General features: G+C 38.3%; 1 protein-coding gene and 1 long non-coding RNA gene across 2 annotated transcripts; both read left to right on the forward strand.

Moving 5' to 3' along the window:
• The first annotated feature begins 5189 nt into the window (after window positions 1-5189).
• LOC115966924 lies at window positions 5190-5774 on the forward strand. The gene has a single exon (XM_031086052.1). It carries the CDS (start codon window positions 5190-5192, stop codon window positions 5772-5774), a length of 585 nt encoding a protein of 194 aa, XP_030941912.1.
• Window positions 5775-50539: 44765 nt separating this feature from the next.
• LOC115967665 lies at window positions 50540-56685 on the forward strand. Its single transcript, XR_004086508.1, has 3 exons — window positions 50540-50906; window positions 55135-55480; window positions 56242-56685. It is a non-coding gene; the product is annotated as an uncharacterized LOC115967665 (long non-coding RNA).
• Window positions 56686-62187: the final 5502 nt, after the last annotated feature.

The raw sequence follows: 62187 nt of genomic DNA on the forward strand, positions 1-62187 counted from the left end.
TATAACAATTTTTGCCAAACATACGTAAATCATACATAAATCATGACAATTTTCACAAGATGCAGTTGTAGCAGAAAAATAGAATATTCATTATCGTTGGCTTCTACCTACCTAATACTAATTAGGTTTGGCCCAGCCGAGCTCATTGGATTTTCTCTTATTTCCAAATTTAGTGTTTTTAAATTTGGTAAGATAGTAGAATCTGACTTTAGCCTCTTTAGTGTCTAAACTCTAAAATTATAATATAATTTCGGTAAGACAAAATTTTGGCTTCAACTTTCTCTAACATTGAAAATTATGATTTATTATCTTTGAAAGTAGTGAAATAAAAAGCCATAGTTAATGGTATAATGTATGAATATCAACCAAGATACTATCAGTATACCAATTGTTTAATGCTATAAAGAGACACAAATGATCTCCTCGTGTTATAATAGGAAATATAGTAAAGGTGTAAAATCCTTTTTTTGGCTATAATTAGGATATCAATTAGGCCTTAATATATAGTTATATTCGGCTTTAATGGCAAGGATCTCAAAGAGACCGGTTTGACTTCTTAGTCACTAATCTTCTTTGAAGTGTGCAGCTTATAACAATCAAGGTATTCATTACCTTTCTTTTTTAATGCCTATATTTAAGATCATAATTTTGGTAAGGTAATTACGTTTTAATGAAATTTGACTTCACCTTTCATGCAAATTAAAACAATAGGGAAGAGTGAAACTAAGAAAGAAAAGCTCTTTGACGGTAATTTCATCATAGCTTTTGACTTGGGTGGCCGAAAATTACATGACCACCTACAATTATCTCTCTATTTTCAGCAAAAGAATATTTAACATAATAAACTCCTTTTTATGTTTATAAAGCATTGGAAGAGGTTATTGTGTTTTTAGGCTTTTAGGTCATTTAACAACACGTGATAAAACCATTTGACAGGATGAGAAACGACTCATCTTACCTCAAGACCCAAGAGTTGGGCCATGTCGTTGAGGCCTGTCATGTTCTTCCAAAGTCCGTGTTTGTCTCATGTTTAGTTTGAGCCTCATAGCGAGCCACCTTTGGGTGATTTGATGGAAATTTTGAGGTTTTGTTCTTTGAAGACGAAATTGCTAAATGGGTTTGCTTTATTGGATCTTGAAATAAAGAAGGCTTAGCCTTTTGATCTCCTCTTCACTGCAAATCCAATTGTATGCTCTGTTTCTCTTGGATACGGGTTCTAGCATCATCGTCTATGAGTTTGAAGTGAGTGACCCTTTGTTGTAGGAAGAGCTCAATGGCAAATCGCTTCCCCACAGACGGCGCCAAACTGATGATGCCAAAATCGTCAGTTGGGTCACTTGTCAAATCCGGAGCATTAGACAATCTTGTAGGACCTGCAAAATAAAGGAGGGACTGATCGAAGAAACCACCAGGTTGTGCCCAGTGGGGGAGCCTCCGATGCTTAAGTTAGTACCAACCCATATATTGTGTATATAGATAGTGTTTTGTAGTAGTTTTTTGACGTACCTTAGCGAATGAACAAATTGTCCCTTTTATAGGTGACTTAGGTAGCCGTTGGACATAAATGAGGGTGATTATTACCTTAATTGCACCGTTCTTTGTCTTGATGAGAGGGTTTAAGGCCTTTAATGATCGTTATTGAATGTATTGGGCGGTTACTCATCTATCTTTGATGGCCTACTAATGACGCAAAGACCGTCCATTAAGATGGACAACCTTAATAATTTTTATGGACTCATCACTAATGTTGTACCGGTTTAGATCAATAAAATCCTATTAAGTTATGAGGATTTTGTTTGCCAACAGGTTTAGAGGCTGTTTGGTAATGTTATTTTAGTAACGTTGTTTGTATTTTTTAGAAATACGCGTGAGTGAAAAAGTATATGAAAATAGGTGTAATGTTATTTAAACATTGAAAGCTATTGTTTAAAACACCCAACCAAACAGAGAGTTTTTGGACTGGGTTAGAATTCAGGTTGCACAAACCATATATTAGAAACGGGTGAAAGAGACGTGTGGGAATGAGCCCACATAAACGCAGCTTTTGACCAGTGCCTCTAGTGTATCGGACTCACTACAAACATGACATGTGCTCATTTTCGAACACGTATCATGATCGCAGCAAGTCCATTGTCATAAGACATTGGATAGAAACCACACTTTTCTACAATTTTGCCATGCGGTGACTCAATAGTGGTCAAAAGTTGTGAAAATTGTTGTGTAGTAGACATTTCATTTAATTAGCCATTCACATGAACAAAATGACAACAACAAAATGGTAGGCCTATCCTAGTGCACGTTTTGGTACAATAATGCGGTATGCAATAAATGTTGATTTTCAAAAGAGTTTTTTCCTTTAGCCTATACAGCAAACTGTTTTCAAATATCTTTAGGGGAATAGCACAGATTTGAATGGGCGTATACCCCAAAGCTGAAACCCATCGTCTCCCACTCAGTAGTGACAACAACTTCGGCACTGTCTCGCTTATCACCGCATCCGCCTTTCCTCCCCATAATATACAACCATGAATTCGGCTCATCAATTCCAATCGAACAAGCAGATTGATATGTATGTTGGTTTTTAAGTTTCAAATTAGGATTTTTGAATTAGGGGTAGAGAAATATAGGAGATTAATAATTTGGGAGTTAGGTTAAGTCTTGACAGTGTGTGATTAGCGGATTGCTTTAGGTGTTTTTGAAGCTCCATAGGAGCTCTTACTATGCATTGTGATTGAAAACATTAAGTTTTGTTTGAGATTTTATTTAATAATTGTCAAATCTGTGGTTTATAACAATTTGAGATCATATTGATATGATCGAGCTTAGTTGGGTCCTGCAGTTAAGATATATGGTCTGTTTCTCTTATGCTTTTACAAAGCTATTAACTGATAAAAGTAGAAATCATAGATTAAAAAATTCTTAATTTGGTAATGTAGGATTAAGGGCCCAAATTATATATTGGGTTTTGAGCCTTGTCCGAGAGCGTGGGTGGTCTGAGGAAGAACGAATGGTAAAGAATGGTTCAGGCTCAAGACTTAATGAGCAAGATGCAAATAGGAAGATTATCCAAGAAGGAATATCTCCTTAGATACGATAAGTACAACTCAAATATGTTTTCCAATGATCAGAGTGACTTTTCATGAAGCTCCAGTGATAGAGACGTGCATCATGAACATACGAGGAGGAGGGAAATCCAAAATATCTAAGGAAAAGCCGCTACCACTGCATTTAATGCACTACAGCTACTTTCCTGACTGCATTTATGTGGAGAAGACCTCTGAACAGTGTTGTCTTGGCCACCACAACTCATAGAAAGCCAAAGAGGGTGTCTGATGGGACAAGTACTCAAATAAGGGCTTAAATGATCAACAAGTGTCGGATCATGATGGTCCAAAGGGAGCTATATAATGTAAGGGATCCTTCATGAGGAAGAGATCAGAAAAACAGAAACTGAATACTGTAGCAATCAAAATTGTACCTGTACTCTGCTTAATTGATTTATGTGAAGAATAACCTCCTCGGACAATGAATTCAGTTAGTTCTATATTCCTTGTCCTTACTTGACCATCTTCTAAATTTATTCAAGCCATTGTCCAATTCATTAAGGCCTAGTTCTTTAACCCATTCTCTACAAATTTATTATACTGGGCTCACTGGGTCAATATCCTACACACATTTTGGGCTTAGGCTGTTAAACGTGTCCCTACAATTGGCGCCCATTGTGGGGCGAACTTGTGCAATAGTGATGCAATGCTTAACTATGGTAGGATCAAGTCCACACCATGTAGAGTCTTTGGGATCCCAACATGGCAATCCGTTTGTCAATCTTGAGCAGAGAGGCGACCGTGAGAGAAATGTGCATACCGCACATACTGATAGGAGTCAACCTCGAGGTGGAACCCATATCTCCCAAGCAAAAAGTAACAAGGACCTACAACTGGAGATTAACCAGTTAAAGAGAAAGTTGCGCCATGCACGGCGAGACTGAGCCCCCTCCAACTCTGACGTTTCCTCTGAGGAAGAAGAGGATGTTAGTTATAGGCGAAGGTCAAGAACTCCATCTAGCGAATCTTTTTCCTACGAAGTAGAACACCATCATGAATGTAGACATAAGAGCCCGCCACGCAGAGGCTTGGGAAATGATGCTATGAGCAGGGCATTGAACTAGATTTCCAGATTGCCCTTCACACGCAACATTGAGGAGGCAATACTCTCTCGGCAATTCCACCAACCAACATTTACCATCTACAACGGTTGAACAGATCCTGTGGAGCATGTGAGCTACTTCAACCAAAGAATGGCCGTCCATTCCAAGAACGAAGCCTTGATGTGTAAGGTGTTTCCATCTAGTCTGGGACCAGTGGCAATGAGATGGTTTGCGGCTTGGGGGCAGATTCCATAAGTTTCTTTAAGGAGCTCACCCAAGCGTTCAACTCTCATTTTATTAGTGCAACAGGGTTCCTCGACCCTTAGACTCTTTATTGTCTATGTCCATGAGAGAGGGGGAGACCGTGAAAGCATACTTGGACAGATACTGGGAGATGTTTAACGAGATAGATGGTGACTTTGACGATGTGGCCATCAGTACTTTTAAAGTCGGCTTCCTAGCCGAGCATGGTTTGAGGAAAACCCTGACTGGCAAACCTGTCACCATTGTGCGCCAACTCATGGATCGGATTGATAAGTATAAAAGGGTTGAGGAAGACCAGTAACAGGGGAAAGGAAAGGCTAAGGTTAGCCCTCAAGAGATAAGGGATTTCAGGTCGAACCGATACAATAACAACCTGCTGCGGAGAGATTTTGCTGGGTAGTCAAGGTCTACTAATACTCAGGTGGTTAATGCTGTGTTTCGACAACCGGTGCATTAGGTTCTTGAAAAGATTAAGAATGAGTCATTCTTCAAATGGCCAAATAAGATGGCAGGAAACCCCATAAGGTGTAATTAGAGCCTTTATTGCCATTACCACCAGGACCAAGGACACACCACCGAGGATTGTAGGAATTTGTGGGATCATTTGGACCAGTTGGTCCGAGAGGGAAAACTCAAGCAGCTCTTGCATCACTTAAGTGGCTAGGGGGGCCAGATAAATTCAGAACCCCGGAGAGATGATTCCTCAAGACTTCCCTTGGGAACGATAAATGTCATCTTCGCTGCTCTAGGGAAAACCGGCTCCTGTCCTTCCAGAGTGATGTCTGTTACTCGGCTACTTGCCGAGGATGCTAATTTGGAGCCAAAGAGGCCTAGAACAGAAATCCAATCGATTATGCGCTTCTCGGACCAAGATAAGATCGAAACCATCCAACCCCACGATGATACTTTGGTGGTTACACTCAAGATTAAGGGCTACGATGTGAGGAGGGTGTTGGTAGACCAGGGCAGTGGTGCTGAGATTATGTACCCCGACCTGTATAAGGGGCTAAATTTGAGGCCTGAGGACCTAATATTCTACAATCCCCCTCTGGTGAGTTTTGATGGGAAGACTGTCATCTTGAGGGGTATGATAAGACTACCCGTGCAAGCTAGTTCAGAGGTGGTGGAGGTAAATTTCATCGTGGTGGATGCTTATTCCCCCAACATGGCCATTGTAGCTAGACCCTGGCTTCATGCCCTGGAGGCCGTCTCTTCCACTCTGTACCAGAAGGTGAAAGTTCCGTCGGGGGGTCGCATTGAAGAAATCGTGGGGAGTCAATCCACAGCCAAGCATTGCCTAGTGGCTGTCATCTTACATCAACCTGAAGTTGAGTCCTCAACCTCTGCTGGAGGGGGCTTATAGCAATCAAAGGCTTCAGCATTGCCTATAAATGGACTAGTCAATGAGGCAAAGTGTGAAGATTTGGAAACAGTTATGGTCAGTGATAATCCGGAGAAGTTCTTTTTAATTAGAACTTAACTACATCCCTAGGAAAAGGGAGAGCTAGTAGAATTTCTTAGGAAAAATGTTAACGTGTTTGCATGGAATGCTTATGAAGCACCGGGGGTGAACCTGAGCTTCATTTGCCATCATTTAAATGTTAACCCATTCATCACCCCTAAAAAGCAATCACCTCGATGCCCATCCAAGGAACATGCAGATGCTGTCAGAGATGAAGTGATGAAGCTCAAACAGGCAGGGGCTATCAAGGAAGTTTTCTACCCGGAATGACTGGTCAATACTATCGTTGTGAAAAAGAAGAACGGGAAGTGGCGAGTGTGTGTGGACTTCAAAAATCTGAATAAAGCTTACCCAAAAGATCACTTCCCTATACCTCGAATAGATTAGTTGGTGGATGCAACGGTGGGACACCCTCGGATGAGCTTCTTAGACGCCTTTCAAGGATACCATCAAATACCACTAGCCCTAGACGATCAGAAAATGACAGCTTTTATCACTCCCATTGGAAACTACCACTACAAAGTGATGTCCTTCGGTTTGAAGAACACAGGGTCTACCTATCAAAAGATGATGACGAGAATGTTTGAATCACAGTTGAGCAAGAGTATTGAGATATATATATATATATATATAGACGACATGGTAGTGAAGAGTAAGGTGGTGTCTGAGCATGTGGGAGACCTTGGAAACATCTTTAAAATCCTAAGGAAACACAAGTTGCGCCTAAACGCTTCCAAGTGCTCATTTGGTGTGGGATTAGGCAAATTCTTGGGCTACATTGTAACTCACAGGGGAATTGAGGTCAATCCCAATTAAATCAAAGTCATTAACAGTTTACAACCACCTCAGAATCCTAAAGAGGTTCAGAAGCATACCAAAATGATTACTACCTTGAATTAGTTTATTTCTCGATCAGCGGACAGGTGCAGACCTTTCTTCCTCTTGATGAATAAGTGGAAGGGATTTGAATGGACCGAGGAGTGTGCTTTGGCTTTCCAACAACTTAGGGAATATCTATCTCGACCACCTATCATGTCCAGTCTTGAGGTAGATAAAGTCCTGTTTGCCTATATCGCTGTGGCCCTTCATGCTGTAAGTCTAGTATTGATACGAGTTGATAGTGGCATACAACGGTCAGTTTACTATGTGAGCAAGTCACTACATAAGATCGAGGTTCGTTATGTACCATTGGAGAAAGCCATCTTGGCGGTGGTGCATGGTACATGAAAGATTCCCCATTACTTCCAAGCACACACAGTTGTTGTCCTAACTCAGCTTCCACTCAGGGCTATACTTCAAAGTGTTGATTACACAGGGAGGATTGCTAAATAGGGCACAATTTTAGGGGCTTTTGACATCAAGTACAAGCCTTATACCTCTGTCAAGGGCTAGGTCCTCGTGGACCTAGTGGTCGAGTTCGCTGAACCCTCATTAAAAGAAGTGGCAGCGACACAAAAAATGGATGGAAAATCGGTTGGCACAATCTCCCTGCAAGAACTTTTATTCTAGAAGGTATACGATGATGGTGCAGCAAATCAAAAGGGCTCTAGAGTGGGGCTAGTTCTGGTTTCTCCTAAACAAATCACCATTGAAAAGTCACTAAGACTGGGCTTCTCGGTTACAAATAATGAGGCTGAATATGAAACTCTGCTAGAAAGAATGTCCATGGTTCAGAGAAGGGAGGAAAGGCAGTGAAGATGTTCTCGAACTCAAGACTGGTTGTTGGCCAAGTGATGGGCGAGTTAGAAGCAAGAGATGAGAGAATGCAAGGGTACTTAAGTCAAGTTAGGCATTTGCAATCAAATTTTGAATCATTCATCTTGTTACACATCCCTAGAAGTGGAAACACACATGCTGATTCTCTAGCCATGCTTGCAACCTCCTCGGCGTAGAGTTTATCTTGGGTTATTCTTATAGAGGACTTGTGTAAACCCACGGAGGTAAAGGGAAAGGCGGTCCATATTCACCAAGTCAGAGTAGGGCCTAGTTGGATGGATCCCATAATACTATTCTTGAGAGAGGACATCTTGCCGGAGGATAAATCGAAAGCTAACAAAGTACAGAGAAAGGCACCTCGTTTCTAGCTATCCGAGGACCGAAAATTGTACAAACGCTTCTTTTCTGGGCCATATCTACTTTGCATACACCCCAAGGCATCAGAATTACTCCTTGAGGAGTTGCATGAAGGGATTTGTGGAAGCCACACGGGAGGCAGATCTTTATCTCACAGAACCATCACGCAGGGCTATTGATGGCCAAATATGTAGAAGGAAGCATAGGACTTAACCCCTTGTCCAACCTGTGGCCATTAGCTTAGTGGGGCTTAGATATTGTTGGCCCTTTTCCTAAGGCTGTAGGAAACAGGAGATATTTGCTGGTCGGTATGGACTACTTCACCAAGTGGATTGAAGTTGAGCCTTTAGCAAATATAAGAGACGTGAATGCCAAGAAATTTGTTTGGAAAAACATCGTCAAATGATTTGGAGTTCCCTGTACCCTCATCTTAGACAATGACCTTCAATTTGACAGCAAATCTTTCAAGAGATACTGTTGTGATCTTGGGATTACGAACAAGTACTCCACTCCAGCTTATCCCTAAGGAAATGGACAAGTCGAGGCTGTAAACAAAGTCATAGTGAATGGACTCAAGAAAAGGCTGGATGACATGAAGGAAAAATGGGTAGAAAAGCTGTCACAAGTCCTCTGAATGTATAGAACTACTCCTCGCAGGTTAACAAGAGAGACCCCCTTTTCAATGACTTATAGAGCCAAGGCTGTCATCACTTTAGAAACTGGCTTCCCAACATTAAGGACCAAGTCATTCAATCCGAATAGTAACAATGAGTTGCTAGAAAAGAACTTAGACTTTATTGAAGAAAGAAGAGAAAGTGCAATGATTCAATTGGCATACTACCAACACAAGCTCAAGTAAGGTTATGATGCCAACGTAAAGTTAAGGCCATTAGTGCCTGGTGACTTGGTATTGAGGAAAGTTCTAGGTACTGCGAAGAACCCAGCGTGGAGAAAGTTAGGGCCCAATTGGGAAGGACCATATCGCATCACCTCGATGGCTGGTATAGGAGCATATTTTCTGGAAGACTTAGATAAGCATGTAATGCCGCGCACTTGGAATGTAAAAAACCTAAAAATGAATTATTATTAATGAAAGTTTCCTTTGTCAATATGTTCATTTGTTGTATAAAGGCATTGTACTTCCCTTTATTCATTCTTTTCAAGTATTAAACAGAACCTTAGTCATGCCTGGCTCCTCAGACCACATGCTTTGGCCAAATTAATACTAGTTGACATCTTTATAAGTGATTAAACAGAACCTTAGTCATGCCCCAGATGATTTAGGGAAATTAACACTTAATGATATCTTATATAAGTGATTAAATAGAACCTTAGCCATGCTTGGCTCCTTAAACCAGATGCTTTGAGGAAATTAACACTTAATGAAATCTTATATAAGTGATTAAACAGAACCTTAGCCATGCCTAGCTTCTCGAACCAGATGCTTTGGGGAAATTAACACTTAATGACATCTTATATAAGTGATTAAACAGAACCTTAGTCATGCCTAGCTCCTCGAACCAGATACTTTGGAAAAATTAACACTTAATGACATCTTATATAAGTGATTAAACAAAACCTTAGTTATGCCTAGCTCCTCGGACCAAATGCTTTGGGGAAATTAACACTCTATGACATCTTTATATAAGTGTTAAACAGAACTAATGTTATGTCAGGCTCCTTGGACCACATAGTTTGGTAAAATTAACACTTTGTGATATCTATTTGTTTCTCACTAATTGTCAAGACAGACCCAATATTATAACCAACTCCTCAGATTGGTAGCTCTGAGTAAGTTAATGTTCTTAATTATTTATCTAAGTGTTAAGCAGAGTGAAGAATATCTCTCCCTCTTATTCTTTACAAAGTATATTACTTATCTTCATTAGATCTAGCCTTCATTGCAGAAAAGTCAATTCACAGTACAGGTCTGTGGTAAACTTTTCTATTGCTGGTTCTTGGTTAAATTGATTAAATTGTTAGTAGTGTATTTTTATCAGTTTTTACTAAAAATAAAGCAACAATAGTTCAATGCTATTCATGATAGTAATACTCCTCAAAGCACATAAAGCAAAAGTGCAAGAGATGAAGAGAACAAAATTCTCATTAAATGAAAAAAGAAATACATTACATGCATTGACAGAATGTCATTAAAAAAATAAAAAATAAATAAATACTACTACAAAAGAAATTGCAAAGAAAATCCAAAGTGCTAGGCCTTGGCCTTAGAAGCAGGAGGGTCTTCTTTCTGGCTCAGTTGGGAGGTAGGAGCATCCTTGGCCTTAGGATCAACTTCTTGGGTCTTGGCCTCTGCTTCCTTTGCCTTTGCTGTAGCTTCCTTGTCTTTGGCTTTTGAGGAGGGCTTTTTCTCCCTACCCTTACCCTTGTCTTTTTCCTCTTCAGCCCCTTGGCCTTGATCACTAGCTTAACTGGATCCCTTCGAAGCCCCAAGGAGAGGGAGAGTAGCTTGGATAGTCAAGGGCTGCTTAGAAGTCTCTGGAGCAAGGGCAGAGGGAGAGGAGGTGGCACTTGGGACTTCGTGGATATCTGGGTGATAGTATACACTCCCAGGCTACCTCTAAACAGAGTCTGCAGGTACTTCTGCAATACTAAGGGCCCAATCTCATGTCACATTGCAATAACCTCAACATACCTCTGAAAGCTCCTTAGCGAGCCTAATTTGTGTCTCCTCCACATCGAGCTGATAAGACGCTTGCTTCTCAGCCTTGGCTGCTTCCTTGGCGAGTTGAGCTGCCTTCTTGGCCTTCTGCAACTCAACCTTAAGATCTATGACCAACTGCCTTTAGGTGGCCAGATCTATCTCGGTCAAGCGCAGTTTTTGGCGCTGATCCTCAGCCTGGCTCTCCACGATCTTTAGACCCGCCTCAGCACTCAGGCGAGCTTGGTCTGCCGCTTTTAGCTTCTCGAATAACTCAACCAGCTCCTGTTTGAGGGCCCCCAATGATTTTTCAACATCAGCATGGGAGAGGGCCTCAACCTCGGCCTCATTACGGGCGTCACGAACCCACTCCTTGGCCACAAAAACTTGCTGAGCAATCTGCCTAAAGACAACAAAAAAATCACATAAGTTAAAAAGTAAAGAAAGAACGAAAATGCAACTTAGCATTTAAATTCACAAATATGATAGGTTGCTTACCATCGCGAGGTCCTTCTTCAGGGACAGGAAGAGGTCGTTCCGCTTGAAGCGCCTGTAAGCTTTTGTCTCTCGAGAGGAGTAAAGGCTGCTCTAGGGCTTTTGCAATATATCTGGCACACCCCCTTTGGAAGTCTCTGACTAAGGCGTTCCAAGGGATGGCAGTTTCATCCACCTCCAGCCGAAGAGGCCAGGTGCATTGTGTCATGAACACATTAGCCCTGTTTTGCTCCTCTCGGCTGTCCACAAAGTTGGACCTCTTGTCTCGGGCATCTTTGGCCATCTTCTATTGTTTTGTCCCCTTCTAAGGGCCCACCTCCCCTTCTTCAAGCACCTGCATCGGCCTTTTCTTCTTTAAATCAGGAATGGCCTTCAGTGTGAGGTCGGTGGGGATCGAAGGAGGGGGAGGAGGATGAGTAGGAGGAACTTAGGACTTCGGGACTTCTTGTGAAGTTGTCCCTTTGTTCTTTGCTACCATGAGGTCTCTCAGGCTTCTCCTCCCCCGGTTTAGTGCCATCTCGCCCTCTTCTTCTTCAGAGGTGCTGTCTACATGAGCAATAACCAGGGTAGGATGGTGAACACCCGAGTATCTATCAGCCTCCTCTTCAGTGTCCGAGATGTTAACTAAGGGAGTCTCTTGAATCTGCCCTTCTTCAAAATGAAATTTGTCTATCTCCTCCTTGAGTGATAGACGAGAAGAGGTGACCTCCTCCCTTGGTGCTACTGCTGCCTCAGGCAAATCCTGTTGAAGTGGTAACACCATAGGTGGAAGGTCTCTCCGAGCCAAAAACCCCGGCTTAGAAACGTCTATGCAATTCAACCTAGGGTCACCAGCCTTTATTGCCTAGCCTACGTCTAGAAATGAGCGAGACAAGGGCTCGTATTCCAAAATTAAATGAACGGCCCGTAGCTGTCTGTCTTCGCTTATGAATATCTCAGATCTCAGCACTTTGTTGAGACCCGGTACGTTGACAAAACTGAGTCTCAGAGTGACGTGGTTTTTATCTACAAAAACATTCGAGGAGAAAATCATGGTCAAACCAATAAAAACTACCATAAAAATGAGATGAAGTGTTAAAAGTGAAAGGGGACGAAACTAAGAGTGCTAAATCCCTTGCCAAAGGGACTAATCCTAGGGTACCCCACTTGGCTCTCCTGCCTGAGTTGGGCAGTGAGGACCGTCATTCCATTCTTCGGAGATAATAAGGTAGTCATCCTTCATGCCCTTGTTTGACTTAGGATGACACAATATCAGTCTAATGATGTCGGACCGGGACTTGAGATAGTATCCTGCACCGACAAGCTTGTGGCACTCATACATGTGAATCATATCATGCCACATGAGCCCTAAGCCTATCTGCTCGTTGAGAGCGTCTACGTAACCTAAGACCCTAAATAGGTTAGGGCTGCACTGATAAGGAGTCAGTTTGTGGTTAATCAGGTAATCCCTGGTTACCCTACCCATGGGAAGCGTCATTCCTCCCTCTATGAAAGTAATCATGGGAATGATGACTTCACCCACTTCTCTATTGGTAAGATTTTGCTCTGGAGCACAATATTGTAGGGCTACTCCCTGTGGAATGTGGTATCTAGTCCTAAATCCCTCCATATCGGCCAGAGAGTCTACTAAGTGCTAAAATCTACCAATCTAAGCAAATGTAGGTGACACGAAAGATGTTTTCTAAAAAAGAAAGAAGGCCGAGGAGGTTGGCCGAGGAGAGAAAGAAAGGTTAAAGAGATAGATACTTACAAAAACAAGTGTATTAAATCTTGAACCTTTAGAAAAATCTTTTGGAAATTTCTTAAGGAAAAGAGTTAAGGAAACTTAGGAGTGTGGAGTTTTTGGTGAGTTGAAGTGCTTGAGATCTCTGGAGAGCTTGAAAATTTGTAAAGTGAGGGGAGAATGATTTCCCTTAAGGCTTTATATAGATGGTGAAAATGAGTGGGAGTTATCCCGATCAAAATTTCAAGAAAAAAAAAATCAACCGTTGGATCTAGGTGTCACCTTTAGATCTGGAGAACAAAGCGCTGCCTGGAGCAATTAACGGCGCCTCGCGGACTTCGAAGCGTCAATGGCAATTATGGGGCGTGTAAAATGACACTCCCACATGTGTAAATCAAAGGATAAAGTAGAATTAACTCTTAAAAATTCAAAACCCTAGTTTTCTCCTCGGATGAGAGGAAAAAACCGGAATTTTGAGGGGCTATTGTTGGATTAAGGGTCCAAATTATATATTGGGCCTTGGGCCTTGTCCAAGAGCGTGGGTGATTCGAGGAAGAACGAATGGTAAAGAACAGTTCAGGCTCAGGATTTAATGAGCAAGATGCAAAGAGGAAGATTATCAGAGAAGGAATATCTCCTCGGATACGATAAGTACAGCTCAAATATGTCTTCCAATGATCAAAGTGACCTTCCATGAAACTCCAGTGATAGGGATGTGCATCATGAACATACGAGAAGGAGGGGAATCCAAAATATCTAAGGAAAAGTTGCTACTACTGCATTGAATGCACTGTAGCTACTTTCCTGGCCACATTTATGTGGAGAAGACCTCTGAACAGTGTTGTCTTGACTACTACAACTCACAGAAAGCCAAAGAGGGTATCTGATGGGACAGGTACTCAAATAAGGGCTCAGATAATCAACAAGTGTAGGATCAAGATAGTCCAAAGGGAGCTATATAATGTAAAGGATCCTCCATGAGGAAGGGATCGAAAAAACAGAAACTGAATACTGTAGCAATCAAAATTGTACTTGTACTCTGTTTAATTGATTTATGTGAAGAATAACCTCCTCAGACAGTGAATTCATTTAGTTATGTATTCCTTGTTCTTACTTGACCATTTGCTATTCAAGCTGTTGTCCAATTCATTAAAGCCTAGTTCTTTAACCCACTCTCTACAAATTTATTATATTGGGCTCACTAGGCCAATATCCCACACAATTTGGGCTTGGGCTGTCAAATGTGTCCCTATAGATGCTATTAGGACGAAGTTGAGAACAAATTTGAACTTGGATGTATTCCAAAACTACAACTCTGTTCAATATCTTTTCTTAGATGTGAATTTAAAACCAAGTTACAACCCCAAAAAACCATCACCACAAACCAAAATCACCTCTACAACCACAACACAAACCACCAATCAAAACTCTAATCCAAACCACCCCAAACAACCAACAACCCACCACATTCACATTGGAATCCACCAATTCACACACTACCCGCACAACCCACCACATTCACAACTCTCAAAACCCATCCCAAAACCAAAAAACCCATATACGGCCACAACTCAGAGAGAGAGAGAGAGAGAGAGAGAGAGAGAGAGAGAGAGAGAGAGAGAGAGAGAGAGAGAGAGAGAGAGAGAGAGTTTAGAGATCTGGATGACATGGTGAGGTTGACGACGTGAGAGAGGCTAAGAATGAGAGAGGGAGAGAGAGAGATGCTAAGAGTGAGACTAAGAGAGGCAAATGGGATAGAGATAGATATGTGTGAGAGGAGAGAGAAAAGTTGAATAAAAAAAGACTCAAAATTATATAGCATTTATGCATTAATAGATGTAGCTCATGCCAACTTTTTTTGACATTTGAGACATCTAATGGAGGTGATTTTTGGTGTTTGGCATGCTAAATGCTAAAAAATTAGCATTTAACACATCCAATGCTACTACTCTAAGGTGTTTGTGAATGTCTATGTCTCCACTAAGGTAAAGTCTAATTGCTTAAAAGGCCAAGGCTTACTCCACCAAGCCAAAGAAATTGGAGTGTGTTTGTGAAAATGATTATTTGCTTGGCATTTCTTTATTGGCTTATGTTGTTGCTTTTAGTGGATGCCTATGTGGTGGTGTCATTTAGGCTTCATTAGAGAGTTCATAAGGGAAAGGAATGAAATGATCATAAGGGAATGGAAAAGAATAGAATGGAATGTATTTAATGAATGGAAATGAATGAAATAGAATTAAGTAATTTTGTTTGAATGTTTTAAAATAAAGCAATAGAAAAGAATGAAAATTAATGAAATGTAAATAACCTTGTTTGAGAGTAACATAGAGGGAAATAGATAGAATCATTTTATGACAATATTATTATTAGACTCCTATTTTAAAATAAATAGTTGAATATATAGGGGTATTTTAGGAGTTTTAGTAAAAAATTTATTAAATCTAATTTTATTCCCTTCTATCCCTTCTAATTTTGGAGAGAATAAAAATTTGAGATTTTAAGGAAATAGAGAGGAATGATTGTTCCTTCCTACTCATTTCATTCCATTCCACTTAAACTTCCAAATAAGGGTATGAACTTTTCATTTTCACTATTAAAACTCCCAAACAAAGGAAGGGAAGAATGTTCTAAAATTATTCTTTTCGTTCCTTTCCATTCCATTGCATTCCCCCTTCCGAAACGAGTGCTTATGGTGTATTGTTGCTTTAGATGCATGGTGCTCCTAGGGCTCTAGGAAGGGGATTTAGAGCGGGGAAATGAAATATTTTATATTAAGCTTCGGCCTGAATGAGGTCTTTGTAAGAGCATAACATGTCCATTTTGCCCTGCAATTTCCTAGACCCATAGCCCAAGTTGGTGATAAATAAGAAAAGGGAGGTCATTTACCCTGGGGCATGACCTCTCAGTTACCAAGTAACTAGGAAATGCTGAAAGTAAATACGTTACTTTGCCCAATTTTGTGCACATAATTGTTTTATGTAATTGCCAACGTTATTTTCTTGTTAACTGTTTTTCTAGTTGGACAATTGAATGGGGCAGCTTGATTCACAATTTTTGTTGCCTCTATAGTAGTCGCTAGTTGGATAAGAATCCTATCGATTGCTTTATTTTTTGGTAATTTTATATTGAAACAATGAGAAAGCCCCAGCAGGGTAGATGTTATTGATAACAATTCAATGTATTAGTGGCAGGTTTTTTTTTTCGATCATCTAATGAGCTATATAATTTTTTTTTTCAGTGTGATGATGAAACTTGCAAATTCACCATGCTCAGGAACAGTTGGCACGCCTGAAGTTGCTCTAGCCAATAACTAAAAAAGATAAGATAGAATAGAATTTGCATTTTGCTAAATAATGTAATACTCACTATTTATCCTACAAAGAGTTCTGTATAAATACAAATTATAATGCTCATCTTAGTTACTGCACAATGTTTTAGAAGCCGTGAGTATGGGACTAAGCCATGGGCTGATGCAAATAAGATGTGTATAAGCTCCCAAATTTTGCAGGGATGCTGGATTCCAAAAACTAGTGCTGTAAATGCTCCAATAGGGAATCGTATATTCCTCATGTGAATCTAACAATGCAACTAGTTGTGTTTGATTGTGTGAGCTACTTAATATTGGTTTTTTGGTATTATGAATCATTACTTAATAATTAGGACGGCTGTTGTGAAGATTAATACACCATTTTTATTCTATTCTAAATGCTAATATGATGTTTTAAATGTTTGTAGAGGAGAATGTCATGCTACCATTGATATATCGATATAATCTCCATTCAAAAATCAGGAAGCCGGGGAAGTTCACAAGACAAACCGAAATTATTATTACATGAGACTTACCTACATTTGTTCTCTTTGTAATAATTTTGACTTGGGGCCAATTGAAAGTTATGTAGTACAGTACTAATTTTATATGCTTAAACTCCGAAAGGTAGTTTTAACAGTCTTGTAATGTATTAGGACCTAATTCTAATTCAATTTCTTGAAGGCATTTGGTGTAACTTTTATATTATTTTTGAAATGATCTTTGGAAAATTTGTAAACAAAATTGCTATTTAGCTGCACCATTGTTCAAACAGGACACCTGATAATCAAAGATGCCTATCTAAAGTCATCAAAAAAGTGTTTCCTTGTTGGCATAGAGTGTTTATTTTCACTAGTAGAGTTAAGGCCAATTTATACTGGACTGCTCATATGATATAATTGCCATCTAGCCAAAACAATATTAAATACAAGAGGACCAACAGGATAGACAGAGCAATCACAATGTAATTTGTACATCAAACCCCAAACAACTTTTAGCAACCCCTTTAGCAAAAAAATAACTTTTAGCTACCCCCAAAACTTTTAGCTACAAGAGGAGAATTTTTAGAATTAATTTGCCTGCTTTACAATTCAAAACTCATTTTTTTTTTATTTAATAATAGTGTTTGTTACAAGGTGATTATCAACTGAATTACAATGATGAAAAATAACAATACCTAAAATAATAATAATCTAAATAATAATAATAATCTAATAAGGAAAAAAGAATTAACTGAACAAATAATAATCAAATAATAACTCAATCGGATAACTCTACCTTAAAAACTAAGAATTTATTGGTTGAATTCCAATACTAATCAAGAATTTATTGGCTAAATTCTAATACTAATCAACTACTTACTAACGGCACCCTTATAAAGGAGCCACTCCAACTATTACTCATGTTAAATTGATGATGTTTATCATCATTATCATCCTTCGCTAGCTTAGAGTCCCCTTGTTACATGCTAATGCTTGTCTGAATCATAACAGTAACAGAAGCGCCACTTGGTATGGACTGTCATTTCCATTAATTTTACTAAAGCATATTGAGAGTATATTGCAGTAGCTGCATCTATGCCAAAGCCTCAAACATGAAGTTTAAACCACAAAGAAGTCAAAACACACTATAGAAATTGAACATATATTGGGTGATCAAAATGTTTACATACTAATACGCACCTCATCAAAATCAACTCCACTCACAGTGGCAATTTCTCTGATCAAATCAGATTGGCCGCAATAATCAAATCATGACCCGAATCAACAAAATCCAGTATAGCCACCAAATCAATGGATCCACCAAAACCTACAGAATTTGATACAAGAACATTTATTTTTTTGATAAGTAAGAAGGTCAAATAGATACAAGTACATTTATAAATAATTATATATATAACATCCCTCTGAATTTCCAAATATCAAACCTAATTCAGTTCAAATTGCTACTATTCAAACCTTAAAGCCAGTTTCTTTGTTGAGAAATGCAAGTACAATATCAAAAGAAAACAATTAAAGAACGGACCTCCATCCAACTATGACTACTGTGACCATTTGTCTCAATTGAGACATTAAAATCCAAACTTTCAGCTCATTTCCCTCATTTTCTTGGCAGCCAAATACAACCCCCCAAAAAAGGAGCAATCAATGAAAAACCTACAGATTTTTTTTTTTTTTGATAAGTAAGAAATAAGTATATTTAAAAAACTGCTTTATGCAAACTAGCACAAAGCAAAACAGAAATTACAAAAAAGAAAAGAAAAGCAGAAACAGAAAGGAAAAACTAATTACAAAGACAGAGAGCTAAGGAACAAAGAGAGAGAATCACTAGATGTGAGTCCCCAAGCCCTAGACCAATCAAAAAGGGAACTAGTGAAAAGAGCAAGCAACTGGTCATTGGATCTAAGTCCTCAAAGGTCTGCTGATTACGTTCCCTCCAAATACACCACATCAAACAGAACGGAACTAAATTCCAAATGCTAGATGAGTGCTTCACCAACCAATTCCACCAACCTAAAGAATTTGATACAATAGCACACGAGTCATGAAACCAAGAGCGCTCTCTAGGGAAGAAGAGGCCGAGTTAGCCCGCAGCAACAAAAAGGTCAAGGATTGGCACCATGATGGCTTCAAGGACAGGCCCAGTGACCGGTCAGGTGAGACTCCTCCACCCTGGGGTTGCTCTGAACCTGCAAATGGCAGCAGAACATCTTTCAAAGACACACTTATAGGCACTATTCCGGGGGCTTTTGCCAAACCTTTCGACTTTGCGGATGAGATGGACGAAGATGAAAACTCAGATGATGATGTGGCCGAAGTACCTAGGGTGCTAAGGAAAGGGATGGTGGCGGTCGAGCTTACCAAAGAAACCAAAAATCGCATCAAGAAACCTTGGTCAAAAATCATCATCGTGAAACTGGTGGGAAGGTCTGTAAGTTTCAACTACATGCAAAGCAAACTCTTGCTTCTTTGGAGACCGTCTGGGCGTATGGATTGTGTTGACCTCACCCATGGTTTTTTCCTGGTTCGATTTTATGTTAAGGACGACCTGGAGTCCGTGTTGGAGAAAGGGCCATGGTTCATCAGTGATTTCTTCCTTTCACTAGGGCCGTGGGAACCGTTTTTCAAACCATCAATAGCAAACGTGTCCTCCATTGTGGTTTGGGTCCGTCTTCGTGAGCTACCTATTGAGCTATATAAGGCTGAAGTCCTCAGACAGTTAGGTGAGTCTTTAGGCAAAGTTTTGAGGATCGATGCGCATACGGCCATGGAAGCCCGTGGGAAATACGCTAGGCTTTGTATCTAGATTGATATTAACAAGCCTCTGACTGACACGATTCTTATTGGACGGTTTGAGCAACCGGTGACTTATGAGGGTATTCATAAACTCTGCTTCAACTGTGGTAGAGTAGGACACATAGTGGAGTCTTGCCCATACACAATCTGGCGTGAAAATGTCCAGGCCCCTACGGCGGAAGATGGTCGGGATGGTGTAGCTGGCAGTTCATGCAACAAGCATGAGGACCAACGGCCTCCTTCTGACAACTCCACACCTTGTACTAGTGGAGAAGGGGAGAATGAGGGCCAGTATGGCCCTTGGATGGTAGTGGCCAAGAAAAAGTACGATTTCAAGGGTACGAATAAGGAGCCAAAGTCGGTGGGGTCAAGTAAATCTCCCTGGGGAGCGTAACCTTATCCAGCTGGGGAGAAAGCCAAGCACCGGGTAGAGTTAGAAAATAAATGGGCTAAACCTCATATTCCAGCAAGACAAGGGCCCAGCTCCGCAAGCCCTCAAGCCTTTAACCAAGGTTCCGTGGCCCCAGTTCAGTTCACTAGTGGTTCTATTGGGCCAAACGCGTCCCCAAGAAAAATTTTAAAGTCCCCAAGCCCAACATTTAAGCCCAGCCCGCCAGCTAGACCCACTTCTGCTTCAGTGAAAGGAAAGAGAGCCCTAACACGTGTTAATTCATCTTCTCCACTTATGCAGAATAGTGCCGGCCCTCAGACATTAGAGGTCCTCTCCAGCTCTTCTTTGTCTGCGCAAAATCCTTCTTCTAACTCCTGCCTAGTTTCCAATATTTCTACCAGCAGTGCTTTTGAGTTCACATCTCAGGAAAATGTCGATATGGGGTATAAGGATGGGAGTGGATGTGGTAGCGATACCGGGGTCCATCTTCACGGTGCCTTGTGTGTTTCTCGGGGAACCTTGGAGAATAGTAGGTGCTCTAATAGAGGAAGCACGATTGGTGGGGATTTTGGCTTGGACGAACCCAAAGTGGGGGCAAATGGTCAAGCTATGGTGGCGGCACCAAGCATTCCTGCTAACAATGGAGGAAGAGCGGCTGTCAACGGCGGTGTGGAGGAAGACCGGATGGATTCGGAGGATGGTGGCGGTCTCCCCACCTCTGTTTGATGTTGATGTTTTTTTTGCCCCCCCCCCCCATCTATTAGTTTTTATGAATTTTATTATCTGGAATAGTAGAGGTGCTCTGAAGCCTAATTTTCAGAAGTATGTTCGTGAGTTAGCTCAAAATCATGATCCAGCGATTTTTGTGATTATGGAAACAAAATTGGGTGGTGATCGGGCTAGAGAGATCACAGATCGTCTTCCGTTTGATAGGGCTATCCACACTGATACAATTGGGCTTACTGGTGGGCTGTGGTTATTGTGGAATTCTGATAAAGTGGAGATTCAGAGTCTTGCAAATACTGAGTAGGAAATTCATGTTGAAGTTAAGGTACGGTCCTCAAACTTTTCTTGGATTTTTTCTGCTGTCTATGCTAGTCCTAGAAGTGAAGAAAGAATTGTTTTATAGGAAAACCTTGCCAAAGTATCTGAGCTGCATAATTTACCTTGGGTGATGACTGGAGATTTTAATGAACCTCTTATTGATGAAGACAAATTTGGTGGTAGAGGGATGAGCATAAACCGGTCTCTCTTGTTTAAAGACTATTTAGATAGCTGTAGTATGATGGATTTAGGTTTTTCGGGGCCTAGGTACACCTGGACTAATAAGAGGGATTTAAATAATCTAATTTTGGAGAGAATTGATAGATTTTTCATGAACCCTGAGTGGTGTGTCCTGTATCCGGAAGCAAAAATCACGCACCTACCAAGATGTGACTCGGACCACTGCCCTGTTCTTCTGGAATCTAGTCCTGGCAGAGCTATTCCTCTTATCAGGCCTTTTAGGTTCCAAGAGTTCTGGCTTTCTGATACATCCTTTCCAAACATTGTCTCTAAGGCTTGGCAGAATAATAGGGGTTTAGCTGAATCCATAGACTCTTTTTCCAAGGAGGCCGCCCTTTGGAACAAGAATCACTTTAGTAACATTCACCAAAAGAAGAAGCGGATCTTAGCAAGGCTTTATGGGACTCAAAAGGCTTTGTCTAACTACCCCACTGCTTCTCTGCTCACCCTTGAAAACAAGCTTCTCCTGGACCTTGATTCTGTCTTGGATCAAGAAAGGGATCTCTGGCTTCTGAAATCTAGGGTCAATTGGATGATACAAGGGGACCGTAATACTTCCTTTTATCATCTATATGCCTTAGCCAGAAGAAAACGAAATCATATAGCCTCGGTCAAGGATGAGATGGGTGAGTGGATAACCAATGATAGGGAAGTTGCTGAGTTTTTTCACAGGGGTTTCTTGTCTCTTTATTCCACTTCGCATGATACAACCAGCCTCAATCCCCACCTCTCTGCACAGTGGCATGGAAAATTTTCTGAGGAGGTTAAATGCTCCCTCGGTAACATGGCATCTAGAGAGGAAATTAAAGATGCCCTTTGGTCCATGAAACCGTACAAAGCTTCGGGTCCTGATGGGCTGCATGCGGGTTTCTTTCAAAGATTTTGGCTCATAACGAGTGACTCTATCAATAGGGAAGTTGAGAGGGCTTTTGCTACTGCAAAAATTCCGGATTATCTCAATAGAACTCTTATCGTTCTCATCCCAAAGATGCAGGGGCCAGAAACTATAGGTAACTATAGGCCTATTAGTCTTTGTAACACGATCTACAAGGTCATTACTAAGGTGATTGTTGGCCAGATCAAACCTCATTTGGATAGCATTATCTCTTCCTGCCAGGCTGCTTTTATCCCGGGAAGAAGGGTATGGATAACATCATTATAGCTCAAGAGCTCATCCACTTTATGGGTAGAGCAAAGGGGGGAAAGGGCTATATGGCCATCAAAATTGACCTTGAAAAGGCTTATGATAAGCTTGAATGGGCTTTTATTCGAGAAATGCTTCTCCAATTCAATTTTTCGGAGAACATTATTGATCACATCATGAGTTATGTGTCGTCGGTTTCCACTTCACTTCTTTTTAATGGGGGCTGCTTGGAGTCCTTTTGCCCTTCTAGAGGTATTAGGCAAGGGGATCCTCTCTCCCCGTACCTTTTTATTCTCTGTATGGAGTACTTGGGCTACCTTATTGAGGAAAAGTGTGCTGTCAAGTTGTGGTCTTCGGTAAAAGCTTCTAGAAGTGGCCCTGCCTTCTCTCATATCTTCTTTGCAGATAATCTTATCCTCTTTGTAAAGGCTGATCAGATTAATTGTCAGGCCATTAAGGGCGTCCTTGATGTCTTTTGTAAGATATCTGGCCAGTTGGTGAGTGAAGCAAAATCTCGGGTGTACTTCTCTCCCAATGTCGACCCTAATCTAAGGGTGAGCCTAGCTGATACCCTTGGATTCCGAACAACTCTGAACTTGGGTAATTATCTTGGTTTCCCCCTTAAGCATTCGGGTAGGGGGTAGGATTTTGGCTTTGTTTTGGACAGAGTTAAGAAGAAGTTGGCTGGTTGGAAAGCAAGTTTACTTTCCATGACGGGAAGGAGGGTTCTCATTCAAGCTTCTTCATCCACCATTCCCACTTATGTTATGCAGAATGCTCAGCTCCCTGAAAAGATTCTTAAGGGTATTGATAGAGTTAACAGAAATTTCCTTTGGGGGCCTACTGATAGTACTAGGAAAATGCACTGGGCTGGATGGGAGAAAGTCACCACTCCTAAGGAGCTAGGAGGTCTTGGGCTCCAATCAGCCAAGGGTAGGAATACGGCTCTCTTAGCCAAGCTTAATTGGAGATTCCACTCGGAGAGTAATGCTCTTTGGGCTAAAGTGCTTAAGTTGAAATATGGGACCAGACAACGCATTAATTCCAGAAATGAGTCCAAGCTGCCAAGATCTTCAATTTGGAGAAGTTTGAAGAAAGGAGAAGTGGTGTTTAAAGAGGGCATGAAATGGATTCCTGGTCATAATAGCCAGCTTGACTTTTGGAGGGATAGTTGGTCGGATTTGGGTCCTTTAAGGTCCATTCTCCAAGGCCCCATTCCCCTAGATTCTTCCAACCTCAAGGTGAAGGATGTCATCTCCCCTCATGGATGGTTATGGTCAGCTATTCCTTTTGTTTTACCCCCTGAGGTTAAAGAGAGCATTCAAGCTGTTCCGTTCCCTATTGCAGCCAGAAGTGTTGATAAGCTTGCTTGGAAAGGGTCCTCTAAAGGGGGTTTCAGCTCAAAGAGTGCTTATAGACTTGCTACCCAACCATTAGAAGCTAATTCCTTCCCAGGCTCGTGGATATGGAAATCAAGTACTCTCCCTAGGATCCAAATGTTTATTTGGAAGTGCATGCATAATAGTATTGGGGTGAGGGGCTGTCTGGTTGAGAGGGGTCTTCACATTCCACTAGACTGCCCATTATGTCACGCTGAACCTGAAACAATCAGCCATGCTCTTCGTGATTGCAGGTTTGTCAAGCCTGTATGGCAGCAACTAGGGCAGCATCAGGGAAACCAAACTTTTTACTCCCAAAGCATGAGAGATTGGCTTGTATCAAATGCTAAGGCTAAGGCTTCCCACAACGATGATGGAGTTCCATGGAGTATTGTTTCCCCTTTTGCACTTTGGTTAATATGGAAACAACGCAATCAAGTGGTTTTTAACCAGAAAAGCATCAACCCGTGCCTCACCAAGCTGATTAAGATGTAGGCTACTGAATATTTTCTTTGCATTAATAGTCCAAAAGGCAACCGTCGCATGGCCATAAAGCAGATCAGATGGGAGAAACCAGATTCGGGTTGGCTGAAGCTAAATACCGACGGGTCCTTTGATGACTTATCTGGAGCTGCTGGAGGTGGTGGTTTGATCAGGGATGAGCAAAGAAATTGGTTGGCGGGGTACACCAGGAAAGTGGGCAGAGCCAATAGTTTTGTAGCTGAAGCTTGGGCTCTTAGAGATGGACTTATGCTTTGCAACCAGCTGAATCTTTCAAGTGTTATCGTTGAATCTGATGCAAAATCTCTTGTTGATGCCTTGAACAATCCAGATTTTAACAACTCTGTTATTTCTCCTCTTTTTGAGGACTGCAAACAGCTGGCTTCCCAAATTCCCCGGTTTGTTATCAGACACATTTACCGTGAAGCAAATTCTTGTGCAGATTGGTTAGCAAATGTTGGTCGCCTTCAAAGGCTAGATTTTGTTTCTTATACCAGTCCGCCTGTGGACCTGGTTCCTTTTATAATGGCTGATGGCCAAGGATTGTATTCTGAGAGGCGTTGCCTTGACTCTCTAGCTCTTTGCTAGCTTTTATGATATTTTCCCTTTTACCAAAAAAAGAAAAAGAAAAAAGAATTTGATAAAAATAGGTTTACAAATAATCAAATAAATAACATCCCTCTGAATTTCCAAACTATCAAAACCTAATTCAGCTCAAACCTCTACTATTCAAGCCTTAGGCCCTGTATGGTTGCTGAGAAAATGTGAGTACAATTTAGAGAGAACGACTAATGGACCTCAATTAAACTAAGACCAATGCTACACCAATTGTCTCTTCGGAGCTAATAAGATCCAAACCTTTATTTCATCTCCCCCATATTCTCGGCAACCAAACAGATTTAAAAATTTTTAAAAAAAAATATGAAAAAAACTGCAAACCAAATAAAAACATAAAAATTTGTTACAAATAGATTTATAATTGTCAAATAAATAAATAATCCCTCTTATTTTCCAAACTGTCAAACCTAATCCAGCTCAAATCACTACTATTAAAGCATTAAGCCATGTTTACTTGCTGAGAAAATGTGAGTACAAATCTGAAAGAAAGCAATTAACAAACCTCCATTCAACTAAGACTAATGCTACACCAATTGTCTCAATTGAGCTAATAAAATCCAAACTATAATTTCATTTCCCCCATTTTCTTGGCAACCAAAGAGAACCCAATAAAAAGGAGCAATCAAAGAAAAACATAAAGAATTTGATACAAACAGTTTACAAATAATCAAATAAATAATATCTCTCTGAATTTCCAAACTATCAAACCTAATTCAGCTGAAATCTCTACCATTGAAGCATTAAGCCCTGTTTGCTTGCTGAGAAAATGCAAGTACAATTTTGACATAAAACAATTAATGAAACTCCATTCAACTAAGACTAATGCTACGGCAAATGCCTCAATGGTGCTAACAACCAAACAGATATAAATAGATTTGATACATATCGATTGTGTGTGTGTAAAGTGCAATGAAAGAATTTGATACAAATAAATTTATAAATAATCAAATAAATAAATCCCTCTGAATTTCCAAGCTTTCAAACCTAATCCAGCTCAAATCGGTACAATTAAAGCTTTAAGCCATGCTTGCTTGCTGAGAAAATCCAAATGCAATTTGGAAAGGCAACTATTAACATCCATTCGTCTCAATTGAGCTAATAAGATCTAAACTTTCATTTCATTTCCCTCACATTCTCGGCGATCAAACATATTTGAAAAACGAGCAATCAAATATATCACCTGAATTTGCAAAATATCAAACCTAATCCAGCTAAAATCTCTACTATTCAAGCCTTAACCCATGTTTGTGTGCTGAGAAAATGCAAGTGCAATTTGAAATGAAAACTATTAACCTCCATTCGTCTCAATTGAGATTGAAATCGAGGTCGAATCCACGAGACTGGAGGGAGTTGAAGAAGACGGAGTACGAGGATTTGAGGGATTTGACTTGGAAAATTGTTCGTTCTTCGGGGGTCAATGGGTAATTTTGGTTATGACTTAAAAAAATATTCTTATTTGTTTCTCCAACACACTCAAAAAAAAAAAAAAAAAAAACCTTTTTTAGGATATTAATAATATATAAATAGATAGATATCAAATTTATCAAAATGATATGAAGCTATTTGTATTTTGTTTTTGTTTTTTTTAATTAGAGACAGATAATGAGATAGATAGTATTTATTTAAATATTGAGATTATTGACAATGCAGAAATTCACCAAGAGTTTTGTACTTCTTAGTGGCATATGGCATTCTCCTTTGTTAGGAGAATTTTAGTGATTCTTGTGCCATGAGGTTTTGGATTCAAAATATAGTAAATAGGTTTGTATAAACTTAGTTCAACAAAATAATTGTTTATGTTTATTTATTTAGAAAACGAGCCAAACTTATATAATGTCTAAGTTTAAACTTGACTATTAAATTAATCAAACTCAAATATGATCATGTGTTCATAAACAAGAGGCTCAGTTTAACTTTAATATAATATTATATTCTTATATGCATACTTGTCTATAAAATATACCATATATATACTTGATATTGGGTGGTATAAGTTTGTAAAAAGGTTAATATAATATTCAATTATTATTTGTAGTTTTTTTTTTTTTGAGAAAAATTATTGTAAGGACACAGTTCCTTTGCGGCCCAATAATGATGTTGGGCTCGCACATGAAAGATCCCTCACAATATGATTTGTAGAGAGTGGGCTTGAAAAGCTAGCCGTTGGTCACGGGGCGATGCCCGGTCTTGGTTTTAGAGGAATTCACGTAGAAAAAGGGTTTGGGCTTGAACATTTAAGCCCTACGGCGTCACATCCTATGGGATGGGTCTCCTCGGACTTGGTCCGATGACCATTAAGGTCTTACCCCGGTTACCCAACGATGGGTTTTTTCTGTGATCTCAGGTGTTGTTGAGGTATTCTCCCCCATGCAGTCTTTCTTTCTTGGAGGTGGGATGGGCGTCCCCCTTAGATTTACTTACTTTCTTCTTTTATACTCGTCTGCGTTAACTGTCCTTCGTCCACGTGTAGGGTCAATATTTACAAAACTGATATTTGTCCCATCAGTCTAATCCCAGAATTGTTGGGGATGGTTGATAAAGCTGCAGAATACGGCTCTGTCAGGTGCAGAGTCTTATCTGGAAGGGTAGTAAGGATAACTTCCCCCAAGATGTTTTAGATCTCCTTACAAATTTGTTCCTATATCTCTTTTTTACCCCTCTTCTCAATGGAGCTTTGGGTCTGCCGAGGACTAGACTGTCCTCGGCTGCGTCTCCAGGCCATTTTTGCCTTATATTTTTGAGCTCGGGCCATCACCTTTTTCGGCTTGGGCCTTTGGACTCCCCAGGAGCAAGTGGGCCTAGCCCATAAATTATTGGGCCCCACAATAGCCCCTCAAAACCCTGCTATCCGACTTCTTGGTTGGAAGGGAGGGTTTTGGTAAACCCGGGCCTTTAGTATGGCTTATTTAATTCGGCCCTGCATTAATGTGGGCGGTTTTCCACCTGTCCAGGAAACTCACCGGTTTACAAGGTATTCCCCTTAATTCGCTCGTGACCCGCTCCTACCGTTTGGCTGTCCAAGACGCGCCTTCAATAACTTCCCTTTACGAGGCTCATTTACGTCCGGCGGCTCATCTGATGAGGTGGGGAAGTGGAACGGACACATCTTTATTCTTCAGATTCTTTTGGAAACCTGAATGAATTTAATACCTTCCGCTTTATCCTTCCTATAAGAAGGCAAGTAGGAAGCCATCACTTTCGTGCAGACACCCTTCCATCTTTCTAAGATCTGAAACCCTCAACCTCCCTTAGCGTTCACTTAACCTAATTGTTATTCCCCACATCAAAATACGTTTACCATAACGAGTGATGAAGGAATCATATCCCTCCTCAAAACATCATGTTCTAATAAAACTCGAAATGACTCGGTCAGGGCAAGGGTGGCGGAGACTTAAGATTCGTCTCACCTTCCCTTCAGCCAAAATCCGAAGCAGGGACTCATCACGTCCAACTTTCGGCGTGACCATGGTTTTAAAAACCGGTACGATGAAAGAACCGGAAAAGAGACTGATTACCGGTTTTCTGGTCGGACCGGGGTCCGACCGATGGTCGAACCGGTGACGTCATAAATAATGTAATTAATAATTATAAAAATAAATAAATAATTTTATAACTAATCATTTTAACTAAAAAATTAAACAATAGTAAAACATTAAACTTTGGCTTATCAACTTTTAAACACCATTGAACACAATTCAACCAAAAAAAAAAAAAAAAAACATATACAAACACTCATAGCCTACAAGTCTACTATAAAATATTTTAGTTATTTTTTAATCTTTCAAATAACAAAAAGTAAGTGCACCATGAGTAATAATATCATTGCCCATTTGATATTTTTTCCCCTCCACACATTCTTAATTCTACATATCCCAAGATTCCCAACAACCACACATTTTGAAATTACATCCACACGTTTTGGTACAACAAACAACAATAGTACCCACCTCACTTTTTGCTTTTTGCTTTTCATCTCTTTCTTCAATACTCTCTCTCTCTCTCTCTCTCTCTCTCTCTCTCTCTCTGGCGTGAATAAGTGCAGTGCAAGATGCAAGAGCAGCAAAAAATAAGTCTCAGTTGAAGCAGACAGGAAAGACGCAAGAGCAGCAAAAAATAAGCCAAAATAAGCCTCAGCTGAAGCAGATAGGCAAGATGCAAGAGCAGCAAAAAATAAGCCTCAACTGAAGCAGCCAGATCATCACAAATCTGCTTATCTTTGGGCATCTTTGATTCTTTCTCAACATAATATAATAAATCTGATTTTTTTAATTTTCTTTTGAGCAAAAGGTAAGTAAAGTAAATATGATATTTTTGGTTTACTGTAAGTGTCTTAGGCTTCACCACTTCATACTTGAGAGAGCATTTTCAAAATCAAAATCTCTCTTCTTAAATCTGAAATAACATCTCTCTTTTTAATTTTAAAATTTTTTTTTTTTGGGTTAACAGCTGAAGTATTTAGGTAGAAATGCTAAAACCGGTTTAACTGCACCGGTTTCCGGTTATACCGGTTGAACCGGCGGTTTTCACTGTTCATCCGGTTTTTTTTCATTTCCGGTTTTAACTAGTAACCGGACCGGATTAAGGTCCGGTTCCCGGTTGAACCGGTCGATCCGGTCCGGTTTTTAAAACATAGGGCGTGACTGAGTCGAGAACTCCTATCATCATAACCAACCGCTCTCTTATGAGCTCACCTAATATGGCCCCAGCGTGTTAGGAGTCAGGACCGAGGCAGGGACTAAGTGTCTCTGCTTCTTCCTCTCTTCGTTCATTGGTGGCCCTCTCCGCCTCCCTTTCTTAGTCTTCCCAGCACCAGATCCATGCTGGTGCTTTCTCTTCTCCCTCTTTTGCTCCTTTTCTTTCTTTTCATCTCTTCTCTCTTCTTCTCCTCCTTCTTTACTCATGTCCTCCATCTTCTTCATTGATTTCTTCCTTACTATTTCCTTCTCCTTCATCTTTTTCCAAAGAAGGTTCTTATCGTAATATGAGCAGTATTGAGGCAAGGATTGGAGAGACTTTGAAGACGAGTTTAAAAGACACCTGACTGTTTACTTATCTGTGCGGCGGATGTTAGTGTTGCTTCGGCAGCTCACCTTTTGTATAGGCTTGTTTGAGCCCCACTTTGTACATTGTAATAATTTTTCATATTAATAAAACTTGTTGTTATTTTACTTCGCATGTTCTGTCTATGTTTTTACAAATTTGCAAGCGCTGCTCGGCACAATAATATATCATTTGAATCAATGATAACTAAAGCCAAAATACTTGCTAATAAAAAGATGTCACCATAACTTTAATAGAATTGTTTGACATAGCAATTCGTACCTGTAAATAGCGATACTTGCCCGAAACAAAGCCGAGATTAGAACTGGATGTTCTACGTGGTGTAGGAAGTAATTATTCGAAGGCATATCACCCGCAAAAGTGAACAGCCCCCTTAGGCTGCCGAATAGCGGAGCGTCCCGCCATCATCCTAACACTCTTATTGGCCTTAACATTTTACAGTATTTGAGCCGAGAACTTTCCCTATCCGAGCAGTTGGTTTCCCCATAGGCTTGATTTCGAGGACCGTGCAAGGACTTGGTACTGTCCAACACTTGTAATTTTTCTCTGTTTTTTTTTTTTTTTTTTTTTTTTTTTACTTGGTTTCCCCATAAGCTTGAGTCCGAGGACCATGCAAGGCCTTGGTTCTGTCCAAAACTTGTAAGGTTTATTTTTTGTACTTGTTTCCCCATAGGCTTGAGTCCGAGGACCATGCAAGGCCTTGGTTCTGTCCAAAACTTGTAATTTTTATTTTTTGTACTTGGTTTCCCCATAGGCTTGAGTCCGAGGACCATGCAAGGCCTTGGTTCTGTCCAAAACTTGTAATTTTTATTTTTTGTACTTGGTTTCCCCATAGGCTTGAGTCCGAGGACCATGCAAGGCCTTGGTTCTGTCCAAAACTTGTAATTTTTATTTTTTGTACTTGGTTTCCCCATAGGCTTGAGTCCGAGGACCATGCAAGACCTTGGTTCTATCCCTGGGCCCCTATGCTGAACGGGCCTGGGCCGCGAATTTACTGGGCCCATAAATTGGGGGGTATTTCCGTAGTCTTAGGTCACGCGGTACTTTTTGGCGTCCCAGTGTTCGAGGTGCGCCTTCACGAGGCTCATTTAATCTCAGGGTTGCAGACGGCATTGGAGATCGAGCCGGAGACATTTTGTCTGTAGCGTTCCTTGGGACGCTGCGTGAATTAAATGCCATCACCTTATCTTTTAAATAAATAGGAGAGAAAGTTGCTTTACCTTTGCACAAATCCTTCAGTCTCCTCTCCTAGTACATCATGTTTGAGGCGAGGGTTGGGGCAAAGGAACTCTCTCCGCCACAAAGGCGCCGTGTCCTCCTGAGACTCCAGATAGGGAGGTACGGGCAAAGGAGGCATAAATTCAAGAGAATATTCCAGTTCGACAGAGGGGAAAGGGTGTTTCTCCCTCTTTTAGTCAAAATCCGAAGCAGGTTCTGTTCATGCCAGAATTTTGGTGTGTCAGAAGAAAGATTCTCCGCCACCAGTGCCTCTGCCTTGTCACAGGCAAATTTTTGGTGAAGGCTCCTCAGCTTCCGGCTCCCTGCATCTTTCCCTCAGCGGTGGGAGGCTTAAGTCGGGTTCTTTTGCTGCCTGAGTTATGGGCGTGCAAAAGCATTGAGGAGGAATAAGGTCTTCGAGGCAGTAGCCAACCTCTCCTCTGTGCTACCTCCTCAGCTTTATCTTCACTCTCTTGTATTTTTCTTTACTTACGTAGTTAGCTTCAATCTAAGCTTGTTTCAGCTTTTCATTGTACACTGTACTGTTCCTTTGTCTTAATAAAAGATGTGTCTATTTCTTTATACATACTTTTCTTCTCCGCAACAACTACTTTGCGCATGAATATTAAATGTAAGCTTGCCCTTAATGATATTCCGGGCAGAAAAATGCCTTAACACAGATTCCTACTGGTTTAAACTCACAAATACTATCAAGTATAACAATGGTAATCCTCGATAAATTAAACTCTTGGAACTAACCGGGATAACCGCTGAGCGCTGCGCGATGCATGCTAGACCAATGTCCAAGAACGATAAACTCTAAATAATTCGTCCGAGAGGGTAGCCGAGTAGCGAGGGACTTTGATTGTGCTTTTGGGTAATGTATTGCACCTTATCACATCAGCTCCTTTGATACGGGGGATACGAGGGTAGATTTCCTTTTTGTACTTGGTTTCCCCATAGGCTCGAGTCCGAGGACCATGCAAGGCCTTGGTTCTATCCAAAACTTATGAGCTTTCTTTTTTGTACTTGGTTTCCCTATAGGCTTGAGTCCGAGGACTATGCAAGGCCTTGGTTCTATCCAAAACTTATGAGTTTTCTTTTTTGTACTTGGTTTCCCCATAGGCTTGAGTCCGAGGACCATGCAAGGCCTTGGTTCTGTCAAAAACTTATGAGCTTTCTTTTTTGTACTTGGTTTCCCCATAGGCTTGAGTCCGAGGACCATGCAAGGCCTTGGTTCTGTCCAAAACTTGTGAGATTCTTTTTTGTACTTGGTTTCCCCATAGGCTTGAGTCCGAGGACCATGCAAGGCCTTGGTTCTGTCCAAAACTTGTAGCTTTTCTTTTTTGTACTTGGTTTCCCCATAGGCTTGAGTCCGAGGACCATGCAAGGCCTTGGTTCTGTCCAAAACTTATGAGCTTTTCTTTTTTGTACTTGGTTTCCCCATATAGGGCTTTTGAGTTCCGAGGACCATGCAAGGCCTTTTGGTTCTGTCCAAAACTTATGACGCTTCTTTTTTGGTTAGTACTTGGTTTTCCCCATAGGCTTGATTCCGAGACCATGCAAGGCCTTGGTATCTGTCCAAAACTTTGCCCAATAATTTCTTTTTTGTACTTGGTTTCCCCATAGGCTTGAGTCCGAGGACCATGCAAGGCCTTGGTTCTGTCCAAAACTTGTAATTTTTCTTTTTTGTACTTGGTTTCCCCATAGGCTTGATTCCGAGGACCATGCAAGGCCTTGGTTCTATCCAAAACTTATTGAGCTTTCTTTTTTTGTACTGGTTTCCCCATAGGGCTGAGTCCGACGGACCATTGCAAGACCTTGGTTCTGTCCAAAACTAATATTTCTCTTTTGTACTTTGGTTTTCCCCATAGGCTTGAGTCCGAGGCTTTGGTTCTGTCCAAAACTTTTGTTTAATATTTTCTCTTTTGTACTTGGTTTCCCCATAGGCTTGAGTCCGAGGACCATGCAAGGCCTTGGTTCTGTCCAAAACTTATGAGATTTTTTTTTTTTTAGTTTATTTTTCGACAATAAGCCCCTATACCAGGGCGGAAATAGGTGGCTTGAGGCCGGAAGCCCCTAGAGATGCCCACGCCCTTGGCACTGCATGGCGTAGCCCCTAGCAGAAGTTTATGCCGGAGCAGCAACTGTATGTCGTCGGAGACGGAGGAAACCCCAGGAATTTCTGCTTGCTAGAGAGTTGACTCCAACGCCACCTTCGCCAACGCGCAAACTTTCCCACAGACGGCGCCAATTGTAAGGACACAATTCCTTTGCGGCTCAATAATGATGTTGGGCTCGCACATGAAAGATCCCTCACAATATGATTTGTAGAGAGTGGGCTTGAAAAGCTAGTCGTTGGTCACGGGGCGATGCCCGGTCTTGGTTTTAGAGGAATTCGCGTAGAAAAAGGGTTTGGGCTTGAACATTTAAGCCCTACGGCGTCACATCCTATGGGATGGGTCTCCTCGGACTTGGTCCGAGGACCATTAAGGTCTTACCTCGGTTACCCAACGATGGGTTTTTTCTGTGATCTCAGGTGTTGTTGAGGTATTCTCCCCCATGCAGTCTTTCTTTCTTGGAGGTGGGATGGGCGTCCCCCTTAGATTTACTTACTTTCTTCTTTTATACTCGTCTGCGTTAATTGTCCTTCGTCCACGTGTAGGGTCAATCTTTACAAAACTGATATTTGTCCCATCAGTCTAATCCCAGAATTGTTGGGGATGGTTGATAAAACTGCAGAATACGGCTCTGTCAGGTGCAGAGTCTTATCTGGAAGGGTAGTAAGGATAACTTCCCCCAAGATGTTTTAGATCTCCTTACAAATTTGTTCCTATATCTCTTTTTTACCCCTCTTCTCAATGGAGTTTTGGGTCTGCCGAGGACTAGATTGTCCTCGGCTGCGTCTCCAGGCCATTTTTGCCTTATATTTTTTAGCTCGGGCCATCACCTTTTTCGGCTTGGGCCTTTGGACTCCCCAGGAGCAAGTGGGCCTAGCCCATAAATTATTGGGCCCCACAATTATTATTTGTAGTTTATAGATATTATAAACAACTTATTTCTATTAAAAATTCATAAACTTGTGAATGGGTAGAAAAAATTTGTAATAATTTTACTATGAGAAGTGCTACATCCACAACATTTTTACAATAAAATCATAGGTGGTTAGTTGTTGTTGGTTCAAATTTGAATCTAATACTAAGATTACTTTTTTGCCCCAACAATAACAACCAATAACAATCTACCACTTGAAATTTGTTGTAAAAATATAGTGAAAATATTGTGGACATATCATTTCTCTTTTACTATATATGGTTGTGAGGAAGTGGTCTAACCTTCTTTTTTCCACTCATTGTGGATCGTAAGCCCAAGAGAGAAGGAGTGCCAAGGAAACGGGTCCAGTTCGCATGGAATAAAGGAGAGGTTAGGCCTGACCTTGGGACCAAAGGCCCATGCCAGGGAGCTCCCTCTTCTTAGGCTTTTAGCCCAACACTGGTCGACAAAGTCCTCCACCTAGGTGAGTATAACAAAGATACTTGTGCGAGGAACTAGCCAAGATTAGCACCATAACTATAGAAGATTGCCAAGGGACTATAGAAGGTTGTGCCTAAATCCATTGGCAGTCACATTCATATTATTTAGATGTTCCCACCCAATATGGATTGCATTTATTATTGAATGACCACGATAAACAGTACCCCACACCTAATAACCCACTCTAATAAGAGAGAAAACACTTGACAAGACTATTATTTTTTGACCTCCATCAGCACAACCCACCACTGAGGGGCGGATCAACTAGTATAAAAAGAGCCCACCCCCCACATAAGGGTGGGGTGAGAAAAATTAGAGTTTTTGTTTTTTTAGAGTGAAATTAGAGTTAAAAGTGAGCTATAGGAAAAATTGTATTTGCCTATGGATGTGTATAATATCGACAACTTAGTATTTCTGCTTTATTATAAAATATAATATTTAGTATTTTGATCTCCTTCTTTAGCTCTCCCATTGTAAAATATTTTTCCCACATAGATAACAAATTAATTGTGAAGATCAAAATCTTCCAAGATTTTTTGTCTTGGAAGATTCTAACCCCCACAATGGTAAAAGAATAAGTTAATACATTACCTTGTGAATAAGATCAAGTTTTTTTTTTTTTTTTTTTACATGAAAATAAAACAAACTTGAACATATAAAATTATTTGAATATGAGCTCAAGCTTGGTTTGTATTAGAAATAAAATTAAATGAACAAGTTTGAATTTTTGACACTTGGCTTATTTACAGCTCTAGTTCCAAATCTCTAACTAGCATCTTGGAACCAACTCGAAGGAATTATTTTCTTTAATAACTTGGTGTATGTGAAGGGGAGAATTACATATACTTGAAGAAATAGTCAAATCTTAATGTGCTTTGGATACTCTTGTTTCTAAAACAAAGAAAAAAGAAAAAAGAAAATTAGAGTTTGTTAACGGTCATTTTCGCGACAAATTTTATGGTTCGACGGAATGACTAAGCCCAATTGCTTAGCGGGTCTGACTAATGTATTTTATCAATGTATTCTGCTCTGTTGCATGGCCCAAGCCCATGCGAATGGTTGGAGAATTGAATACGAATGGTTTTGGTGGGTGTGGGTTAGTTCCAATTGGATCTTTTACATAGGCCCAGCCTGTATGTGCCACGAAATGGGCTAGGGACACTGGGGGCATCTAGGGCCCATGAAGGAGGTCCAATGTCAGAAATTTCCACCCAGATTTGACTCCATGCTTTGTGTGACAATGCCCTTGATTTTCAGCTCAGCTCCATTTTCCCACACCAAGGCAGCTGACTCTAAAAAAAAGGTTGAGCAGCCTAGCCCACTCAGCAGCTAAATGTAGTCTTCCAAGGCCTACAAAGACTAGGGACAGTAGCTATAAAGAGGAAACAACTTTGTTTTCCAAAATGATGCAAAAAGCAACCAAACCTTTCCCTAAGCATAAAACATAACACACCAAATCATAAAGATAGCATCTGAAAGGTCCAAGGCCTTCCTCCCACCTAAGAACTGATCACAAGCATCCCTTAAAGCTTGGTATAAATATGCATCACCAGCCCACAAGGAAAAAAAAAAACGTTTTCCACACAAAAAACCCAAAAACTTTGACACAAAAAGCCCAGTCAGCTACCTAGTGTATGGACGATTTTGAAGGACTGAGGGTGAAAATATTGAGATAGAGGAACTCTCCCTCTCTTGCTTGGGACCTCCTTCAATTTCTTCCTCTGTGTGACTGCGGGCTGGAATTTCTGACTCATGAATATACAGTTTCTGCGTTTTCTTATGTTTTCATTTTTGTGTTGGTTTCTTTTTCCATAAAGCACCATTAGCCTTTGTATACCCCACATTGTGAATTTTGGGCTTGTCTCTCCAAATAACTAACGAATTTGACGAACCCAAGGGGAGTTATGGACTCATCTCTGCAATCTTGGCCCTTGTTGCACACAAAAAAAACGTACCCGACAGAGTTCTACTCTTTCCTTCTCTATTATTGTAACTCTCAAATTATCAAAACAAAAAACTATCAAAACAATAAATTCCAATTGACTCTAGATGAATACCATCAACATTTTAGATAAATTTTAATCCACTGTCAATGTTTTAGCCGAATAAATAAATATTTTTAAATTGTATCAACGTTGAGTAGTTTTTTTTCCTTAATCAGCTTTGTGAACTTGAACAGTTGTTTACTAGTAATTTAAATATTTTAAAGTAAATAAATAAAATTATATTGATTAAGTTGGTTGAGATTTGACTATGATTGTCTACCAATCTATTTTTAGTGACTTGTTGACAACTATATCAATGAACAGTGTAATTATTAATCCAGATTTTTCTCTCTAGGTCGAGTGTGTATGATCAATGATGAAGTTCAAATTGTCAAAAAGTCTCAGCAAGGAAAAAAAAAAAAAAAGGCTCTTTGTCACTGCAAATTGTTAAAATTAATGAACTACAGTGATAGATAATATACAACCAAAGAATAAAATAAAATCCCATGTAAATGATGGGATGCAATAGAAAGGGGGATGCTTTATGTTATTATAATATATTTTATAATAACTAAATTCCAATAAAAAAAAAAGAGTATTGTTACTCAACTAATCATTCTTAGTATTTTTGACGGAAACATTCGGTATATATATCCTCCTAAACTTTAAAAACCACAAAATTGAAATAGAAGAAAATATAGACAGAAAACACAAGGAATGGAAAAAGAAAGAGTGAGAAGACAAGATTTACAACACTATCACTTACAAAATGACCTAATCTTTGTAAGTACTAACAAGACTTATAAACCAAAAACTAACTCACTAACTAACCAATGTAATACTTTAGACTTCTAGCTTGATGACACATATTATGTTTGTGATTCACTTATATATAAAAAGGGAAAAAAAAATCCCATGTAAAACTATGTAAAACAACGTTTGTCATATTATTATTTTTTTATGAGAAAACTTTGTTTTATCTTGTTTTACCTTATGCTTGTTTTCTCGTTGCTTTATGGTACTTTGAATTATGTTTAGAATCTATACTTTGTTGCTCTCATCGCATAGTGTTTAAGTGTTGGATATGTATACATCCTTATGCCATTGTACTTTATTGATTGCATGTTCAGATGATCATTTACTTTGCTATGTGATCATTGTGGTCATTTCCATATTACTGTTTTTGTGTTTGATCAAGTTGCTCATATGTTTCGCATCATGTTTACTTGATCGCATTTTACTTGTTACATTATACTTGTCCTTTTATTACTTACTTTACCTTGAAGGTCTAATGCGTTTTGTGCAAATGCTTCAGGTTACAGGTATATATGTTCCAAGTTCATCACAGGTTTTAGATTCAGGTATGAGTGAATTTTTTCATTGTTCCTAAACTCACGTTTAAGTTTAGAGTCTGTTATAGGGTGTTTTGTCACGGAATAGCCAAAGGGGGAGATTGTAAAGTTGTAATTTTCAACTTTGTTTTATGTTGATTTTATTCCATGACAAAAAGTGTTGTAATTGCATTTATTTTGTTCCTTGTATTTTGTGGGATTTTATTGTATTGGGTTTAGTATTGAGTTGGTGAAGAATCAGTGCAATTTTGCGACTAACTCGCAAGAAGCTCGCGAGTAAAGGTTCCTGCGAAAAAGGCACGTGAGAAGCACATGCTGGAAGCTGAAGAGTCATGTTAGGTTGTCAGTTTTGCGAGTGTCTCGCGAGAAGGGCCAACTCGCGAGATACCCGCGAAACTTTTTGCCTAGAGGATTTTAAGTGTGACTTTCTTACCCTTCACTCATACTATATATATCCTTATTACCCACAAAAGTAAAAGAGGCTATTCAAAGATAAAAACCCTAGATAAGTTTACCTACAACATAACACACCCATCTTTTAAAGAGGGAGCTACTCATCCTTAGTGAAAAATTATTTTAACCTCTTCTCCTTCCCTCTCCCATTGTCATACGTTAAGAGAAAATTTGTACCCAAACATAACCCACACATTCTCAGAGTGCAGTAAGTGTTTTGGAGATTGGGAAGCTTTGAGGATTTGCCAAAAGAAGCCGATTAAGCTTGGCGGATGCAATCGGGCGTATTGCGGGATTCGAAAAGTTAGAGAAGACATGACTCCGAGAAGTCCATTAGTAGCAGGAGCATGGAGGGCTCAAGTACATTGAGTAGACTAGGCTTTGAGGGTCTTTTGTTATTCGTGTACTCCAACTTTATTCTCTAGTGGATCGATTTCGACTTGGGGGGTCGCGAAGAGATTTTTCGCCGAGTTTTTCGGTTTCCTCTTCGATAACATGTCTTGATGTTATCTTGTATTTGCATCTCTCTTCCCTTACTCTTATACTTTTCTTTTATTTTTTATTGTTCATATGTATGCACTAGAATAGTTTCGATGATTGTGCTTCATTTAATCTTCTTCCATACTTAGATAAGTTAAAGTAAAAACAATCTAGCCGTAATTTTAAAATTTAGGGTCTAAACAAGCTCTTGTATTTTCACACAAATTCGAACTTTTAGTTTACTAATATATACCCTAAAAGTAAATAATAAAATAAATATTGTTATTATTAAAAAAAATATTATTATCAAAATAGTATTATAAATATTATAGAATTTTTTTACTATTTATAATAATAATATATTATAAATATAAATAAATAGATTTAGAATATGTTTGATAGTAAAGGTTATATTTTCTATCTATTATAAAATATTATATTATTTAAATTCTATATTAAATAATCTATAAGATAGAGGATCTCATTATAATTATTCATGTAATGAATCTAATTTAATATAATTATTAATATAATGATAATGAATGTATCATTGAATTGAATTCGTAATTCCAAAAATTCTCTCTATGGTCATTTTTCTAAACAAGAGATGTGATAAAAAGTTGTCTTTTTATATTTTTATTATACTATTTATTCTATAAGATTTTTATCTAAGAGTAGATATAAATAAAATCTTTAATCACAATTAATGTAAACATGTACTTAACTCATCCACGTGGCCATTAACATTTGAGAGGTGTTACATCCATAATATTTTTATAATATTATCACAACAAATTATAAGTGGTTAGTTGTTACTAGTTTAAATTTGAACTTAACACTAAGATTACTTTTTTACTCCAACAATAATAATCAGTAATAATTTACCACTTATAATTTATTGTAAAAATATTATAAAAATTGTGCGTAAAAAATCAGAACAACACCAGAGCGAAACCAAAAGTCCAAAGCCTACCTCATATTATTGGCTCGAACAAAGAGAGAAAAGAAAAGAAAAGAAAGAAAAGAAAGAAAGGCAAAACCAGAACGCTGGATTATTAAATTGAACAAACTTTCTCCAGCTTGGTAAACACCTACTAAATCACACTAACTTTCACATTCCTTATTAGCTAAGTTCTCTCTCTCTCTCTCTCTCTCTCTCTCTCTCTCTCTCTCTCCCTGTGTGTCTGAGCAAAAACTAAAAAAAGTAAAAGCTTCATTCTTTTTCCTTCTCTCACATTGTCTAACAAGCGATCGTAGCTTTCGTGTTTTGTCTCGGCTAATCTGATCCAGGTTTTTAAGCTTCACACTCGTGTATATTTATGTACGTATGAAAACGTATTTGTATGTGTATGTTTTATAGGTATGATTTGATGCTGAGAATAGTATTGGGGGGTTTTTAGAATTGCCTTTGCGATTTTGTGGGAGTTCTTTGAGATGGGTTTAGTTGGAATTCTTTTTTGGATTCACTTTGGAATATTCTATTCTATTATGGGTTTTGAATGATTGTTTTGATTTTTTTTTTCTCGATAAATATTGTGAAAAAGGCGGATATATTGGCATGGAGCTGTCTGAATTCTTGTGTGATACCATTTTAGTTAGTTGAAAGTTTAAGATGCTTTGGGAAAGTCTTTTAATTTTTTATAGCTGCTGAATTCTAGTGTTTTTACTTTTTTTTTTTTTTTTACAAGTGGGACTTCTATTTTATGGTCTACAAACTTTTTTTTTTTTTTTTTTGATTGAAAAATCTTCTTTCATTCAACTGAAAATGGAAGACAACAAGGTCATATTACATGTCTGAAAAGCCAACAAAAACATTATGCTTTTCTAGCTGGATCAGGTGTTGCACCGTACGTAGGAGGTGAAACTCCTTTCCAGACCTGCTTGGTAACAAACATATGGTCTACAAACTTGTTGCCATTAGCTTTGGTCTATGAGATTGTCGCTTTCTTATGTGTTTGCGTTATTGTAGGATCATGCTTATATTAGTGGGAGATTTAATTTTTGTTTGCTGATTTTTTGGTAGCTGTGAGTGCTGCTTGTTTGATTATTACATTTGCTAGAACAAGTTGGATTGGTTTGAATAATTTATGTAAAGGAAATATTCGGTAGGTTATATTGTTCAATATGTATTTTAAAATTTTTTCTACCTTAGTTTGGCTGAGCTTGTTCATACAAAATGCTAGTGAATGACATGGATGAAAAGAGAACGGGAATTGAAACTTTGGGCTCTTCATCCCACCAAACTGAAGAAGAGCTTCTTGACTTGCCCCGAAGCAATCATGCAGAGGTAATGTCAGCAGCCCGCAGAAGTTATGAGTTCTAATAATTAAATTTTCTTAGCTTTTGAATTATATGAGTAGCAAAATATGCTTAATTATGCTTATTATGCTATTATGGTTTTTGTTATAACAGGATTACCTGTTCGTCTCCCCTCGCAAAAAGAAAAGAAAAGAAAAAGGATTGCCTGTTCGTCTCTTCAACTCACTGCCTATTTTTCCTGCTCTTGCGAAGCTAAACGATTTCAAGGAAGATATCCCAGCCAAAATTTTAAAACACGAGTCGTCTCCACGCATTTCACCTCAGAAAGATGATGAACGGGTAATTTTACATCTACTTTTTTTTAATAAAAAAATTGTCTTTTTTTTTTTATTTTTTATGAGTTTATATTTTATGTTTTTCGTTCATGTTTATTTTCAGAGTTTACTAGATTTCCTTGAGCAAATCCCGCCTGAGAAAGTTACCTGGGAATTCGATGCTACGAAAAAAGTACTCCACTTTGGGCCATATCATCGAACAATATTCAAGCGTATTGCGGACATTCTGTACTCATATCATAAGAATAATTTATTTTCCGGTGATGTCATTGGTCGGATGAGGGTTGATTCCAACGGACACATTACCCACCCCTATGAACCAGTCAAAACCAGTAATTTAGAAGGGAGGAAAGTCGATATGATTCACTTCCGGTGGCTTGTTGCTAAGGTGGTGAGAAAATACTTCGGAAAAGATTATGAGTTGCACTTGTCTAAGTATTTCAAGCTCTTTTTTTCAGAATTATTTCTTCAACCGGCTGTGTTGAAACGTTCCTACATGTTTCAATATTATCACCCTGTGTTCTACAATGATGGCGACAAATACAAGTTGCTCAAAGTACTGCGTGATCTTCGGAAACGAGACGAAAAATATTTTACAGATTGTTTTGGACTTGGTGATTCTGCCTACGGTTATAGTAGTTGGTGGTCATTACTTGAAAATGAAAATGACGAATCGATGCTTGGTGGTGTATATTTATACGAAAACAATAACATTAATTTGTATGACAATAATCCAAACAGTCTACCGATTTTTCTCAGGAACTGTCACGAGCACTTTACAGGTGGTACTGAGACGAAAAACAAGAGGATTATAGTCCGCAACCGAGAGATTAAAAAGGAGAACAAGGAGATTCAAATGAAAAACGATAAGGTGCGACAAAGAATGCAGAACTCTGGTCAACGTGCCAACTTACAGCTAGGGCTTCTGGTATGCATTATCTTCATGTTATTTATTTATTTTTTTTAAATGTTAATTATTATGGTATGATTTAGATTTTTTTTTTAAATGAACTTGTTAAAAGATGACATTGTAATATGGTTTAAAAAGTATTTGCATTCAAGTTATAGAAAAGTTTGAAATGGAGAAATTTGTTCTGTCCTCATCAATGCGTTTCAAAGGCGCTATGTCACTGTTGGGTCCGTTTGAATACAACTTATTTTTGCTGAAACTGAAAACTGAAAACACTGTAACAAAATAATTTTTAAATGTGTGAATAGTACCGTAAAACCTATTTTTAATAAAAATATGGTTGAAAAGTGAGGTTTGTGGATCCCTTAATCAGTGTACAGATCCACTGATGTGCACTCCCCCACTTATTTTGCTGTGAACAGTGCACGGTTGATGAAAAGTGAACAATAAATGAGTTGAAAAGTCAAAAACAACGGCAAGCAAAAAAATAAAAAACGCAAACGCAGGAATTATAAGTTGTATCCAAACACTCATTTAGTGTTGATGATATCCTAGACTTGTTTTTGAATGTGAAAAGCTATGTTTCTTTATGAAAGAGTTTGATTCTAGTTTTGACAGTCCCATATTAGCTTCAGTCTTGCAAAGTTGAACAGGATTAGTGGTCAACATCATCTGAGGAGTTTGAGTTTTTCACCCAAGTGGAGTATTTCCCTGGAAATCTCAAAAAGTGGTGAAAAAAACAATTAATTGGATTATCTTTCAGTTTATTAATATTGGTTGCAAACTATAAACACAATTTTAGTGATTACTATAATTTTGATCTCTAATTGAGTTGATTTACTAACTAATCTTGTTGTTGACCATCATGTAATTGTAATATTTTTTTAGTTTATTGAGTTTGGACCCAACTATTTTATTTTAACAATTCTCTTTTGACATTCTTATTCAAGAATTTTGTCAATAACCTTTCTTTTTCTTCTGGAAATTTGAAATATTTTTAAGCTGAGTTTTAATATTCTTCATGATAATGCAGCTATGATTTTTCAACATGATTGTATCCATTTCATCCTTATATTTTAACAGTAAATGGAGTAGGGTTGTTAACATCTAGAGTTAGTAATATAAGTAGTCAAGTTTTGGTGTGATGTCAAATGCCCTCTACCAAAAATGATAAGTCATGAGTTTGAGTATGGGAATAGCATCTCAAAAAATGGGAGATAAGATTGTCTACCATAATGGTGGGGTTTGGATTCGGCTTCTGCGTTTACAAGTCTGCTTTTTTTTTTTTTTTTTTTTTTTTTTTTCCACGCGTTTTAGGGTTACTGTTCATGCACTGCAAAGGTTGACTTTTCCATGGTGAACAGTGCATCCGTGCACTGTTCACAGACCCACAAATTTCACTTTTTAGCAACTTTTTCATTAAAAATGGGTCCTACGGTACTATTCACACAATTAAAAATTATTTTGCTACAGTATTTTCAGTTTCGGTTTTCAATTTCAGCAAAAATAAACTCAATCCAAACAAACCCAATATTTCCCAAACCTTGGGAATGCTAAAGCGTTGTACATTTTTATTTATTTATTGGAAAGCGTTGTACACTAGGTATAACTATTTTTATTTTGAGACTAACGCTTATTTGTTATTGTTGATGTTATTTGGTATAGTTGACCCAAGAAAAACAAGAGATTCCACTGGATCCAATGCCGTACCCCCCTGACCTTGAACCCAAGATAACCGAAAGGTTTCCAGGTATCTACGCATGTATGATTGACTCGTGCATTCGAGGATTTAATGATCACGGGGAAACGCGTTTTGGTTGCACCTTAGCCCAACTGCGGTTTGAAATGAGCCCATTTGGTTGTCAGGTAATAAGTAATATATTAATTACTTTTTTTTTTTTTGAGAAGCCAGATCAATGACCTGGGAACTTTATTCCACAAAAAAAAAAACTTAATGAACATCATACAGTAGCAACGGGGCAATATCAGCTGGCAAATCAGATAGCCAAACCTGAACCCCCCTAACTGACTTTGCTTTCTTAGCAAGCGCATCTACCACAACATTACAACTACGATTAACATAAGCAAATTCTACGAATTGAAAAAAATCAGAGTGCATTCGAATATCGCCTAAGATATTGTCGAAACTAGCCATACAACCCGCACCGTGAAGGAAAGCATTAATGATAACTGTAGAATCCCCTTCAACCACAACACGAGTGAGACCAAGCTCTAGTGCAAACTAAACAGCCTTCAAACAAGCTAAGGCTTCTAAATCCGCCACTGAATGGGCCAAAGGAATGGACGAAGACAGAGCACCCACAGCCTCCCCTCTGTTGTTACGAACAATGACACCTAAACCCGCCAAACGTGAGGCACGAAACACCGCGACATCGAAGTTTACCTTAAAACAATGAGGTTCAGGGGGGCGCCATTGCTGCATAGGAGGAGGACGTGGTGGAGCGGGCTCCTCTGTCTGGGCTTGAAGAAACTCTTGCAGGTAACTCCCTGCTCTACTGCAAATGCTCTGGACAGGAAGGGCTGGGCAGCCAAAGTGGATCGCATTACGTCTATTCCACAGGAACCACGCAATGGTAACAAAAATCTCAACTCTGAACTCTTCACGGCAAAACAGGAACCTGGAAAGTAAATCATTGAAGGAGCTTGGTTCTGCCGGCACGGATTGGTTGAACCAGTCCAGCGTATTCCACCCACCTGAGATAACTTCACAAGCCCAAATTGCATGGATGGAGTCTTCAGGATGATCCTTGCACAGTGCACAGTTCGCATTTGGAACGACGTTACGCTGATGAAGGTTCACCATTGTTGGCAAGGCGTTATTGCATATTCGCTACACAAAGTGCTTTATTTTGTTAGGGACCCGTAACTGCCAAATACCCTTCCAAAAATTTTTCTGAGCTTCCGGGTTTGAGCTACCTACACTAGAAGATGAATCACAGGAAACTAGCATTTTGTAAGCACTATAAGTAGTAAACATACCAGACGGCGTGAACGTCCATGTAATACGATCATCGGGACGTCAAATGCTCAAAGGAATTCCCAAGATAATCTCGGCTTCATGGGGCAAAAATAGTTGCTGCACAACCTCCGTTTTCCATGCTACTCTTTCTTGATCAATCAAAGAGGAAACTTTCGCATCAGGAGCCAAAGATGGAAGGGTGATAGGACTGAACAGTTAGTACTTCCAGGCAGCCACCTATCCTCCTTAATTCGCACAGCCTCCCCTGTACCTATGCGCCAAACTGTCCCTTTTCGAATTACATCCCTAGCACTAATAATGCTTTTCCAAGCATAAGACCTTGAGCTAGAAGCTTGACCTTCCAAGATAGAGCAATCCGGGAAGAAACGGGCCTTAAAAACTCTATGGCATAGGGAATCAGGATTATTAATCAATCGCCACACTTGTTTTGCCAATAAAGCGTCATTGAATTTTTCAATTTCTTTAAACCCCAACACACCACCTTCTTTGGCTTCACATAAATGCTCCTATTTCACCCAATGGGTTTTCTGATGCTCTCCACCATACCCCCACCAAAATTTGCGAATTAATCCTTCCAAATCCTTAACAAGCCCCTTTGGGAGTTTAAAACAACTCATGGTATAAGTTGGTATTGCCTAAATTACTGACTTGATCAGAACCTCCCTACCCGCCTGTGATAAGAGCTTCTCTTTCCACCCTTGAAGTTTTTTCCACACTCTTTCTTTAATATAGATAAAACTCTGTTTTTTTGCCCTACCCACCAAATCCGGTAAACCCAAATACTTCTCAAATTGGCAAATAGCTAGAACACCCAATACCTGTTGAATCCGAACCCGTACCTCATGGGGGGTGTTAGAACTAAAAAAGATATTAGTTTTCTCATGATTAATCTTCTGACCTGTACCTCTCTCATAGGTAGCTAGAATATCAAGAATTTTCTGACACTCAGCTTCTTTGGCACTGCAAAATAACATACTATCATCTGCCAAAAATAAGTGTGATATTTTTGGGCCATTTCTACAGATAGCTACACCCCGAATATGCCCCTCAACTTCAGCTTTAGTCAATAAACTTTGCAAACTCATAGCACAAATTAGGAAGAGATAAGGTGACAAAGGATCACCTTGCCGAAGGCCACGACTAGGTTTGATATTACCAATAGGTTGCCCATTGAGCAAGACAGAATAGGATACCGAACCAATGCACGACATGATGAGACTGACCATTCTTTCCCCAAGTCCAAGATGCCTCATAGCACGCTCCAAAAATTCCCATTCAACCCTATCATAAGCTTTGCTCATGTCCAGCTTAAGCGCCATTTGACCCACTCTCCCATTTGTTTTCCTCTTAAGATAATGCAGAGTTTCAAAGGCCACAAGCACATTATCCGAGATAAGCCTACCCGACAAAAATGCACTTTGAGATTCCAGGATAGCACTAGCAAGGAATTTTTTCAAACGGTTCACTAGCACTTTGGAAATCAATTTATAGACCACATTACAAAGGCTAATAGGGCGAAAATCAGCAACTTTCTTTATGTGTTTAACTTTTGGGATCAAGGCAATAAAAGTGGAATTAAGAGACTCTGGCACTACCCCGGAATTGAGAGCATTAAGGACCACAGATGTTACATCACCACCCACAATATGCCAAAAAGACTTATAGAAGATAGGGGACATACCATCAGGACCAGGAGCAGTAAATAGAGCCATTTGATCGAGAGCCCTCCTCACCTCATCAGCATGGAAATCTCGGCCAAGCAAACCAGCATCTTCCTCAGTTATGGCTGGGTGAATACCACTCAAAATATCTTCAAAACCTGAAGGATTTGATGTGGTGTAAATGTCCCTGAAATATTGCTCAATAATACCACCCATTCGGCCTTCATCATCTCTCCACACCCCATCACTATCCTCCAAACCAACAATGAAGTTTCGGCGATTTCTTTGATTAGCCCTACAGTGGAAAAACCGGGAGTTGCTATCTCCTTCCTTAAGCCAAGCATTCCGGGATCGTTGCTTCCACATGCATTCTTCCCTATTTTTCAACCTTTGAATTTCTTCCCTCAGCATATAAATTTTCCTCGGGTTGGTTCTATAACAGCCACCTTCTTCAGCTTCTTGCAACTCAATAAGCTTCTTTTTCAAGGAATTGCGGACATGCCCAAAACTTCTTTTATCCCACATCTTCAGATTAAGTTGACAAGCCACGATCTTTTGTTGAAAACCCCAAATTGACTCAGACACAGCTTGCTCACCCCAAGATTCTTTAATCACAGTTTCACAAGATAAATCTTTTAACCACATTGCTTCAAACCGGAATGGTTTGCCCTTCCTATAAAAGTGCCTGAATTCAGAATCCGAACAAAGCAGCAGCGGCTTATGGTTAGAATGGAAAGCATCTAGATGATGAATGCAGGAAGTGGGGAATTTCAAAATCCAATCAATGGTTGCTACACCCCTATCTAGCCGAATCCAGGTGTTTTGATCACCCGGTCTATGATTACACCAAGTAAAAGGGTAGCCATTAAAACCAAGGTCTTTCAATCTACAGAAGTCCAAAGCATCCCTGAAACTCTGCATTTGTCGCTCCGGTCTATCCAACCAACCTAATTTCTCATCAACAAACAAAATTTCATTGAAATCATCTAAACACACCCAAGGCAAAGATGAATGGTGGCTCAAATCTTGAAGGAGAGACCAGGAGTTTTCCCGGCTGGCTGTATCAGGGTCTCCATAGAAACCTGTGAAACGCCAGGCGTCATCCACTCCGTGGTTAATAATAGCATCAATATGTCAATTGGAAGAAGATTGCACATCCACATCAACATCAGATTTCCAATACAAAGCAAGGCCACCACCTAAATTGACACGAGGAACAAAGAAAAGATTAGTAAATTGAATCCTTCTTCCAACTCTTTCTAAAGCAGTTTTGTCAGCTTTGGTTTCCATTAAGAAAACCAGCTTGGGATCTTTTGTAGTTACTAGGGCAACTACTTCATCCTCTATCTGTGGGTTCGCAAACCCATAATAGTTCCAGTTAAGGCAACTCATTGTGACCGGTGGTGCTGGAATCTAGCTACCACCTTAGAAATTTGGCCTTCGTCTTAACTACCATTGTCCATGCATTGTTTTTTTCCCTCCAGTTGCACATCAATCTCCATACTCATGCTACGTTTCCCAAAGTCATTTTTCTCTCCCTCAAAACCAGACCCACTTCTCACTTTTTTTTCCTGCACAGATTTTCCCACCTCACGGGCTAATCTCTTCCATCCCCTAGTAGAATGTGCAGTACTATTAAGGTTGGCAGAGCTGTCACACAACTGGCTTGGTTGTTTAGTATTATTCCCAAGTGTACCCATGACTTCAATCCTCTCCATAGGTTCTTGGTTACCCATTGGTTCCTCAATTGATAGGTTGACTACATTCCTCTCTAATTGCATAGCTTGACACTCCGATAGCTCCTTATTCTTGCTTGTCGCCATGCTCTCGTTATCTGAAGTGTAGTCACGGCCTGCCTCTGCTGTTGTGGGTGCCACGGGTTTTACTACTGTGGTTTACTTCGCTGACTAAATTTTTAATTGAAATTTGTCATGGAACTTTTGTTAAATTTTAGAGCTCATATATGGAATAGACCAATCTTTGTCAATTTTAGAGCTCATATTTACTTGATTCTTATTATTAGTTCTTTTATGTGAATTGTTTGCTAGTAAATGATAGACACTGTTTTTCGTTTTGATTAGGAGAGTGTCTGACTGATGGAGTTCACTACAATAGCAGCAACAAGAGGTGGATCACGCCATAAAGAAAGAAGAAAAAAGAAAAAAATGTTGAGAGAAAGGTGATTTTCTCTGCATATCAAAATGGTATGGTAAATGTTTGATAGATTAATGTTAAAAAAAAAAAATCGGATTAGTTTGTGCGTTTGTTAAAACTTTAGGCTTATTTGGGGAAGTTTGATGGTGGAGTGTTTTTTTTTTTTTTTTGTTTGTTTGAAGATTGATGGTGGAGTGTTGTGTTAAGCCATGCATATATTGTTGATATTTATTATGTTGGGCTAGTATAGTCATTATCTTGGTGAGTATATATTCATTAATAACATGCATTTTATCAATGTGTTTGTTTAAGAAAAATACTAACGAGTGATTAACAATCTATTTTAAGAAAGTTTTAACATGAAAAATAAAAAAAAAATTATCAAAATATTAGTTAATTTTTTTCTTTCCCCATAAAATTTTTATCTAACTGCAGTGGTTAACATGACCATTTGTTTAATTAGGTAGCATATGGGAAAGGTCATTTACTTGCCAAAGTATTGGATTGCCCATTAAAATCCAGTACCTTATGATCATTTCTTACCCATATTTACACACCATTTTTCTTGTGTTGGGTGTGTGGCTACTGAACATGTGAATGGGTTGAGAGAGAGAGAGGGTGCAAGTGAAGAGGTGTAGTTCACCTTCCTAACGCACATTTTGTTTACTCACCATGTCTGTTGCTTCCTCCTTTTTGTTCTCATGGATTTTTATGTTCACCATCTACTCATTATATTATGTCAAATGTATGCTAGTGATTTGTAGAGAATTAACAGATTTTTTTTTGTGGATTTTGGCTAAGTTTTTCTATCAATTGATATAGTTTACAATCTCTATTTATCTGAGAGTAGATTTGATGTTTTCATGCCATTAATGATCCGTTTGGATTGAGGGGGAGGGAAGGGGAATAGAATAGAGTAGATATAGCCACCTCTATTCTACTCCCCTCCACTCCTCCTCATTTTCCCCTTCATCCAAACGGCCATAAGTGTTTCAGAGCAAAAAAATTTCTGTCCATTTTTGGCTCTAATAGTTTTGATGGTAAAACTTAAATGGGCATATTTATTTCTCAAACCATGAAGCTAATGTTGTAACGATTTAGATCAATTAAATTCTAGAAGTTATGAGGATTTTATTTGTCAAGAGGTTTAGTTTTTGGATTGGGTTAGAATTCGGGTTGCACAACCCGTATGTTAGAAACGGGTGAAAGAGACGCGTGGGAATAAACCCACCTACACGCAAGTGAGACTAGCGTCAAATAAGTGAAAAAAAAAAAAAAAAAAAAAAAAAAGGTCAAAAGTTGCTGTCATTCACGTGAACAAAGGCCAATAAAATAAGCAAAATAGTGGGCCCGTCTCAGCGCAAAGTTGGTACAATAATAATGCTGTATGAACAAAGCAAGACCCACTATGGAAATAGTTGATTTTGGGGGAATGGCATAGATTTGAATGAGCGGGTTACTAAAAATGTTGGGAAAACCCTTATTTTTGGAGCAATAGCATAGATTTGAACGAGCGGATTACTAAGGAAAACCCTTTTTCTTGGGGGCTATAGCATAGATTTGAATGAGCGGATTACTAAAAATGTTTGGGATCCTGGGTCGTATTCCCCAAAGCCGAACCCCACGTTTTTCTGGGTTGTATTCCACTCGGCAGAGACAGTAATTTCGGCACTGTCCCGCTCATCACAGCCTCCGCGTTTCCTCCCAGTAATATACAACCGTGAATCCGGCTCATCTATTCCAATCGAACGAACTGATCGGTATGTATGTTGGTTTTTTAAGTTTCAAATTAGGGGCAGATAGATATAGAGAGATTAATAATTTGGGAGTTAGGATTAGGTCTTTGACAGTGTGTGATTGGCTGAGCTTTTAGGTGCTTTCGAAGCTCCATAGGAAAACATTAATTTGTTGGAGATTTTATTTATTAATTGTCAGATCTATGGATTCTCTCTATATGTTAATTGATTCAGAAAGTTAAGTGCAGTGGTCACTCCACTTTACGAGTATAAGTGCATTTGTCACTCCACATGTAAGTGCAGTGACTAATCTAGGAGGGAATTTCACAAACATAATACGCCTAGATTAAGCTAGAATAGAATTTCTATATTGTATATATATAACCTTTTTTTTGGTCAACCATGATTAATGCATTTAACTAGGAATTAACCCATCTGTTATAGTACATATTAGCTTTGTCAAAAGCCATAATTCTTTTCACCACAGGCGGTGGGCTCAAAAATACAGCAAAAAATGATAGGGAGCTTGCTCCCAACTTGGCCAATGCATTAGCGCATTGGTTGGCTTCAGATTAGTTTTAAGTTATCCACTTGTTGAGGATTGTCTTCAATAGGTTCCTGCAATCAGTTAACAAAGGTTCCATTAACAAGTTTGCAGTATTGTCATTCATGAGTAGCACAACACTTAAGGCATCAAGCTCAACAATAAGATTATTCAGCCCAAGTTCCTTAGCCAATGTTAGGCCATCTCTCAAGGCCGATAGTTCTACCATGAAATTGTTGGTGTAGCCTAGCGGTCTGGCATAGCCTTTTATCCATTCCCCTTCATGATTACGGATCACACCTCATCCCCCTGCCCTCCTGGGGTTCCCCAATGCTGATCCATCAGATTTTAGCTTCGCCTAGCCCTCTGGTGGCTTTTCCCAACCTACTGGGATAACAGTTTTGGATCTTTGCATTTTGGCATTCATGCCAATGGATTAATACCCTACATTGCCTTTATTGCATCTTTTGAAGCTCAAATGCTCCACCTTGCCTGTTCTGAAAATAAAATTGTTTCGGTGCAACCATAACATAGGAAATAAAATCTTCCAAGGAGTGCCTATAAAACTAGAGCTGATATCCTTCTTGCAGTTAATCTCAAGTCATTCTCCAAGTGGTAGTTTGAACGAGTCCCTTAGGCGGTGAGGAAATTTTAGATCTTGCCAAAAATTTTGGGCTATCTCACATCCCCTGAGAAGGTGATCAATAGACTCGTTACTTTTGTGGCACATGTTACATGTGGGGTCGAGATTTAAACCCCTTGAACCCAGCACTTCTCTGGTGGGTACACTGTTATGTAGGCATAGCCATAGAAAGAATTGTACCTTAGGGGGAGCTTCAATCTTCCATACCCATGCTAGCCTACATATAGCTTCAATTTTTGGCCATATAGTGGTTCTAAACGTGCAATTTTTGAGACCATATTGATATGATCGGGCTTAATTGGGTCTTGCAATTGAGATATGGTCTGGTTCTCTTATGCTTTTGCAAAGTTATTAATTGATAAAAGTAGAAATCATAGATTAAAAAAATCCCTAATTTGGTAATATAACAAAGTTTGTCAACTTCAACTTGGTTGTAATTTGAGGTTACAATTCCACTCAATATCTTTTATTTAGTGTGAATTTTAATAAATTCACCATTGGATTATATTTTCTTTCTTATATCCTTCATTTATTGCAAAATTTTTAATCAATATCTATGTTATTAATTAAATATTTAAATTTCAAGTTTTTGTAATCTTAAATTATGCATAAAAAAATAAGTTTATAAATCGAATAGTAAATAATATGTGGTTTACAAAATTAGACATAAGTGTTAAGAACATAAAGAAAATAATAATAAAATCCAATATTTGATTTTCAAAATATGTAATCATGTTAATTTTTTTAGTGTGGATTGTAGTTTTAGGTTACAACCAAGTTTGTAGCCAAATTTTGTTCTAAATATTATAATTTATGTTCCATCATTTGCAACTTGATAAACTACTTTTATTAATAGTATTTTGAATTAAGTAATAATAGCATATATTGTAATTATGTATTTCATAATTTGATGCTGATGCTTCACTGAATTTGCGTGAAATTGTAAATGGAAGTACAAAGGATAGGCTTAGTCCGTATGATTGACCATCGGATTTCCTAAAATTATCCTATTTTATAACATCAAAAAGTTATTTTTATCTATATTTAACAATACATTCTACATTACATCCTTTATTTAAGATTATAACACGTTGAAATGAAAACAAAGTTGAGGTACAAACTTGGTTGTAACTATCAGCTACAACTTCTATTAAGAAAATTAACATTACTATATATTTTGAAAATCTAATCGTAGAATTGTATTTTCTTTATGTCCTTAACATGTATGTCAAATTTCATGTCAATCAAATGTTAGTTATTATTCGATCGAAGAATTTTTTTTTTTTCCCCATAATTTTATATTACAAAAGCTAAAAATTTAAACATTTAATTGATGACATGTCTAGTGATATTTGATTTTCTGCAAATTTTGCAAGCATGGAGGATATAAGAAAGAAATATAATCCAATGGTGGATTTGTAAAGATTCACATCTATAAAAAGATATTGAATGAAGTTGTAGCAATTGGTTACAACTAAGTTTGTAATCAAACTTTGTCCTTAAAATAATGACCAAAAAAAAAACTCAATTACAACCCAAAAAACCACCACCACCACCACCACCACAACCTAAAACCGCCTCCCCAACCAAAGCACAAACCGCTACCACTCAGAACATTGACCCAAACCACCACAAACAACCCACCACACTCACATAAGAATCCACCAGTCCACACACTACCCCCACAACCCACTATATTCATAACTTTCAAAACTTATCCCAAAACCAAAAAACCCATATATGGCCACAACTCGTAGAGAGAGATTCAAAGGTTCAAATTTTAGAGATCCGGACGACGTGGCGAGGTCAACATCATGAGAGAGGAATAGAGAGAGATGTTGAGAGTGAGACTAAGAGAGGCAGATGGGAGGGAGATAGATATGTGCGAGAGGAGAGAGAAAAGTTGAATTAAAAAAGACTCGAAATTAAATAGCATTTATGCATTAGTAGATGTATTTCCCGCTTACATCAAAAACCAATTGATGTCTTAGTCTGATGATAAAGAGCTATCATTAGGAACGGACATCATAGAGATTGAAGCTCCCTAAAAGAAATAAAGATGTAGTTCACGCCAAACTTTTTTTTTTTTTGGTATTTAAGGAGGTGATTTTTTTTTTTTTTTTTTTTTTTTGTGTGTGTGTCTAGTGTGTTAAATGCTAAGAAAATAGCATTTAGCACATCCAATGCTACTACTGTGTTTTTGAACAGCTGTCTCCACCAAGGTAACGTCTAATTGCTTGAGATGGCCAAGGCTTTACTCCGCCAAGCCAACAAAATTGGAGTATGTTGCTTGTAATACTCTCTTTACTCACTTGCCAATTGGTCAGGTCAAGTATTAAGCCAGCTGAGGTCTTTGTCAGCATTCGACACAACATGTATCATTCTCGCCTACTCATATAAGAACTTAGCACAGGCTTCGCTCTTCCTCAACTTAACATATTGTTCGCAGGTGTTTGTTAAAATGATTATTTGCTTGGCATTTATCTATTGGCTTATGTTGTTGCTTTTAGCGGATGGGTATGTGGTGGTGTCATTTATGGTGTATTATTTTAGATGTGTGATGCTCCTAGGGCTCTAAGAAGGGGGGGGGGGGGGGGGGAGGAAATGAAATATTTTATATTAAGCTTAGGCCTGAATGAGGTCTTTGTAGGAGCATTGCATGTCCATTTTGCCCTGCAATTTCCCAGACCCAAAGCCCAAGTTGGTGAAATAAGAAAAAGATCATTTACCCTTTCTGGGGCATGACCTCTCGGTTACCCAATTTTGTGCACATTATTGTTTTATGTAATTGCCAACCTTATTTTCTTGTTAAATGTTTTTCTAATTGGAAAATTGAATGAGGCAGCTTGATTTACAATTTTTGTTGCCTTTATAGTAGTCGTTAGTTGGATAAGTATCCTATCGATTGCTTTATTTTTTGGTAATTGTATATTGAAACAAAGAGAAAGCAGGAAGCAGGGTAGTTGTTATCGATAACAATACAATGTAGTAGTGATAGTATTTTTTTTTTTTTTTTTTTTGGTTATCGAATCAGCTGTCATATAATTTTTTTATTTTATTTTCAGTGTAATGATGAAACCTGCAAATTCACCATGCTCAGGAACAGTTGGCGCGCCTGAAGTTGCTCTAGCCAATAACTAAAAAAGATAAGTAGAAATAGAATTTGCATTTTGCTAAATTATGCAATACTCACTATTTATCCTACAAAGAGTTCTATATAAATACAAATTATAATGCTCATCATAGTTACTGCGCAATGTTTTAGAAGCCATGAGTATGGGACTAAGCTATGGGCTGGTGCAAATGAGTTGTGTAGCTCTTAAATTTTGCAGGGATGCTGGATTCCAAAAACTGGTGCTGGAATGCTCCAACGGGGAATTGGTGACTCTTGTATTCCTCATGTGAATCTAAGTTAGCATTTGTTATTGCTGAAATTCAATTGCTGTCCATGGCTTTTATGGTTGATAACATTCTAACTTTCTAATGCAACTAGCTCTGTTTGATTGGTTTTTTGGTATTATGAATCATTACTGAATATTAGAGCGGCTGTTGTTTTAAATGTTTGTAGAGGGTATTAGTAATGAGCAAGATTGAGGTGTAGGAATTCAGATTCTTTAAATTTTCTAGGGTACTCTACCAATAGATTTCCTTAAATCCTAACCATTCTTTTATGATTTAAGAGTCTAGATTCTGCCATGTCAGCATTACACTAACAAACTCTTAAAATAATATAATAATATAATAATGTTGCAAACAAAACAATTAAGACTATTGTTAGTAGAATGCTAACATAGCAAAATCTAGACCATTAAATCATTAAAGAATAGTTAAAATTTAAAGAAATCTAGTTTGTAGAGTACCCTAGAAAATTTAGAGGATCTAAAGTACTTAAGTGTTATTCTTTAAGTTCCCCTTTTAAAGATTTTTCCATATAGATTTTTTTCTCATGAGATAAAAGTGTATTTTTTAATTAAGTAGTTACATGGTTGAATCTTAAAAAGAAAACTTAAGAAACAACGTTTAAGATACTGTATCTAAGTTTTGTCCATTAGTAATGCACAATTTTTATTCTTTTCTAAATGTTAATACAGTGTTTTAAATGTTTGTAGAGGGAATTAATACACTTTTTTATTCTATTATATATGCTAATACGATGTTTTAAATGTTTGTAGAGGAAAAGGTCATGCCACCATGGTAAGGTCACAAGACAAGCCAAAATTATTATTACATGAGACATGGAGCCAACTAAAAATTATCATGAGACTTGACTACATTTGTTCTCTTTGTAATAATTTTGACTACTAATATAATGTTTTAATTGTTTGTAGAGAAAAACGTCATGCTATCATCGGTATAGTCTCCATTCAAGAATCAAGAACCCAGGGAATTCACAAGACAATCCAAAATTATTATTACATGAGACATGGAGCCAACTTAAAATTATCATGAGACTTGTCTACGTTTGTTCTCTTTGTAATAATTTTGACTTGGGGCCAATTGAAAGTTATGTAATAATTTTACATGCTTAAACTCTGAAGGATAGTTTTAAGTTTTAACAGTCTTGTAATGCATTAGGACCTAATTCTAATTCAATTTCTTGAAGGCATTTGGTGAGTGGTTGATGCTCTATCTCAGAAAATCTGAATCCAATTCTGAGTTGTCTAGCTCTAGTTCCAACTCCAAGGCATGTTGATTGTTGTTGTTATCAGTCCTAGACCTCACTTGGTTGGCTTTACTGAAGGAAAGTTACCCTCAAGAATCAAGATGATTCTATTCAACAACTTATTGCCCCGATTCAACCTAGGAATCCACTTAAGGGTTTCACCTTTCAAAATGGTTTATTATTTTGCAAGGGCAGGTTCTATCTTGGTCCACAATGCTCTCTCAAATCTCAGTTCTTGCATCATATCCACATCAGCCCTTTGGCTGGTCACTCAAGGTTCTTGAAATCTTATTAGAGAACTGAGAGTGAGTTTTTTTTTTTTTTAAGGCAATCAGAGAAATATTATTAATGAGTAAAAAAAGGAAGAGTACAAGTTGTTTATGATGATGAACAACAAGAAAAAAAGAAAAAGATGAAATAAACGGCAAAACAAAAAAGAGGGTAATCAAGAATCTAATATAAGGGAAAACATAAACTCAGAGAGAGAAGAAAAATCAGTAAAACCCCAACGAGACCACTCAAAAAGATTACGCTGGCATAAAACCTTTAACTCATCCAACATCTTCTCATTGTCTTCAAAGGAGCGACGATTTCGTTCCAACCAAACAGTCCACATTAAGCACCCTGGAACCAATTACAAATGTTCGAATTATGTTTGATACCTCTTCTCTAGCTAGATTGCTTCAATTACTGTCCATCCTTACTACTCCTTGGACTTTGTGGAATGCCTTCCTAAATCTATGGGGTTTTTGATAGGAATTAGCTTCTTCCTATCTTAATCAAGAAAAGAGCAATGGAAATAGAGAATGAATGAAACAGTGAATGGTTACAGAGAGATAGAGAGAAGGAGAGAGAGAGAGAGAGAGAGAGAGAGAGATTAAGAGAGTAGAGAATGGGGAATTGCATAACATTCTTCATTAATTCCTTTCTGTTCGACAGATTCAACCTTTTATAATACAGTGATTAGTAATGCAATTGGTACAATTATGCAACAGTTATAAATACCTTCTAACTAACTAACTGCTCATCCAATCACAGCTGTAACTAACTGAACAATCTACAATTATGACCACTAACTAATGTCACCATCAACATTCTAGCTTCCAACTCAATATACAACCACTTAGCAACACAGCAGCAGCACCTCCGCAGCAACACAGCAGCAGCACCTCCGCAGCACCACATCCACTCAACAACACCTACTCAACTCCAACTCAGCAGCACTTAATTAACTCCTATCAGTTTGAGGTGATTCTGGTAGTTGTGGAAAGATTGACTAAGTATGTACACTTTGTCATAATTTCCCACCCTTTTATTGCATCTAAGATTGCTTCTCTTTGTATGCAAAACATTTTCAAGTTACATGGGATGCTTACTTCTATAGTGAGTGACAGGGATAGGGATGCTACTTTTACATCTTTGTTTTGTTTTGAGTTGTTTAGACTCCAAGGCATTGATTTGGCAATGTCCTTAGCCTACCACCCCCAAACAGATGGTCAGACAAAGATTGTGAATAAGAGCTTGGAATATTATTTAAAAGCTTTCACCAGTGATAGACCTCAATAGTGGGCAACTTGGCTTCCTTTAGCTGAATACTAGTTCAACTCTTCCTTCCACACTAGCTTGAAGTTAACTCTCTTTGAGGCTTTGTATGGTTTTCCTCTTCTTAAGCTTCAAGCTTATATTCCTAGAACCACTAGAATGGATGCATTGGATTCATTGTTGAGTCAGAGACAAGCTGTCTTGGATACTTCGAAAGTTCATTTGGCTACTGCACAAGAAAGAATGAAGTTTCAAGCTAGCAAACATAGGCAGGACAGATCTTTTGTAGTAGGTGATTGGGTCCTTTTGAGGTTGCAGCCCTATAGACAATAGACTTTGGCTTACAAAGGTAGGTGATTAAGTTTCCAGAACCCATTACTGTTTTGCAGACTAGGACTAAATCTTTGAGGTCTCAGGTCATTATTTAAGTTTTGGTCTAGTGATTAGGCTCTTCTCTTGAAGATGCTACTTGGGAGTCTCCTCATCAATTGCAGCTCTCTTTCCCACACCTTGTGAGGAAGGTGCATTGATTTATTTTTTTTTTGGGGGGGGGGGGGGGGGGGGGGGGGTGGTAATTTTAGGAACCTCAATTGCATTGTATCACTTACACGTGTCTAGTAACTGTTGCAACAAATAGCAATGGGGCTGTTTGGTATCAGTGTTTAAACAACAATTTTCAGTATTTAAACAACAATAACACTTTTGACACGTATTTCTAGAATACTCAAACACGTATTTCCACAACACTAAAAACTAAACAACGATATCTCCAACCAAATGGGCCGTTAATTACCATTGGATTAATTGGTTGATTAGGGAGTTAATTAAGCAAGTGGTTACTTAGCTAACTACCATTATGTTAGTAGTTAAGCAAGGAATACCTACAGGTATAAAGGGATAAAAACTGAATTTATGATTCATTTCTGAATAATATTGCTTAGAAAATCTCTCTCTCTCTCTCCCTCTCCATAGAGGTCTAAATCCCCTTGAAGTGACCTACCTAATTCACTCTTTCCCCAATTCCATTCCACCATTGCTAAACTCTCTCAACAAAACCCTCAGCTTTCAACCACATTTTCAAATTTAAAAGCACAACGTCCCCGACGAAAACCACCAACTTCCAACAAGAGTGGACAATGATCAGAAATAACCCGAGAAAGCACCCTTTGAGATATATTCCCAAAATGATCCTCCCAATCTAAAGAAACCAAGGCCCTGTCAATTCTAGACATAGAAGGTATCTTAGATTCCCTAAACCAGGTAAAAGAAGCCCCCTTTAAAGTTAAATTGACTTTAAATTGATAAGATGATTGTTTTCAATAAAATCGGAAAAGGCAAACATAGCTAGGCTAAAAGAATCACAGCCAAGTCTCTCACTTGGATATCTAATAATGTTGAAATCACCTATTAAACACCATGCCATGTTCCACCTTGCACACACATGAAGATTCACCACCTAAAAATTATTTAAACAAAAAAAAATATATATATATATATATATATATATATGACTAGACAATAGATAAATATAAGATAAAAATAGGTTACCTTCAAAAGAATATATAGGTTACCTTCATGCTATAACCGTTGAAATTTGTTAAACAGGTTTAGATATTGCAATAACTGACCAAAAAAATGTATATATGACTACACAATAGATAAATATAAGATTAAAATAGGTTACCTTCAAAAGAATATATAGGTTACCTTCATGGTATAACCATTGAAATCTGCTAAACAGGTTTAGATATTGCAATAACTAACCAAAAAAATGTTGATGTGAAAATTTTCAAAATGCCAAAATAGAAAAATTTTAAGAATCAAAAGATTCAGAGCCTATAAATTATTGAAACAATACAAAACCAAAAATATGACTATACAAAAGAGAAATATAAATGAAAGATGAGCTACCCTTAAAAGAATAATTCATAGCTATAGTTGTTAAAATCTGCAACAGTTTATATTATTACAAAAAATGAACCAAAAATTCAGCAGTTAAAACTTCCAAAAGCCAAAAAAATTAAAGAGTAAGAAGATTTAGAGCAACAAAAAAAATGTAACTACATAATAGAGAAATATAAGAGAAACATGAGTTACTCTCAAAAGAATAATGCATGGCTATAGCTATTGAAATTTGCTAAATAGTTTCAGATATTGCCAAAAAAAAAAAAACCTCAAAAATTCAGATGTTAAAACATATGTGGATACACAATAGAGAAATATAAGACAAAAATTCGTTACCTTCCATTGAAATCTGCTACAAATGTTGAAACTTCCAAAAGGCAAAAAAAAAAAGAATCAAATGATTCAGAGCCTACAAATTATAAAAAGAAAAAAACTGTGACTACATAGCAGAGAGATATAAGAGAAAGATATCGTCAAAAGAATAAATCCATAGCAATAGTTGTTGAAATCTGCCAAACAGATTTAGATAGTGCAAAAAATTAATCCAAAAATTCAGATGTTAAAATTTCCAATAATTAAAGAATAGATTCAAAGCTAAGAAATTATTGAAACATAACAAAAAAAATATGATTACACAATAAAAAAATATAATAGAACAATGGGTTACCCTCAAAAACTATTGTAACCCAAAAATTATAGCAATAGTGGAGCTGTTGTTAGTGTGGCTCGCACATGGGTGGCCAGGTAATAGTCACAGAGAAGATGTTGCGACTGTTTTTGGATTGTTACTGTAGGGTTTTTGGGTTTCACGTTTGTTGCATGTTAGTTCAAAGACTTTTGGTTTACGTTTGTTATATGGGCTGTACAGGAGATACGTAGAGCAATGACAATGTAATGTGTACATCAAATGCTAGAGCAATGACGATGTAATCTGGCTTTCTGAGCACGCACAACGGCACAAGCAGAGAAGCAGATCTAAGTTGAGAGAGAAGGGATAAATAAACTTTAGAAGTGGGGATGACCGAGAGGTGCGAAATTAACAAGAAGAGAAAAAGTGGCGTGGGTTGGAAGCGGGGTAGGTGGAGTATTTAATGGTTTAAAAAATAAATAGTTATTAAAAAAAAAAAAAAAAAAACTATACTTAGTGAGTAGCGTCGTTCTTTTTTTGGGGGTGTGTTTTTTGCTTTTGGGCTTTTGGCAACCTTTGGGCTATTAGCCTATTTCATGAACTGACATAGAGGTAGCATATAGAGGTAGTATAGGCGCATGAGACATCTCTCACTGACAGGTGGGCCACACCTGTGGGGTCCATCTGTCAGTGAGGAGGGGAGGGGGGGGGGGGGGTGGAGGGCTTATGCACCGGGCACGTACAAGATTTTTTGGGTAAGAAGCTAGTAAGCGCATTCACGTTGGCAGAGCCTATGTCAATAAAAACATAAAAATCTAATAAGAGCATCTCACAACAAGTTATTTTATTTATTTTACCTTCTTATTTTACAAAAAACTTAACATTTATAATTTTATTTTAACTTTCAATACAATAAAATAATATATATATATATATATATTATAATAAAATAATATATTTACTATAAAACAGTATAAACACATGAATAAAATAATATATTTAATATAAAGAAGTGTAAACACACAATTTAATAATACTTTTTTTTAACCTATGAGCTACCGTGCACAACCACTTTTGGCTGTGCAGTGTAGCTATGGAGATAAATTATTTGGCTTTCGCTCCACCAATGTAGCCATAAATTTGTATTAGTAACTAAAAATAGCAATATAATTTTTTAGCACCACCAATATTAATGCTACTTGCCATACTGATCATATAAATAAATAATAGTAATATATAATAAATGTAGCCAAAGCATAATATATAATAAATATAAAAAATTACAATAATAATTCTAATAAATTAAATAATAAATAATAGTACAATTTTTCTTATCCTTTTTTTAAGAATTGCTAATTTATTATGTATTGTTAATTTCAT

The sequence above is a fragment of the Quercus lobata genome, chromosome 11 (assembly GCF_001633185.2).
Source record: "Quercus lobata isolate SW786 chromosome 11, ValleyOak3.0 Primary Assembly, whole genome shotgun sequence".
NCBI lineage: Eukaryota > Viridiplantae > Streptophyta > Magnoliopsida > Fagales > Fagaceae > Quercus > Quercus lobata.

Bases quoted from the DNA above. Each gene is read 5' to 3' on its own strand.
- LOC115966924 (XM_031086052.1), top strand. From the start codon at position 5,190: ATGTCTGTTACTCGGCTACTTGCCGAGGATGCTAATTTGGAGCCAAAG.